The sequence below is a fragment of the Bos taurus genome, chromosome 26, assembly GCF_002263795.3.
Source record: "Bos taurus isolate L1 Dominette 01449 registration number 42190680 breed Hereford chromosome 26, ARS-UCD2.0, whole genome shotgun sequence".
Classification (NCBI taxonomy): Eukaryota; Metazoa; Chordata; class Mammalia; order Artiodactyla; family Bovidae; genus Bos; species Bos taurus.
This window is the reverse complement of record NC_037353.1, coordinates 3111466-3183554: the sequence shown is the minus strand read 5'-3', so window position 1 is coordinate 3183554 and position 72089 is coordinate 3111466. Positions and strand designations below refer to the sequence as shown.

At 38.4% G+C, this 72089-nt stretch overlaps 2 protein-coding genes across 2 annotated transcripts; both read left to right on the top strand.

The window, feature by feature from the left end:
* Positions 1–42678: 42678 nt before the first annotated feature.
* LOC112444529 (endogenous retrovirus group K member 6 Gag polyprotein-like) lies at positions 42679–55529 on the top strand. Its single transcript, XM_024986123.1, has 3 exons — positions 42679–42730; positions 52939–53061; positions 53506–55529. The coding sequence occupies exons 1-3, from the start codon at positions 42679–42681 to the stop codon at positions 55527–55529; spliced, it is 2199 nt and encodes a 732-aa protein (XP_024841891.1).
* A 299-nt stretch (positions 55530–55828) lies between these two features.
* Positions 55829–56299, top strand: LOC132343927 (endogenous retrovirus group K member 7 Pro protein-like). Its single transcript, XM_059881966.1, has one exon. It carries the CDS (start codon positions 55829–55831, stop codon positions 56297–56299), a length of 471 nt encoding a protein of 156 aa, XP_059737949.1.
* Positions 56300–72089: the final 15790 nt, after the last annotated feature.

Genomic DNA, 72089 nt, shown 5'->3' with positions numbered 1-72089 from the left:
AGCCCAGCGTTTCTCATGATATACTCTGCATATAGGTTAAATAAGCAGGGTGACGATATATAGCCTTGATGTACTCCTTTCCCAATTTGGAACCAATGTGTTGTTCAGTGTTCAGTTCCAACTGTTGCTTCCTGATCTACATACAGGTTTCCCAGGAGGCAGGTGAGATGGTCTGATCTTCCCATCTCTTTTAAGAATTTTCCACAGTTTGTTGTGATACATACATTCAAAGGCTTCAGTGTAGTCAATAAAGCAGATATTTTTTGGAATTTTCTAGCTATTTCTATGATCCATTGGATGTTGGCAATTTGATCTCTGGTTCCTCTGCCTTTTCTAAATCTAGGTTGTACATGTGGAAGTTCTCAGTTCATGTACTGTTGAAGCCTAGCTTGAAGAATTTTGAGCATTACCTTGGTAGCCTGTGAAATAAGTGCAACTGTTTGGTAGTTTGAACATTCTTTGGCATTGATCTTCTTTGGGATTGAAATGAAAACTGACTTTTTCCAGTCCAGTGGTCACTACTGAGTTTCCAAATTTGCTGGACTGTTGAATGCAGCCCTTTAACAGCATCATCTTTTTAAATAGCTCAGGTGGAATTTCATCACCTCCACTAGCTTTGTTCTTTGTAGTGTTTCCTATGGCCCACTTGACTTCACATTCCAGGATGTCTGACACTAGGCCAGTGACCACACCATTGTGGTTATCCTGGTCATTGAGACCTTTTTGTACAGTTTTTCTGTATATTTTTGCCATCTCTTCTTAATCTCTTCTGTTGTTGTTAGGTCCCTACTCATTCTGTCCTTTATTGTGCAAAATCTAAATAATAACCAATGTCTAAATAATAACCCATGAGATGTAGGTAACAGTGTGGTTTCAAGTAGAGCTCTTTAAAGTAGATGCAGAGAAGAAAGTAATGCAAGGCAATGGGTGTCCAATGATGTTTAAGAAAAAAATCAGAAACTAGATTTCTAGGGATTACAGTGGGAAAGCCTATTTTCAGATATTTTCCTTGTGTGAGAAAAATTCAATCTACTCTATTGAAGTCTTTATAGGAAGTAGCCTTATAGATTTCTCAAATGTCAAAAAGGGTAGGATATTTTAAGATTGAGAGACGTTACATCAATTCAGTTCAGTTCAGTCACTCAGTAGTGTCCGACTCTTTGCGACCCCATGAATCGCAGCACGCCAGGCCTCCTTGTCCATCACCAACTCCCGGAGTTCACTCAGACTCATGTCCATCGAGTCAGTGATGCCATCCAGCCATCTCATTCTCTGTCGTCCCCTTCTCCTCTTGCCCCCAATCCCTCCCAGCATCAGAGTCTTTTCCAATGAATCAACTCTTCGCATGAGGTGGCCAAAGCATTGGAGTTTCAGCTTTAGCATCATTCCTTCCAAAGAAATCCCAGGGCTGATCTCCTTTAGAATGGACTGGTTGGATCTCCTTGCAGTCCAAGGGACTCTCAAGAGTCTTCTCCAACACCACAAGCATCAATTCTTCAGCACTCAGCCTTCTTCACAGTCCAACTCTCACATCCATACATGACCACAGGAAAAACCATAGCCTTGAGTAGATGGACTTTTGTTGGCAAAATAATGTCTCTGCTTTTGAATATGCTATCTAGGTTGGTCATAACTTTCCTTCCAAGGAGTAAGCATCTTTTAATTTCATGGCTGCAATCACCATCTGCAGTGATTTTGGAGCCCAAAAAAATAAAGTCTGACACTGTTTCCACTGTTTCCCCATCTATTTCCCATGAAGTGACGGGACCAGATGCCATGATCTTCATTTTCTGCATGTTGAGTTTTAAGCTGAGACGTTACATAATTACCTCTAAAATAAACAAATACTTTATCAATACAGAACTCAAAACCATGAAGAAATACTTATTTTTCACAGATTTCAGTATCAAACATTATGGTTTTTTTTTTTCATTGCTTTTATAATAAGAGGAAAAAGTGCTTTCTCTTTGCAATGTTATTTTAAATTATATGTCCCTTATAATTACTGAACAGGAAAAGATTCTTAAGATTAGATTGGCCATTTATATTATCCTTTTATGAATTTCCTGCTTGGATAGTTTCTCATATTAAATTGTTTATCTTCTTATCAATCTAAAATATAGATATATCTATTTGTCTAGCAGTGAAGTCATTCTCATTTTTTTTTTTTCATAGTACACTCAAATCATTAGCACAAGCAAGGTACTTACCATAATACTTTTCTTGTGGCTCATTTTACTTTTACTTATTTATCTTCCTCCTCTATCCCTTAATTACTTCTCTAGTTGTAATCATTTTATATAGTTTCTAGATATGTGTGTGTCACTATATTATGGTAGAATATCTACCATTGACTATCTTTTCTAAGTTAAATATTACTGTCAATAAAAACACTTTTTCATGTAATTTAATACTAGATTATTGAAATCTATTAATGGTGCCCAAGTGAATTTCTTTACCTGGAATTCTTATTGAATTCCTCTATTAAATTTAATCTATCTACCTATCTATCTGCTTATCACATACCTACTAATGTCAGTAAGGAATTATTTACAAACAATAAAATGCTAGGTCTCAGAAATACAACTTGACAGGTTATGTGGGTTTTGACAATGTAAACACACCTGTAACTAAACCTACAGAAATATCCCCAGCCACGATCTTGCAAAGACTCCCTTTTCCCCTTTCTAGTCAATCATCTCCACACAATGGCATCTATTTTCCGATCTACCACCACACAATGGTTTTGCATAATCTTGGATTTCATATAAATGTGATCATAGAGAAATAATCTATATCTGAACTTACCTCAGTGAGATGCACTTCAGCTTCATCTAAATTCTTGTGTATATCAGTACTTCATTGTTTCCTTATTACAGGCTAGCATGTCCTATTGATAGATATTGTAAAGTTTACCATTTATGACAAGAATAAGACTAGTATAAACATTTTTGAGCATTTTTTTTTTCCCAACCAGCATTACTTTTTCCACAGTAAATACTAAAATGAAAGACTGCTGCATCAAAGGAGAGATATATGTACAACCTTATTTACCACCCCTCTTAAATGTAGTACTGGAAGTCCTACCTAGAGAAATTAGGCAAGATAAGAATAAAAGGTTACCAAATTGGGAAAAAAAGCAAAATTGTAATGATTTTCATATTATGACACAGACAATCCTAAAGACTCAACTAAGAAACTTATAAATTATAAATACATTTAATAAAGTTGCAGGATATAAAAGCAACATACAGAAATAGTTGTATTTTTGTACATTAACAATGATATATCTGAAGAAGAAATAACAGTATCCCATTCACAATTGTATTAAAAACAGTAAAATACTTGAGAATAAATGGATTCAAAGATGTGAATTATCTGTACAGTGAAAACAATAGGACTTTGATGAAAGAAATTGAAGACACAAATGGAAAGATATCCTGTGTTCATGAATTGGAAGAGTTAACATTAATAAAATGTCCTTACTGCCCAAAGCCATCCATAGATCTAATGCAATACCTATTAAATGATCAAAGGCATTTTTCATGGAAATATAAAAAAAAAATTCTAAAATTTGTACACAAGATTCTCAATAGTCAAAATAGTCCTAAAAAAGCACAAAGTATGAGGCATCACACTTCCTGATTTCAAGCTATAATGCAAAGCTGTAATAATTAAAATGCTATGATACTGGCATAAAAATAGACACAGAGACCAATGGAATTCACAGAGGGGGCCAGAAATATACCGCATGTATATGGTCAACTTTTTTGGGCTCCAAAATCACTGCAGATGGTGACTGCAGCCATGAAATTAAAAGACACTTACTCCTTGGAAGGAAAGTTATGACCAACCTTGACAGCATATTCAAAAGCAGAGAAATTACGTTGCCAAAAAAGGTCCATCTAGAAATGGAGTAGCCATCATAATCTACAAAAGAGTGCAAAATGCAGTATTTGGATGAAGTCTCAAAAAAGACAGAATGATCTCTGTTTCTTTCCAAGGCAAGCTATTCAATATCATCGTAATCCAAACCTATGCCCCAACCAATAATGCTGAAGAAGCTGAAGTTGAATAGTTCTGTGAAGACCTACAAGACCTTTAAGAACTAACACCCAAAAAAGATGTCTTTTTCATTATAGGCGACTGGAATGCAAAAGTAGAAAGTCAAGAAACACCTGGGGCAACAGGCAAATTTGGCCTTGGAGTACGGAATGAAGCAGGGCAAAGCCTAATAGAGTTTTGCCAAGAGAACGCACTGGTCATAGCAAACACCCTCTTCCAACAACACAAGAGAACTCTACACATGGACATCACCAGATGGTCAATACCAAAATCAGATTGATTATATTTTTTTGCAGCCAACGATGGAGAAGCTCTATAGTGTCAACAAAAATAAGACTGGGAGCTGACTGTGGCTCAGATCATGAACTCCTTATTGCCAAATTCAGATTTAAATTGAAGAAAGTAGGGAGAAGCCACTAGACCATTCAGGTATGACCTAAATCCCTTATGATTATACAGTGGAAGTGAGAAATAGATTTAAGGGACTAGATATGATAGATAGAGTGGCTGATGAACTATGGACAGAGGTTCATGACATAGTACAGGAGACAATGATCAAGACCATCCCCATGGAAAAGAAATGCAAAAAAGCAAAATGGCTTTCTGGGGAGGCCTTACAAATAGCTGTGAAAAGAAGAGAAGCCAAAAGCAATGGAGAAAAAGAAAGATAGAAGCATCTGAATGCAGAGTTCCAAAGAATAGCAAGGAGAGCTAAGAAAGCCTTCCTCAGTGATCAATGCAAAGAAATAGAGGAAAACAGCAGAAAGGGAAAGACTAGAGTTCTTTTCAGGAAAATTAGAGATACCAAGGGAACATTTCATGAAAAGATGGGCTTGATAAAGGACAGATATGGTATGGACCTAACAGAAGCAGAAGATATTAAGAAGAGGTGGCAGGAATACACAGAAGAACTGTACAAAAAAGATTTTTACGACCAGATAATCACAATGGTGTGATCACTGACCTAGAGCCAGACATCCTGGAATGTGAAGTCAAGCGGGCCTTAGAAAGAATCATTATGAACAAAGCTAGTGGAGGTGATGGAATTCCAGTTGAGCTATTTCAAATCCTGAAGGATGATGCTGTGAAAGTGCTGCACTCAATATGCCAGCACGTTTGGAAAACTCAGCAGCAGCCATAGGACTGGAAAAGGTCAGTTTTCATTCCAATCCCAAAGAAAGGCAATACCAAAGAATGCTCCAATCCCAAAGAAAGGCAATGCCAAAGAATGCTCAAACTACCGCACAATTTCACTCATCTCACATGCTAGTAAAGTAATGCTCAAAATTCTCCAAGCCAGGCTTCAGCAGTATGTGAACCATGAACTTCTAGATGTTCAAGCTGGTTTTAGAAAAGGCAGAGGAACCAGAGATCAAATTGCCAATATCCGCTGGATCATGGAAAAAGCAAGAGAGTTCCAGAAAAACATCGATTTCTGCTTTATTGACTATGCCAAAGCCTTTGACTGTGTGGATCACAATAAACTGTGGAAAATTCTGAAAGAGATGGGAATACCAGACCACCTGACCTGCCTCTTGAGAAACCTGTATGCAGGTCAGGAAGCAACAGTTAGAACTGGACATGGAACAACAGACTGGTTCCAAATAGGAAAAGGAGGATGTCAAGGCTGTATATTGTCACCCTGCTTATTTAACTTATATGCAGAATACATCATGAAAAGCACTGGGCCAGAAGAAGCACAAGCTGGAATCAAGACTGCCAGGAGAAATATCAATAACCTCAGCTATACAGATGACACCACCTTACGGCAGACAGTGAAGAAGAACTAGAGAGCCTCTTGATGAAAGTGAAAGAGGAGAGTGAAAAAGTTGGCTTAAAGCTCAACGTTTGGAAAACTAAGATCATGGCATCTGGTCCCATCAGTTCATGGGAAATAGATGGGGAAACAGTGGAATCAGTGTCAGACTTTATATTTTTGGGCTCCAAAATTACTGCAGATGGTGATTGCAGCCATGAAATTAAAAGACGCTTACTCCTTGGAAGGAAAGTTATGACCAACCTAGATAGCATATTCAAAAGCAGAGACATTACTTTGCCAACAAAGGTTCATCTAGTCAAGGCTATGGTTTTTCCTGTGGTCATGTATGGATGTGAGAGTTGGACTGTGAAGAAAACTGAGCGCTGAAGAATTGATGCTTTTGAACTGTGGCGTTGGAGAAGACTCTTGAGAGTCCCTTGGACTGCAAGGAGATCCAACAATCCATTCTAAAAGAAATCAGGGTGTTCATTAGAAGGACTGATGCTAAAGCTGAAACTCCAATACTTTGGCCACCTCATGTGAAAAGTTGACTCACTGGAAAAACTCTGATGCTGGGGATTGGGAGCAGGAGGAGAAGGGGATGACAGAGGATGAGATGGCTGGATGGGATCACCAACTTGATGGACATGAGTTTGAGTGAACTCTGGGAGCTGGTGATTGACAGTAAGGTCTGGCGTGCTGTGATTGATGGGGTCGCAAAGATTCGGACACGACTGAGTGAATGAACTGGTCTGAACTGAAAGCAAGACTATATTTACCTTTATCTTAAAAATAAAACTGAGCAAATTTCACTTATATTAAGTTTTACAACTTATTATGGGATACATGTAGGGATCTTCTTCTATGCTAAAGTGTAAATGATAATTACTTTTCCCAGCATCTTAAAAGTTAATTGCCAGTAAATTCCATTTGTTGCCTCCCTGTAACCTCACTAATTACTTTGCTATCAAGAGAATTCAACACAGTTGACAGAATTGACAGACTATCATTGTAGTTTTAGAAACATACAAACATTTATATCTGGCCATTTTATGATTGCCAATAATTTAGTATTTCAATCAATATGTACTCATCATCCATTAATAACACAATTACTGTTTTAGGCTATTTGGGAGATATAGTAAATTCTAGGAACATTCATTTTAGAAGATGTCATCAGGTCATTTTCTTGATATGGTACAAGGAAAAACAATTGCAGTTGTATGCTATCTGTCAGAAAACAAAAATTATTTTAGAAATCCGGAAAATGTTTCTGTAGGGAATCTTTGCTATTTCAAAGGAATGCTGCTGCTGCTGTTCAGTCGTTTCAACCATGTCCAACTCTGTGCAGCCCCATAGACAGCAGCCCACCAAGCTCCTCTGTCCCTGGGATTCTCCAGGCAAGAATACTGGAGTAGATTGCCAATTCCTTCTCTGATGCATGCTAAGTCGCTTCAGTCATGACTGACTGTGTGACCCCATGAAACAGCAGCCCACCAGGCCCCTCTGCCCACGGGATTTCCCAGGCAAGAATACCGGAGTGGGCTGCCATTTCCTTCTCCTTCAAAGGAATAAAAGAGGTGATAAAAAAAATCAATATAGATGTTAGTTTTCAAACATATGTATGATTGTATTGAATTGGAATGAATAGGGAAGGCATTACAGAACGTTGGGTGGATGACTGGTATGTGTAAAGTCAGGAAAGGAAAGGGTATGCTAGGGCTAAGGAAGAACGCAAATTCAGAACAGGGAGAAATGACAGGGGAGAAATAAAATACAGGGTGATTTCTTTGCTAGCACTAGGGAATGCACATCTAATTATTCTGATAGGGAAACGTTATTGTCAGTGATGCTCTGTACTCACCATTCACTAGCAAAATGGCAAGATACACTGTGAGAGTAAAAATGATCATTATTTTGAAGAAAATATTTCACATTTAGCTCAGCATTTGTCCTGTGATGAGTTGTTATTGAAATTCAGATATAAAGTCACTATGAGAATATTTTTTTAGTTGTGAAATTGAGGTATACAATTCACTATGAGAATATTTTTTCAGTTGTGAAATTGAGATATACAGATGATTAAAATAAAAACCCATGAGTCTGTGCTGACAGACTAAATTTTCTTATTTGTACACTCAGATATTGATAATGAGGTCTTCCTCTGTACACATACATGATTATTAACTTTCAAAAGTATAGTTTTTAAAAACTATTTTGAGTTAATCCATCAGATATATATATATATATATATATATATATATTCTCTTTCAATATATACTATTTTACAAAATAGTAAAGAAGAATTTAAAGTTGGGTTCTTGGCTTTTCTTACATTTTTAACTTGTCCAAAAAATTATTAGTCAAACATTAGTTACACTACTTACTTGTAATATGGGAACATCAGTTATTCCAGAATGAGACCCAAGGTTAGTTACAAATTAAAAACATTGCTTTCAAACAAAAAAATGTGATCCAATACCCTCTGTATTTCACTTAGGAAATAGATGTTGGGAATAAAAAAATATGTTCAATATAATCTCCCACTCAAAGCTTACAGGTAGGTTGGGGTTAAAAAGGAATTTCCTTCTGCAAATAAACATTAGAATGTCTTTAGTAATACCAAAGTAAGAAATAATCTTAGAACAAAAAGGCCCAGAGATTTGAATTGCCTATGGCTTTTAGACACTAGAAAACCTATTTTATATTTATTGGGATGATAACAGGCTTGTGACAAAAAGAGTCCAAAAAAAAAAAAATGGTTTCTAGATGAAGAGGTTTTTTCTATAGTTTTGAATTTAGGTTATTCAAAGCAGAACTCTTTACGCTTCATAGAAGTTTTAATTTGCTTATGGTGATATCAAAAGGAGTATTACTCATGTTATTATTTTCTTTTCCTGGGGATGAAAATGTATTTGATGATTCCTTGATTCAGTAATTTGAAGCATAATTTCATGAAAAATGTAAATCTATATATATTTACATATATGTATACATATAGATCGGAGGAGGCAATGACACCCACTCCAGTACTCTTGCCTGGAAAATCCCATGGACGGAGGAGCCTGGTGGGCTGCAGTCCATGGGGTTGCTGAGTTGGACACGACTGAGCGACTTCACTTTCTCTTTTCACTTTCATGCATTGGAGAGGGAAATGGCAACCCACTCCAGTGTTCTTGCCTGGAGAATCCCAGGGATGGGGGAGCCTGGTGGGCTGCCGTCTATGGGGTCGCACAGAGTCGGACACGACTGAAGTGACTTAGCATAGCATAGCATAGTATAGCATAGCATACATATAGGTGTATTAGGGATATATATATATATATTAATTAATCAGAATTCCTATCATTTTAAAGAAGAGAGATAAATCAGAGTAAATAAATGAGAAGATATAACATACTAATCTGCCACATTTTTATACTTATGTAGACCCCATTTGATCCCATAAATAATTTATTAGTAATGTATGTTACTAATTCATTTTCATAAGGCAATATTCTATCGTTAATTTTAGAAAATTTGGAAAACATAAATAAATAAAAAAGAAGATAATCTGGTCTTAACATTTAGATATGTCGACTACTGAAAACTGGTTTCCCAGGTGGTGCTAGTGGTAAAGGAACCCGCCTGCCAGTGCAGGAGACTTAGATGCGGTTTGATCCCTGGGCCAGAAACCTAGAACAAGGCATGTAGTACTGAAAATTTGTTTATATATTTACAACTTGCATGTTTTTAAAATAATTCCACAATCACAGGAGTATAAAGTAAAATCCCAGTTTTCTTTGCTTTTTTTCCCTGCTTTGGTGTTTTCCTAGGTTTCTTGGTAGTAAGCAGCAAAATAGGAAGTTCTGTGGCATAATGGGATTAAGAATTGGGAATTTCAGTTGTCATCTGAAGCAAGATATAAAAAGGGACAAAAGGAATAGGAGCCCTTGTAGAAATTTTGATGTTCATATTTTTGAAAATTAAAGCAGAACTTTTAAAATCAAAGTTATATTAGCATGATCTGAACAGAATCAAAGGGCAGAGCATCCTAGACTCTGAGGTGACCCTGAGAATATATGCCCTCTGACAATAACTGAAATCTTAAAAGGGTACTCTGAAATTGCACATACCCATCAGTTCAGTGCAGTTAAGTTCAGTCGCTCAGTCGTGTATGACTCTTTGCGACCCCATGAATCACAGCACACCAGGCCTCCCTGTCCATCACCAACTCCTGGAGTTCACTCAAACTCATGTCCATCAAGTCGGTGATGCCATCCAGCCATCTCATCCTCTGTTGCCCCCTTCTCCTCCTGCCCCCAATCCCTCTCAGCATCAGGGTCTTTTCCAATGAGTCAACTTTTCGCATGAGGTGGCCAAAGTATTGGAGATTCAGCTTCAGCATCAGTCCTTCCAATGAACACCCAGGACTAATCTCCTTTAGGATGGACTGGTTGGATGTCCTTGCAGTCCATGGGACTCTCATGAGTCTTCTCCAACACCACAGTTCAAAAGCATCAATTCTTCAGCTCTCAGCCTTCTTCACAGTCCAACTCTCACATCCACTCATGACCACTGGAAAAATCATAGCCTTGACTAGATGGACCTTTGTTGGCAAAGTAATGTCTCTGCTTTTGAATATGCTATCTAGGTCATTACTTTCCTTCCAAGGAGTAAGCATCTTTTAATTTCATGGCTGCAGTCACCATCTGCAGTGATTTTGGAGCCCAAAAGTATAAAGTCTGACACTGATTCCGCTGTTTCCCCATCTATTTCCCATGAACTGATGGGACCAGATGCCATGATCTTTGTTTTCTGAATGTTGAGCTTTAAGCCAACTTTTTACTCTCCTCTTTCACTTTCATCAAGAGGCTTTTCAGTTCCTCTTCACTTTCTGCCATAAGGGTGGTGTCATCTGCATATCTGAGGTTATTGATATTTCTCCCGGCAATCTTGATTCCAGCCTGTGCTTCTTTCAGCCCAGCATTTCTCATGATGTACTCGCCATATAATTTAAATAAGCAGGGTGACAATATACAGCCTTGACGTACTCCTTTTCCTATTTGGAACCAGTCTGTTGTTCCATGTCCAGTTCTAACTGTTGCTTCCTGACCTGCATACAGGTTTCTCAAGAGGCAGGTCAGATGGTCTGGTATTCCCATCTCTTTCAGAATATTCCCCAGTTTATTGTGATCCACACAGTCAAAGACTTTGGCATAGTCAATAAAGCAGAAATAAATGTTTTCCTGGAACTTGCTTGCTTTTTCGATGATCCAACAGATGTTGGCAATTTGATCTCTAGTGCCTCTGCTTTTTCCAAAACCAGCTTGAACATCTGGAAGGTCACAGTTCACGTGTTGCTGAAGCCTGGCTTGGAGAATTTTGAGCATTACTTTACTAGCATGTGAGATGAGTGCAATTGTGCAGTTGTTTGAGCATTCTTTGGCATTGCCTTTCTTTGGGATTGGAATGAAAACTGACCTTTCCCAGTCCTGTGGCCACTGCTGAGTTTTCCAAATGTGCTGGCTTATTGAGTGCAGAACTTTCACAGCATCATCTTTCAGGATTGGATGTGGGGTAACTACTCTCGCACATACCCAGGATGACTTCCAAATCTAATTTAGATCTCTAGAGGCAGAGAGATACATAAAAATTCTTTAGGCACATTGACCAATCATGTATTCCCTGCCTATCTGCTACATTAAAAATATTATAAAATTTATTTATTATATTTTAACCTCGCTGATTGCAAAAAATGATCCCTCCGTACGATCACACTCATATGCAATAAGACATATTCTCTAGTTTACTAGCTCATGTATATTTCAGAACAATTCCACTGTAGCCTGTTTATTGCCTGAGTATTTGCTCCTCTGTCATTAATCCCAGAACCTCTCCAATACCTACTTCTGGACACAGCTGGTCTCTAATTGTTAACAAAAATTATTAAAAACTTAATATTAAGAAAAAGAAAACAAAGTAATTAAAATCTATATTCATAATTAGTGGTTTTGAAACATAATAGTGATAGTGAAGTCGATCAGTCATGTCCGACTCTTTGCGACCCCTTTGACAGTAACCAACCAAGCTCCTCCGTCCATGGGATTTTCCAGGCAAGAATACTGGAGTGGATTGTTATTTCCTTCTCCAGGGGATCTTCCCGACACAGGGATCGAACCCAGGTCTCCTGCATTGTTGGCAGACGCTTTACCATCTGAGCCATCAGGGAAGGCCAAGATAGGGCTTCAGAATATTTCTGGAGTATTAGAGCCTGTAACTAAGGCAGGTCACAATTTTAGGTGAATATCTCAGCTTTCTAAAATTGAATTTTTTTAGCAGCATAATACCTCAGAGTCTAGGCTAATCATTATGTCCTGGAAGGAAATCTGTACACCTACTTGTCCCAGAGTACTAACTAATGTAAGTATTTATTCCTCTTAGAGCAACTCCCAAGGGCATGATTTTATCCCTATATATCATACTTGTTAATTGCAAGCATACTTTTCCCAAATACTTATATACACAGTATTAAATAGCTTGATATACAAAACAAAGTCAGTTTAATCCAGACAACACTGGAAATATCAATCTAGTATTTGATAATATTTTCTCCAATATGGCAGTCAGAAAAATACCAAGCCCATATTTCCCTCCTGTTATAAAAGCTTCAGCTTCAGAACTCCTATAAAGAAACACTTTAAAACTACATAACACAAATAACACAATATCACACACACACACACACACACACACACACACATTCATCACACGCAAATTAACCCTGAATACTCATTGGAAAGAATGATGTTGAAGCTGAGGTTCCAATACTTTGGCCACTTGATGCAAAGAGCCAACTTTTTGGAAAAGACCTTGATGGTGGGAAAGATTGAGGGCAACAGAAGAAGGGGATGACAGAGGATGAGATGGCTGGATGGCGTCACTGACTTAACGGACGTGAGTTAGACAAATTCTGGGAGATAGTGAAGGACAGGGAAACCTGGCATACTTTAGTTCTTGGGGGTCTCAAGGAATTAGACATGACTTAGTGACTGAACAACAGCAACAACACACACACACACACACACACACACACACACACCCTTCTAAGAATAAAAAAGAATTTCTAGGCAAGTCTTGAAAAGAAAGACAGGGAATGGGGGATAAAACTCTAAATTTGCAAGGTCACAGCTCTGCTAACATATACATGTTTATTAAGGAGAAGACACAGATTCTATACATTTATGTTCTTTATACAATTAAGGGATTCACACAGAAAAGTGAGGAAAAATTTGCCTTGTACATCCATGATCAAAAAGGTTTATTTTCAAGAGAAGTAGTTTCCAGACACAGAAAAAAGTGATGCAACTTTATACACGTTATTTAAATTCAATTAACTTTTTTTTCTTTTTACCTCAAAACAAACCAAAATGTATGGCGTTTCTTAGTGTTAAATATTCTATCTTCAAAATATTTTAATTTTAATAGAATATTTAATGAATGTGCTACATATATGCCTTATTTAGCATTTTCATTGCCTGCCTGTCCTGTGTATTTTATACCTCAGTAATGCAAAAATATATTATGTGTTATGTCACTAGCTTTATTTTTTTTTTTTAATTTTTTTTGGTCATACAATCAAGAAGGAATTAAGTGATTTGGTTCAAATTATTTTCCTGATAGTGGAGTTTTACACATTTCAGCAGGAGCTTTACAATGTCTAAGCCTCCACATTTTTCCTGAATTGATAACTTCCTTTGCAGGGTAAGTCAACAACAAAGATAAATACCTATAAGTGAAGTTGCTCAGTTGTGTCCAACTCTTTGCAACCCCATGGACTGTAGCCTAACAGGCTCCTCTGTCCATGGGATTTTCCAGGCAAGAGTATTGGAGTGGGTTGCCATTTCCTTCTTCAGGGGATCTTCTTGACCCCGGATTCAAACCCTGGTCTCCCACATTGTAGGCAGTCTCTTTACCGTCTGAGCCACTAGGGACCACTAGGAACTTACCTGGTGGCTCGGATGGTAAAGCGTCTGCCTATAATGCGGGAGACCCAGGTTCAATCCCTGGGTCAGGAAGATCTCCTGAAGAAGGAAATGGCAACCCACTCTAGTATTCTTGTCTCCCATCCCCCCAAAAAAATGGGCTCAAAGAAATACCTATAGGTGACCTGAATATAAATGATGCCATGGAGGTATAGATTACTCACTCAAATCTAGGCAGTCATAGACCTATGAGTCAGAAATTTATTCTTGATATTCACAAAGAAATAATATGCAGACATAAATAGTGCTCTTATCCTTCTCCATCAGAGAGCACATAGTCTGAAAACCACAATCACAGAAAACTAACCAATCTAATCACATGGACCACAGCCTTGTCTAACTCAATGAAACTATGAGCCATGCCATTAGGGAGACCCAAGACAAATGGGCCATGGTGGAGAGTTCTGACAAAATGTGGTCCAATGGAGAAGGGAATAGCAAACCACTTCAGTATTCTTGTCTTGAGAAACCCATAAACAGTATGAAAAGGCAAAAACATAAGACACTGAAAGATGAACTCCCCAGGTCGGTAGGTGCCTGACATAATACTGGAGATCAGTGGAGAAACAACTCCAGAAAGAATGAAGAGATGGAGACAAAGCCAAAACAGCACCCAGTTGTGGATGTGACTGGTGATGGAAGCCAGGCCTGATGCTGTAAAGAGCAATATTGGATAGGAACCTGGGATGTTAGGTCCATGAATTAAGGCAAATGGAAGTGGTCAGATGGGAGATGGCAAGAGTGAACATCAACATGTTAGGAATCCGAGAACTAAAATGGACTGGAATGGTTGAATTTAACTGAGATGACCATTATATATACTAGAATAGATGCATAATCCCTTAGAAGAAATGAAATAGGCATCATAGTCAACAATAGAGTACAAAATGCAGTACTTGGATTCAATCTGAAAAATGACAGAATGATCTCTATTCATTTCCAAGGCAAACCATTCAATATCATGGTAATCCAAGTCTATGCCCCAACCAGCAATGATGAAGAAGCTGAAGTTGGATGATTCTATGAAGACCTTCAAGACTGTCTAGAACTAACATTCCCCAAAAGATGTCTTTTTCTTTATAGGGGACTGGAATGCAAATGTAGGAAGTCAAGAAACAACTGGAGTAACAGGCAAATTTGTCATTGGAGTACAGAATGAAGCAGGGCAAAGGCTAATATAAATTTGCTAAGAGAACACACTGGTCATAGCAAACACCCTCTTCCAACAACACAAGAGAAGACTCTACACATGGACATCACCAGATGGTCAACACCAAAATCAGATTGATTATATTCTTTGCAGCCAAAGATGGAGAAGCTCTATACAGTCAGTAAAAACAAGGCCAGGAGCTGACTGTGGCTCAGATCATGAACTCCTTATTGCCAAATTCAGATTTAAATTGAAGAAAGTATGGAAAACCACTAGACCATTGAAGTATGACCTAAATCAAATCCCTAAAGATTATACAGTGGAAGTGAGAAATAGATTTAAGGGACTAGATCTGATAGATAGAGTACCTGATGAACTATGGACAATGTTTGTGACATTGTACAGGAGACAGGGATCAAGACCATGCACAAGAAAAAGAAATGCAAAAAAGCAAAATGGCTGTCTGAGGAGGCCTTACAAATAGCTGAGAAAAGAAGAGAAGAGAAAAGCAAAGGAGAAGGGAAAGATATAAGGATTTGAATGCAGAGTTCCAAAGAATAGCAAGGAGAGATAAGAAAGCCTCCCTCAGTGATCAATGCAAAGAAAGAGAGGAAAACCATACAATGCGAAAGACTAGAGATCTCTTCAAGAAAATTAGGGACACCAAGGGAACATTTCATGCAAAGATCAGCACAATAAAGGACAGAAATGGTATGGACCTAACAAAAGTGGAAGATATTAAGAAGAGGTCGCACAAGTACACAGAAGCAATGTACAAAAAGATCTTCATGACCCAGAAGATAATCATGATGGTGTGATCACTCACCTAGAGCCAGATATCCTGGAATGTGAAGTCAAGTGAGCCTTAGGAAACATCACTACAAACAAAGCTAATGGAGATGATGGAATTCCAGTTGAGCTATTGCAAATCCTAAAAGATGATGCTGTGAAAGTCCTGCACTCAATATGCTAGCGAATTTGAAAAACTCAGCAGTGGCCACAGGACTGGAAAAGATCAGTTCATTCCATTCCTTAAGAAAGGCAATGCCAAAGAATGCTCAAACTATCTCACAATTGCACCAATCTCACACACTAGCAAAGGAATGCTCAAAATTCTCAAAGCCAGGATTCAACAATACATGAACTGTGAAATTCCAGATGTTCAAGCTGGTTTTAGAAAAGGCAGAGGAACCAGAGATCAAGTGCCAACATCCACTGGGTCATCGAAAAAGCAAGAGAGTTCCAAAAAAACATCTCTTTCTGTTTTATTGACTATGCCAAACCTTGACTGTGTGGATCACAATAAACTGTGGAAAATTCTGAAAGAGATGGGAATACCAGACCACCTGACCTGCCTCTTGAGAAACCTGTATCCAGGTCAGGAAGCAACAGTTAAAACTGGACATGGAACATTAGATTGGTTCCAAATAGGAAAAGGACTACATTGAGGCTGTATATTGTCAATGTGCTTATTTAACTTATATGCAGAGTAAAAAAGAGAAACTGAAAGTCACTCAGTTGTGTCCAACTCTTTGCAACTCCATGGACTATACAGCCCATGGAAATCTCCAGACCAGAATACTGGAGTGGTTATCCTTTCTCCTCTCCAAGGGATGTTCCCAACCCAGGGATCAAACCCAGGTCTCCCACATTGCAGGCAGATTCTTTACCAGCTGAGCCACAAGAGAAGATATGCAGAGTACATCATGAGAAACACTGGGCTGGATGAAGCACCACCTGGGATCAAGATTGCCAGGAGAAATACCAATAGCCTCAGATATGCAGATGACATCACCCTTATGGCAGAAAATGAAGAAGAACTAAAGATCCTCTTGATGAAAGTTAAACAAGAGAGTGAAAAATTTGGCTTAAAGCTCAACATTCAGAAAGCTAAGATCATGGCATCTGGTTCCATCACCTCGTGGCAAATAGATCGAGAAATAGTAGAAACAGTTGCAGACTTCATTTTCGGGGGGCTCCAAAATCACTCAAGATAGTGACTGCAGCCATGAAATTAAAAGATGCTTACTCCTTGGCAGAAAAGTTATGACCAACATAGACAACATATTAAAAAGCAGAGACATTACTTTGCCAACAAATATCCATCTAGTTAAAACTATGGTTTATCCAGTAGTCATGTATGAATGTGAGAGTTGGTTTATAAAGAAAGCTGAACATTGAAGAATTGATGCTTTTGAACTGTGGTGTTGGAGAAGACTCTTGAGAGTCCTTTGGACTGCAAGGAGTTCCAGCCAGTCCATCCTAAGGGAAATCAGTCCTGAATACTCATTGGAAGGACTGATGTGGAAGCTGAAACTCCAATACTTTGGCCACCTTATGCAAAGAGCTGACTCATTTGAAAAGACCCTGATGCTAGGAAAGATTGAAGGTGGGAGGAGAAGGGGCTGACAGAGGGTGAGATGGTTGGATGGCATTACTGACTCAGTGGACATGAATTTGAGTAAACTCCGGGAGTTGGTGATGGACATGGAAAATTGGCATGCTGCAGTCCATGGGGTCACAAAGGGTTGGACACCACTGACCGACTGAACTGAAAAGAAATAGTGCTCAGTAGTCAAAAGCAGTGGAGTAGAAAACAAAATAGCTTGTAAAATATTATATATACCTTTTTATCTTTTACTTTATAAGACAAAGATCACATTCTTCTGCAAATAATTTAAAAGTGATCCATACAATAACATCTTTAAGTGTACTAAGTCTTTAAGCAAACTCAAATTTTTATCTATCAAAATTTTTAAATAAGCATAGATAATAACAAAAAAACAAAACTGTCAGTTGACTCACAAATCCAACATACACAGTTTACCTCACATATCTAAATAAATTTAGTTATGAATGCTACTTATTTAGAATGTTTATTCTACTTAGTATGTTACAATATAAGCTTAAAATTATTTATTTACTGTGATTAGTTATATCAGATACTTGTGTTCTCTATGATACTGGACCAACCAGTATTCTCAAATGTCAGAATTAATTTACCAAAGAACAGAATATCTGATTCAATTTTAATTTAACACCTGACCATCTTTCTTTCATTTAATGCTCACTTACATTTCACAGCCAAATCATTATTCTCTATAAATGTGACATTCTCTCTCCTCTGATATAACTGAAGTAAAATAATATATATATACATATATTTCTTGCAAATGTGTATAAATTACATGACATCAGTACTTGCCTGGAAAATCCCATGGATGGAAGAGCCTGGTAGGCTGCAGTCCGTGGGGTTGCTAAGAGTCGGACACGACTGAGCGACTTCACTTTCACTTTTCACTTTCATGCATTGGAGAAGGAAACGGCAACCCACTCCAGTGTTCTTGCCTGGAGAATCCCAGGGATGGGGGAGCCTGGTGGGCTGCCCGTCTGTGGGGTAGCACAGAGTCGGACATGACTGATATGACTTAGCAGCAGCAGCAGCAGCAGTACTTGTGCATGAGGCCCAGTTAAGTGAATCAGTGTTAAAAAAAACATTCCATCTGTGGGAGAGGGAGAGGGTGGGATGATTTGGGAGAATGGCATTGAAATATGTATCATATCATATATGAAACAAGTTGCCAGTCCAGGTTTGATGCACGATACTGGATGCTTGGGTCTGGTGCACTGGGATGACCCAGAGGGATGGTATGGGGAGGGAGGAGGGAGGAGGGTTCAGGATGGGGAACACATGTAAGCCTGTGGTGGATTCATTTTGATATATGGCAAAACCAATATAATATTGTAAAGTTAAAAAATATAATAAAAAAAGAAAACACTATAACTAATCTGAAAAAAAAAAAAAAAAACATTTCATCTAATCCTGAGTCTCACTTTTCTTTTCAAAAATGAAAAGATAATATGCTAAACACACACATATACACACACACAGTTAAAACACAACTCATGTCTAATATTAAAGAGATTATAGCTGTTATTATCTTAACCTCAATAAACTGGTTTTTATTGTGTAGACAGCTTCTGATTCTGTGGAAAATGTCCACATACCTTGTGCAAGGAAGTAGAAGATTTACACTGTTAGAAATGAGGGTTTGTCCTATGATGACTGAACCTAAAAAACTGAATAGGCACAATTATGAAGTTAACATGCGAGTAGAAGTTTGAAAATAATAGTGAAGGTAACTGGCAACTTAGTGGTAGAATTAAAAAAAAAAAAAAGACCTGTGAACAGTTATCCTCGTCATTTCTCTTATAGCACAAACTAATGACCAAAAAGGAAGAACAAAGAGTGATACTTTAGTCAGTAATTTGTTGTGAGCCAAAAGCTGGCTTCATCTTTTTCTATATGGATTTCTTTGGGCAATTTCCATAATTTCTATTCATATACCTCCATGTCCCCCATTTTGAAAATGGTAATAAAAGTTATTAATTCTCAAGACTGCTAAGATGACTATATAATAGACTACTATTATATTGTCACCCTGCTTATTTAACTTATATGCAGAATACATCATGAGAAACCCTGGGCTGGCAGAAGCACAAGCTGGAATCAAGATTGCTGGGAGAAATATCAATAACCTCAGATATGCAGATGACACCACTCTATGGCAGAAAGTGAAGAGGAACTAAAAACCTCTTGATGAAAGTGGAAGTGGAGAGTGAAAAAGTTGGCTTAAAGCTCAACATTCAGAAAACGAAGATCATGGCATCCTGTCCCATCACTTCATGGGAAATAGATGGGGAAACAGTGGAAACAGTATCAGACTTCATTTTTCTGGGCTCCAAAATCACTGCAGATGGTGACTGCAGCCATGAAATTAAAAGACGCTTACTCCTTGGAAGGAAAGTTATGACCAACCTAGATAATATATTCAAAAGCAGAAACATTACTTTGCCAACAAAGGTCCGTCTGGTCAAGGCTTTGGTTTTTCCTGTGGTCATGTATGGATGTGACGGTTGGACTATGAAGAAGGCTGAGCACTGAAGAATTTATGCTTTTCAACTGTGGTGTTGGAAAAGACTCTTGAGAGTCCCTTGGACTGCAAGGAGATCCAACCAGTCCATTCTGAAAGCGATCAGCCCTGGGATTTCTTTGGAAGGAATGATGCTAAAGCTGAAACTCCAGTACTTTGGCCACCTCATGGGAAGAGTTGACTCATTGGAAAAGACTCTGATGCTGGGAGGGATTGGGGGCAGGAGGAGAAGGGGACGACAGGATGAGATGGCTGGATGGCATCACTGACTGGATGGACGTGAGTCTGAGTGAACTCCGGGAGTTGGTGATGCACAGGGAGGCCTGGCGTGCTGCGATTCATGGGGTCGCAAAGAATCAGACATGTCTGAGCGACTGAACTGAACTTAATGTGTAAATAAAATAGTACAGTGACCAAGGTTATTACAATAGGGAAGAGAGTCCAAATTTCAGTCTGAACTTAACTCTCTTTAAACAAAGGATGGGATGTTTTGAAGAGTTGAGGAGCAGGGAATCACAGTCAGTTTTTGTTTACTAATTGGCTTCAAAGGAAAAAGAAATCTTCCATTTTCTTGGGTGGAGGTGGTTTTACAATTGAAGGTAGTTTTACTTAGAGCAAGACTTTGACTGAAATTAGGATTCTTTTCTTTCATAGAAATTGGGAGACAGAGGTATTATCTTCCTTGATGATTTGATTTCAAACAGATAGCTCCCAGGTCCTTGAGAAAGATAGCCCTAGGTTGTAAAACTACAAGAAGATTAAAAAAAAAAAAATTACTTCTTGAAGTGGTAGAGAAAGAGTTCACAAGTTCTCTAAAGTAAATACTCTCAGAAAAGTGATGAGAGGTACCTCAAGGGTTAGAACATCTAGAGTGTATAATGGCTAGAAAGAGAGAAGCCAGGGGCTAGAGGAAAGAAGAAATCTGTTTGAAATTTAGTGAAACTAAGGCAAACGTTAAGGTCCCCTTGGTCACATGTAATTAGTAGGTACTTGGTAAATACAAATTGGTATTGTTATTATGGTTATAAGTATTTCTAATACTGTTTTTAATATCAATTGTAAGGGAATCAGACCATTGTGCAGCATTTTCTGGGACAAAAACTACTTTGTTTCTGTCTTCATACTTCATTCTTTTACTAGAAGGTTTCTTTCATTCCCACATTCCATCAGTCAAATTCTAAATTTTATCAACTACTGCTATGGACTGAAATATGTGCCTCACCTCCAAATTCATATTAAAGTTCTAAACCCCCAGTATAATGATATTTGAAAACGGGGCCTTTGGGAGGTAAGTAGGTTAAATGAGGTCATGAGAGTGGAGCTTTCATGCTGGGATTAGTGCCCTTTATCAGAAGAGCGACCTGAGAGTTTGGTCACTCTCTGCTTTCCTCTGCCATGTGAGGGAGGGCCAAGGACGGTCATTGGTAAAGTAGGAAGAGAGCTGTTGGCACCCTGATCTCAGATTTTCAGCCTTCAGAACTGTGAGAAATGTCTATTGTTTAAGCTACCTAGTCTATGGTATTTTGTTACTGCCGCCCAAACAGACTAATACAACTAACAAATCCCACAAAAAATTTCAAATATAAACATCACGGTACTAATGTTATAAAGATTAGTAATTTTTTTTTCAAATTATGGTAAATGGAATTCCCTGGTGACCCAGTGGCTAAGACTTTGCACTTTCACTGCAGGGGGCATGGATTCAATCCCTGATCAGGAATTAAAATCCCACATGCCATATAGCAAAAAAAAAAAAAGGGGGGGGGTAAAGATTACTATATATATATATATATATATTTTTTTTTTTTTACTGTGTACCACGCACAGTTTTAAGCACTTATTATGCATTTAATCCTCACAATACAATTGTATGATGAGTGCCTTTATTATCCCTAATTTGCAAATGTACAGAGTTATAAAATGGTTAATATACTAAACAGAAAATTCTCTTTCCTTTGATCCTCAATCACATGTACTGCTGCTGATTTTCTTATGTTATTATTGCTGTGGACATTTATTTGCTACCAAATCAGACATAAAGTTACTAGAAGCTGGTTTCCAATTATGACCTATTTTGAATTATTTTCAATAGTTGCCAATAAATACAAGATGAAAAAATATTCAAATCAAAATGTCTTGCGATGACTCAGATACACTTGTGATGAAAACAATTGAAGAATTGACACCAATGGGAATACAGAGTGATAAAAAGAAATTGGTCATCTGGGCTGTGTTCTTGATCTTGAAAAGGTTGACAAATTATACATGCTGTGTTCCCAATTATTTACATTTTCTTGCCATTTATAATAACAGAGAGAACCAGGACCTCAGTCAAAGCAGAGAAGAATGTACAAATTATTTAAAGGACCTTTGTAATTATTTCATTTTCAAATATGACAGTAAGGTGTTAAGACCTCAGAAAGAATTAAATGAAAATGACACATGATTCAGTTAATAATAAAAATATAATGAGAATATGAACTTTAAAATATTCCTGAGAAAGAGAATTTAGGTAATCATACAATACACAGAACTACTAAAAGAACTACTAAAAAGAAATGAAAAATCAGTAATTGTCAATTTAAAGCTCAAATGGTATAACATTCACACTTGAGAAACTCAATAACTTCATTATCAGTATAACCAAGTGCCACACAGAAAACATTTTAACTACACAATATGATATGCATTACCTAGAAGAATGACTAAAATTAAACAAATAAGCAATGTTTGTCAAAGACAAACTTTGACAATGACGTGGAGCAACTGGGGCATAGACGCTGCTGGTGGCTGTGTGAATTTTAAAAACATTTTGGAAACTAGCATAATCTCATGAAGCTGCAAAAAATGTATTTCAAAACATGTAACAGAAACAAAGGTACACGTTCATGTAAAACATGTACACTGACATTCATATTTACATTATTCATATCGGCTAAAAGCAGAAGCAATCTAAAACACTGGGACTGACATACACGCACTACACTACTGCGTATAAAACAGGTAATAATAAGGACCTACGGTATATCTCAGTACTCTGTAATGGCCTGTTCGGGAAAAAAATCTAAAAAGGACTGGATATATGTGTGTGTGTGTGTATATATATATATATATATATATATATATATATAAAACTGATTCACTGTGTTATACATCGGAAGCTAACATAACATTGTAAGTCAACTACACCCCAATAAAATTTTTAAAAGCATATCTACAAAAATAGTTAAATATTTTGGCATATTCATTAAAGTGGAATTTGACAAATATACTGTCAAATACAGTAATCATTAATCATATGGGGCTACTTAAATTTAAAGTAATTAAAATTAAATAAAATCAAAACCTAAGTTATCCTGTATAGTAGCTACACATCAAGCATTCAACAGCCACAGGCAGCTAGGAGCTACCACACTGGACAGTGCTCACACAGAAAATGTTCATTAATGGAAAAAATCCTATTGAATAGTGTTGCTATATGTGAAAGAAAATGAAAGCACTATCATGTACTTTCAAGAACAGCTCACAAAATGATGACCTAAACTGTTTATGTTAAAAAATACTGTATGATTATATTTGTACTCCAAGTACATCATGTACAGTCCCATTATAAAAAGGAAAAAATTAACTTCATAAATCACAGTGCAAGAAATAAGATAAAAATATATTCATCTTAGAGGTGAGATGTTGACCAGGATGGGTATAAGAAAGCTACTGGAGTGCTGGTAGTGCTCTGCATTTGTAAAACTTGTGGTAAAATCATAATATACAGCTTACCACCTTAATCATTTTGTATCATTCGGTAGTGCTACTCTATACCCATTAAACAAAAACTCTGCTTTTCTCCTTCCCCCACATCCCCTGGAATCACCATTCTACTGTCTATTTATTTGAATCTACTTCAGATGCTTCATTTAGGCAGACTTGTATTTGTCTTTAGTGCCTGGTTTATTTCATTTGATGTAATTTCTTCAAGGTTCATCCAGGTTGTACCTGAGACAAAAATTTCCTTTTATAAGGTTAAATAACACTCCATTGGATTTATATACAATCTTTGCTTTACAGTCATCCCTAGATGGACGTTTCGGTTGTTTCTACCTCTTGGCTGCTGTGAATAGTGCCACAATAAATACGGATGTGCAAAAAGCTCGTAGAGATCAAAACTTCTACACTTTTGGATATAGACCCAAAATAATGGATTATATGGCAGTTCTAGTTTTATGTTTTGAGAAACCTCCCTGTTGTTTTCCACAGCATTTGCACCATTTTACAGTTTAATTGATTCATACTGCCACCGGTGGTTATTCTCTAGGTTAAATTCTTTGGAATGAAATATCGGGGTCATTTGTTCAGTTCAGTTCAGTCTCTCAATCGTGTCTGACTCTTTGCGACCCCATGAATCGCAGCACGCCAGGCTTCCCTGTCCATCACCAACTCCCGGAGTTCACTCAGACTCACGTCCATCCAGTCAGTGATGCCATCCAGCCATCTCATCCTCTGTCGTCCCCTTCTTCTCCTGCCCTCAATCCCTCCCAGCATCGGAGTCTTTTCCAATGAGTCAACTCTTGGCATCAGGTGGCCAAGGTACTGGAGTTTCAGCTTTAGCATCATTCCTTCCAAAGAAATCCCAGGGCTGAACCCCTTCAGAATGGACTGGTTGGATCTCCTTGCAGTCCAAGGGACTCTCACGAGTCTTCTCCAACACCACTGTTCAAAAGCATCAGTTCTTTGGTGCTCAGTCCATCCATACATGATCACAGGAAAAACCATAGCCTTGACTGGACGGACCTTGGTTGGAAATGTCTCTGCTTTTGAACACGCTATCTAGGTTGGTCATAACTTTGCTTCCAAGGAGTAAGCGTCTTTTAATTTCATGGCTGCAGTCACCATCTGCAGTGATTTTGTAGCCCAAAAAAATAAAATCTGACATTGTTTCCACTGTTTCTCCATCTATTTCCCATGAAGTGATGGGACCAAATGCCATGATCTTTGTTTCTGAATGTTAAACTTTAAGCCAACTTTTTCAATTTCCACTTTCATTTTCAACAAGAGGCTTTTTTAAGTTCCTCTTCATTTTCTGCCATAAGCGTGGTGTCATCTGCATATCTGAGGTTATTGATATTTCTCCCAGCAATCTTGACTCTAGCTTGTGTTTCTTCCAGTCCAGCGTTTCTCATGATATACTCTGCATATAAGTTAAATAAGCAGGGTGACAATATACAGCCTTGACGTACTCCTTTTCCTATTTGGAACCAGTCTGTTGTTCCATGTCCAGTTCTAACTGTTGCTTCCAGACCTACATACAAATTTCTCAAGAGGCAGATCAGGTGGGCTGGTATTCCTATCTCTTTCAGAATTTTCCACAGTTTATTGTGATCCACACAGTCAAAGGCTTTGGCATAGTCAATAAAGCAGAAATAGATGTTTTTCTGGAACTCTCTTGCTTTTTCCATGATCCAATGGATGTTGGGAATTTATCTCCGGTTCCTCTGCCTTTTCTAAAACCAGCTTGAACATATGGAAGTTCACGGTTCACGTATTGCTGAAGCCTGGCTTGGAGAACTTTGAGCATTACTTTACTAGCATGTGAGATGAGTGCAATTGTGCGGTAGTTTGAGCATTCTCTGGCATTGCTTTTCTTTGGGATTGGAATGAAAACTGACCTTTTCCAGTCCTGTGGCCACTGCTGAGTTTTCCAAATGTGCTGGCATATTGAGTGCAGCACTTTCACAGCATCATGTTTCAGGATTTGAAATAGCTCAACTGGAATTCCATCACCTCCACTAGCTTTGTTCATAGTGATGCTTTCTAAGGCCCACGTGACTTCACATTCCAGGATGTCTAGCTCTTGATGTGTGATCATAGCATCATGATTATCTGGGTCTTGAAGATCTTTTTTTGTACAGTTCTTCTGTGTATTCTTGCCACCTCTTCTTAATATCTTCTGCTTCTGTTAGGTCCATACCATTTCTGTCCTTTATTGAGGCCATCTTTGCATGAAATGTTTCCTTGGTATCTCCAATTTTCTTGAAGAGATCTATAGTCTTTCCCATTCTGTTGTTTTCCTCTATTTCTTTGCATTGATCGCTGAGGAAGGCTTTCTTATCTCTTCTTGCTATTCTTTGGAACTCTGCATTCAGATGCTTCTATCTTTCCTTTTCTCCTTTGCTTTTTGCTTCTCTTCTTTTCACAGCTATTCGTAAGGCCTCCCCAGACAGCCATTTTGCTTTTTTGCATTTCTTTTCCATGGGGATGGTCTTGATCCCTGTCTCCTGTACAGTGTCACGAACCTCAGCCCATAGTTCATCAGGCACTCTATCTATCATATCTAGTCCCTTAAATCTATTTCTCACTTCCAGTGTATAATGATAAGGGATTTGATTTAGGTCATACCTGAATGGTCTAGTGGTTTTCCCTACTTTCTTCAATTTAAGTCTGACTTTGGCAATAAGTATGTAGGTATGTTTATTTATTTGATGAACTGTTATAACTGAACCATATTACAATCTCAGTGACTGTAAACTTTACAGGCCTCTGTATTTTAGTTAACACTTGATATGGTCAGTCTTTTTAATTTTGGTCATTCCTATATTTTTGTGGTACTATCCCATTTGGGGACTTCCCTGGTGGCTCAGACGGTAAAGCATCTGCCTACAATATGGGATGGAGAAGGAAAGGGCAACCCACTCCAGTGTTCTTGCCTGGAGAATCCCAGGGACGGGGGAGCCTGGTGGGCTGCATCTATGGGGTCGCACAGAGTCAGACAGACTGAAGTGATTTAGCAACAATATGGGAGAACGGGGTTCAATCCCTGGAGAAGGGAATGGCAACCCATTCCAGTGGACTTAATTTGCTCTTTCTAAATAAATAAGGATGCTGAGGATATTTATTTCCACCCATATATCTTCTTCAATTAAGTATTGTTTCTAATATCTATTATTTATCCAATGGTTTGTTTTCTTCTTGCTGAGTTTACAAAGTTCTTTGTATTATCAGGACAAAAATACTTTATCAGAAATAAAATTTGCAAATGTCTTATTCCAATCTATGGCTTATGTTTTGATTTACTTAAGAGTTTTTGAAGATCAGAAGTTTTAAATTTCAATGAAATCCAATGTGTAAATTTGTCCTACTATTGGTCATGGCTTTGGTTTTCTATTTAAGCAAAATTTACCTGCCCTATAGACAAGCAGATATTGTTCTGATATATTCTAGAAGTTTTATAGTTCTAGATTTTATATTTGGGCCCACAAACATTTATCAAGTTTATACTTCATTAATTTTCATAAGTGTGTGATTGGATCAAGTTTTATGCTTTTATTTTTTCAATATGGATATGCAATGGTTTGTTGAAAAGGTTATAATTTTTCCATGTGTTTTTCATGTCTGTAAAAAAAATCAGCTGACCAGATATACAAGATCTTAAGAAATATCTTATTAAGCATACCCTGATGAAAGTTCATTGTGTCTGCCAAATGCCACTATACTAGAAATGAAATTTACTTTTAAACAGTGTAGATAGATAGGCAGGTAGGTAAGTAGATGGATTTCAAAAAAGATAGTAAATGTGGAACATGGTTAACAACTGGTTACTCTGAGTGAAAGATCTAGATGCTTATTGTGTGATTCTGATACTTTTTCATATAGTCAACATTTGTCATAATAAAAAGTTGGAAAAAAAAAAAAAGAAAACCAAAATCAAAAATTTAAAGTAATGTGATATTGTGGCTCACAATTTATAAAAAGAAAGAATGAAACCAAATTTGATAAGCTATACTTAAATGTTTTATAAACCATTATATAATTTTTTAATATTTGGAAATAGCATGGGAAGAGGATACTTTAAAAATATATATATATTGACCATATATTCAAATAACTATTTACCATTGTTGACTAAATATATACAAGTTTCATGTCATAACTATTATTTACATAGACTTTAGTGTTAACACATTGAACTTTTAAATGATATATTAAGAATGTTTTTTTCCTAATAAACAAGGACAATTTATTGTGTGTCATTGTTTTTAACAAGAAAAGTAATATAAAATTTTTTTCAATATATGCATTTGTACAAGATACATTAAATCTACATTCTATTTTTGTTAAAAAGTGTATCAATATTGTAAATAGGTTACTGCTATAAATATTAAACACATTCAAAGAACACAAAGGTCACTCTATAGATAATTTCACAAAGATATATGGATTTTCTTTTCTTACAACAAAGTTATAGCTCATACCAAAGCTAAAAATAAATTATTTTCTAGTACACTATAGATTTTTAAAGAGTTTAAGTAATGACATGAATTCTAATGACCTTTAAATTTGAAATACCCATGAATACAAAGAACAAATTTTATTTTTATTTTTGATCCCAAGTCTTTCTGTCTATATAACAGTGACATCCATATTGCATGTTGCTATTATAATTTGAGAATGAATAATAATCATCCTTTTCTTGTTGTATTAGAGAAAAATATTTCTAGTACACTTATATGTAAATATATATCTATTACACACATATATATATAAATATAGATGAAATATATATCTAGTACACATGTATATAAATCTTTCTACCAAATTTATCAAAAATATAATTTTTTTCAAATTGTTAAAACTATGTGCTAAAGATAAACAGGAAGCTTTAGGTGATTTCTAAAATTAATGTTTGCAAAGAAAAATATCAAGAAGATATTAAATAGAAATAGTAAGTTGATTTATTTTTACATTATCAAAATTATTGATTAGGCTTTATCCAATAATCTGAAAATCCATAGCTAAACACTAGATTAGATAGAGAAATATTCAAATATTCATTGACATATCCTGTTGAATTTTTATACAATTTCTTGGCCAACTTAACCTCTTTTGTTAGCTTAATAGCATGGTAGTGATGAGCAAACAATAAATGGTTATTCTGCTTAAGCATAATATAAAAAAAAAAAATGAAATTATTAAAGAACTAAATAAGGAGAACAATTTAGAGGATATTGTTTTTATGTAGTCAATGTTCTATATCTGTATTTCAAATGAACATTAAAAATATAGCTTGGTCCAGTGGCAAACTAACACTTTCAAGAATATAATCACACAGACTTGACAAGAATAATTATAGTCTATTTAAGAAAGGAAAGAAAAAGAAATTGTAACTAAAATGGTAAGTACAGTCACGGTAATTATAGCTGGTAAACACTTTATACTGATGTCTTTAAGAGTCTAGACAAGTCTAGACATTCTTATACTTTACAGAATACATTTTAACTTCTAATGATTAAATGCAAGAAGAATAGAATAAATTGGCAGTTAGGATTTTCAGCAATATATCAGTTTACAGAATAAACAAATTTATAGAATGTTACTTGAATGTGTTTCTGAAAAACTTTTTGTACAATGATATAATTAAGATCACAAAAGTAGTCCTATAAGACTTATTAAAAGCTTTACATAATGGAGTAGAAATATTCTGACCTTGGATTAGACAAAAATGTCCCTTATGGCAGAAAGTGAAGAAGAACTAAAGAGCTTTTCGATGAAATTGAAAGAGGAGAGTGAAAAAGTTGGCTTAAAACTCAACACTCAGAAAAGATCATGGTATCCAGTTCCATCACTTCATGCCAAATAGATGGGGAAACAGTGGAAACAGTGTCAGACTTTATATTTGGGGGCTCCAAAATCACTGCAGATGGTGACTGCAGCCATGAAATTAAAAGATGTTTTCTCCTTGCAAGAAAAACTATGACCAACCTAGAGGGCTCATTAAAAAGCAGAGACATTACTTTTCCAACAAAGGTCTGTCTAGTCAAGGCTATGGTTTTTCCAGCAGTCGTATATGGATGTGAGAGTTGGACTATAAAGAAAGCTGAGCACTGAAGAATTGATGCTTTTGAACTGTGGTGTTGGAGAAGACTCTTAAGAGTCCCTTGGACTGCAAGGAGGTCCAACCAGTCCATCGTAAAGGAAATCAGTCCTGAACATTCATTGGAAGGACTGATGCTGAAGCTGAAACTCCAGTATTCTGGCCACCTGATGCAAACAACTGACTCATTGTAAAAGACCCTGATACTGGGAAAGACTGAAGGTAGGAGGAGAAGGAGACGACAGTATGAGATGGTTGGATGGCATCACCAACAAGATGGACATGAGTTTGAGTAGGCTCTGAGAGTTATATAATAATACATGTACAAAATTTTTGTATGGATATAAGTTTTCAGCTTTTGGGGGAAAATACCAAATAGCACAGTTGCTAGAGTGTATAGTAAGAGAATGTTTACTCTTGTAAGAAACTTTCAAATCATCTTTCAAAGTGGCTGTGCCATTTTGTACTCCCACTGGCAAAGAATGAGAGTTCATTTTGCTTCACATCTTCATCAGTATTTGGTATTAGCATTGTTTTGGATTTTTGCCATTCTAATAGGTATGTACTCTGATTTCTTTTTAAAATAAATTATAGACACTTTATAAAACTGAGCAGAAAAACAGAACTGTATACCTTTGATGATTAGAGTTATTTGTGCCCACAATATAGTATAGAAACTCTTTAGCAAAAATGCCCTTTATTTTTCTATATACTTTATATATAATCTAAGATGCAGTTTATTTTTATTTTCCTTGCTTTTATCCCTCCTTCCTTCCTCCTTTCCTTTCCATTTCTGTTTGTAAATGCTCAAAATTTTTGCTTGAAATAAGATCATTAGTCTCTAAATCCACAAGTATTATTTTGGGAGTATCGACTCTTGACTTTTAAGCAAGCATCCCTAATGATGTAGGAAATGTGACCTGTAAGTTTCATGTACCTACATCACTCTCTGGAAGACTCCCAGAAAGCTTCAAAGGACTACACTGAAAAGAGCTCAGAGAGATTAAGCATAGAAGGGATATTGTTGAAGACACTCTTGAAGATTGGTAAGAGAGGTAGACATTTTACTCTTCCAGACAGAGAGGAGATTTTAGAATTAGATTTGGATGCTTATTAATACTTTCTGTTGTTTTCCTCTATTTCTTTGCATTGATCACTGAGGGAGGCTTTCTTATCTCTTCTTGCTATTCTTTGGAACTCTGCATTCAGATGCTTCTATCTTTCCTTTTCTCCTTTGCTTTTGGCTTCTCTTCTTTTCACAGCTATTTGTAAGGCCTCCCCAGACAGCCATTTTGCTTTTTTGCATTTCTTTTCCATGGGGATGGTCTTGATCCCTGTCTCCTGTACAATGTCATGAACCTCATTCCATAGTTCATCAGGCACTCTATCTATCAGATCTAGGCCGTTAAATCTATTTCTCACTTCCACTGTATAATCATAAGGGATTTGATTTAGGTCATACCTGAATGGTCTAGTGGTTTTCCCTACTTTCTTCAATTTAAGTCTGAATTTGGCAATAAGGAGCTCATGATCTGAGCCACAGTCAGCTCCTGGTCTTGTTTTTGTTGACTGTATAGAGCTTCTTCATCTTTGGCTGCAAAGAATATAATCAATCTGATTTTGGTGTTGACCATCTGGTGATGTCCATGTGTACAGTTTTCTCTTGTGTTGTTGCAAGAGGGTGTTTTCTATGACCAGTGCATTTTCTTGGCAAAATTCTATTAGTATTTGCCCTGCTTCATTCCATATTCCAAGGCCAAATTTGCCTGTTATTTCAGGTGTTTCTTGACTTCCTACTTTTGCATTCCAGTCCCCTATAATGAAAAGGACAACTTTTTTGAATGTTAGTTCTAAAAGGTCTTGTAGGTCTTCATAGAACTGTTCAACTTCAGCTTCTTAAGCGTTACTGGTTGGGTAATAGACTTGGATTACTGTGATATTGAATGGTTGCCTTGGGAACAAACAGAGATCATTGTGTTGTTTTTGAGATTGCATCCATGTGCTTGATAAAGGACAGAAATGGTATGGACCTAACAGAAGCAGAAGATATTAAGAAGAGGTGGCAAGAATACACACAAGAACTGTACAAAAAAGATCTTCACAACCCAGATAATCACGATGTTGTGATCACGCACCTAGAGCCAGATACCCTGGAATGTGAAGTCAAGTGGGCCTTAGAAAGCATCACTATGAACAAAGCTAGTGGAGGTGATGGAATTCCAGTTGAGCTATTTCAAATCCTGAAACATGATGCTGTGAAAGTGCTGCACTCAATATGTCAACACATTTGGAAGACTCAGCAGTGGCCACAGGACTGAAAAAGGTCAGTTTTCATTCCAATCCCAAAGAAAGGAAATGCCAAAAAATGCTCAAACTACTGCACAATTGCATTCATCTCACACTCTAGTAAAGTAATGCTCAAAATTCTCCAGGCCAGGCTTCAGCAATACATGAACCATGAACTTCCAGATGTTCAAGCTGGTTTTAGAAAAGGCAGAGGAACCAGAAATCAAATTGCCAACATCCACTGAATCATCAAAAAAGCAAGAGAGTTCCAGAAAAACATCTATTTCTGCTTTATTGACTATGCCAAAGCCTTTGACTGTGTGGATCACAATAAACTGTGGAAAATTCTAAAAGATATTGGAATACCAGACCACCTGACCTATCTCTTGAGAAATGTGTATGCAGGTCAGGAAGCAACAGTTAGAACTGGACATGGAACAACAAACTGGTTCCAAATAGGAAAAGGAGTACGTCAAGGTTGTATACTGTCACCCTGTTTATTTAACTTATATGCAGAGTACAACATGAGAAACGCTGGGCTGGAAGAAGCACAAGCTGGAATCAAGATTGCCGGGAGAAATATCAATAACCTCAGATATGCAGATGACACCACCCTTATGGCAGAAAGTGAAGAGGAACTAAAAAGCCTCTTGATGAAGGTGAAAGAGGAGAGTGGAAACGTTGGCTTAAAACTCAACATTCAGAAAATGAAGATCATGGCATCTGGTCCCATCACTTCATGCAAAATAGATGAGGAAACAATGGAAACAGTGTCAGACTTTATTTTGGGGGGCTCTAAAATCACTGCAGATGGTGACTGCAGCCATGAAATTAAAAGGCGCTTACTCCTTGGAAGAAAAGTTATGACCAACCTAGATAGCATATTCAAAAGCAGAGACATTACTTTTCCAACAAAGGTTCGTCTAGTCAAGGCTATGGTTTTTCCTGTGTTCATGTATGGATGTGAGAGTTGAACTGTGAAGAAGGCTGAGTGCTGAAGAATTGGTACTTTTGAACTGTGGTGTTGGAAGAGACTCTTGAGAGTTCCTTGGACTGCAAGGAGATCCAACCAGTCCATTCTGAAGGAGTTCAGCCCTGGGATTTCTTTGGAAGAAACGATGCTAAAGCTGAAACTCCAGTACTTTGGCCACATCATGTGAAGAGTTGACTCATTGGAAAAGACTCTGATGCTGGGAGGGATTGGGGGCAGGAGGAGAAGGGGATGACAGAGGATAAGATGGCTGGATGGCATCACTGACTGGACGGACGTGAGTCTGAGTGAACTCTGGGAGTTGGTGATGAACAGGGAGGCCTGGTGTGCTGCAATCCTGGGGTTGCAAAGAGTCGGACACTACAGAACGACTGAACTGAACTGAAATGAATTAGTACTTTCTACTTCAGGCATCCTGCTTTGAAAAGAAAAAAAAAATCTGATTTCCCAATTTCTCTCTAAACTGTACAATCACAAGTCAATAGATTGCATTTTGGACAGAAACTCAAAGTTAATCTTCTCTAGTAGTAATCATTGTCGAATTGTCTTCATTTTCTCTTTTTAACCAAAAACAGTGGTTATTTTTATTGGAGGGGAAATGATCCATGTTTTAAAATATAAAACAACATAAGAAATACATTTATGTTTTTGCCTTCTTGAGCTGATTGGTTTAACATCCAGCTTTCCTTATTTTCAAAATCCCTTTTTGGATTACAAAAAATATATATATTTTTTTATTGTTTATGCCATCTCTTTGAATTTATGAAGTGTTCATCTTCTGACCATTGAGAGATTTATAGAAATTAATACATACATTTTGGAAAGTTTGGGTTTATCTTGTAACATTACCATTGATCAGTTCTTGGATGCTGGACAATCAAATTTTGTGAGTAACAATTCTTTCATATGGAAACATAGAGGATGTAGTTTCTGCCTTGATATCCTTGTCATTTAGCTATTTACATTAATTAAGATAAAGGCATATTGTGAAATTTTAAATACTATCTACACATTATGTAATAAAGTGGGATGATAATGGCAAACGTTAGGAGTAGTGACTTCTTTAAGTATATACTGAGCAAGCAGGTACAGGAATAATCACTTTAAATTGAGTTTCTAGCCAAAGTGTTCAGGTCATTTTATTTCAGAAGTGTCATCTACCAAATTAATCATAAAATTAACCAGATAAACCATATTTAAGAATCTTTACACAGCCAGGTTGTTAAACTTAAAACGTAGGTTAGCAGTTTGTATTTTGCTAGTATTTTTTGCTGAATATTCTCAAGATAATATCACAGATTTTGAATTCTGCCAATAGCAGAATACTGGCAATGGGGTTCTCGAGGCAAGAATGCTGAGTCAGTTTGCCATTCCCTTCTTCAATGGACCATTGTTTTGTCCATGAAAAAAACTCTCCACCATGGCCTATTTGTCTTAGGTGGCCCTGCATGGCATGGTTCATAGTTTCACTAAGTTACACAAGGCTGTGATCTATATGATCAGTTTTGGTTATTTTTCTGTGATTGTGATTTTCATTCTATCTGTGCTCTGATGGATGAGGCTAAGAGGCTTGTGCAAACTTTCTACTCAGAGGGACTGGTGGAGGGGGAAACGGGTTTTGCTCTGATGAACAGGGTCGTGCTCAGTAAATGTATAATCCAAGTTTCTGATAATGGGTAGGGCTGTTCTCCCCATCTGTAGTTTGGCATGAGGTAGCCCGGTCCTGAGTCTTCAGTCCCTATGGTAGTGCTAATAGTGATGTTCTTCAAGTGGACTTATGCCCATATACTGCGCCTCTCAGGACTGCTGCTGCCAGTGCCCCTGACCCTGCAGCAGACTCCCAAACACTCACAGGCAAGTTTGGCTCAGATTTTTGTGGAGTCATTGCCCCTTTACCCTGGACCCTGTTGCACACAAGGTTTTGTCTGCTTCATTGACCATGCTAAAGCCTTTAACTGTGTGGATTACAACAAATTTTGGTAAATTCTTAAAGAGATTGGAATACCAGACCACCTTACCTGTCTCCTGAGAAACATGTATGAAAGGCAAGATGCAACAGATAGAATCAGACATGGAAGAATAAACTGGTTCAAAATTGGGAAAGGAGTACACAGACGCACATCGTCATTCTGCTTGTTTAACTAATATGCAGAGTTGAGTTGAGTTCAGTTCAGTTCAGTTCAGTCCTCAGTCATGTCCGACTCTTTGTGACCCAATGAACCACAGAATGCCAGGCATCCCTGTCCATCACTAACTGCCAGAGTTCAGCCAAACTCATGTCCATTGAGTGGGTGATGCCATTCAGTCATCTCATCCTATGTCATCCCTTTCTCCTCCTGCCCTCAATCTTCCCCAGCATCAGAGTCTTTTCAAATGAGTCAGCACTTTGCATCAGGTGGCCAAAGTGTTGGAGCCTCAGCTTCAATATCAGTCCTTCCAATGAACACCTAAGACTGATCTCTTTTAGGATGGACTGGTTGGATCTCCTTGCAGTCCAAGGGACTCTCAAGAGTCCTCTCCAACACCACAGTTCAAAAGCATCAATTCTTCAATGCTCAGCTTTCTTTATAAACCAACTCTCACATCCATATATGACTATTGGAAAAAACATAACCTTTGACTAGGGGGGCCTTTGTTGATAAAGTAATGTCTCTGCTTTTTAATATGCTGTCTAGGTTGGTCATAATTTTCCTTCAAAGGAGTAAGCATTTTTTTATTTCATGGCTGCAATCACCATCTGCAGTGATTTTGGAGCCCCCAAAAATAAAGCCAGCCAGTTTCCACTGCTTCCCCATTTATTTTCGATGAAGTGATGGGACTGGATGCCATGATCTTAGTTTTATGATTGTTGACTTTTAAGTCAAAGTTTTCACCCTCCTCTTTCACTTTAACCAAGAGGCTAAACTACTAAAGTAGTTCTTCTTCACTTTCTGCCATAAGGGTGGTGTCATCTGCATATCTGAGGTTATTGATATTTCTCCCTGCAATCTTGATTCCAGCTTGTGCTTCTTCCAGCCCAGGGTTTCTCATGATGTACTCTGCATAAAAGTTAAATAAGCAGGGTGACAATATACAGCCTTGACATACTCCTTTTCCTATTTGGAACCAGTCTATTGTTCCATGTCCAGTTCTAACTGCTGCTTCCTGGCCTGCATACAGGTTTCTCAAGAGGCAGCTCAGGTGGTCTGGTATTGCCATCTCTTTCAGAATATTCCCCAGTTTATTGTGATCCACACAGTCAAAGGCTTTGGCATAGTCAATAAAGCAGAAATAGGTGTTTCTCTGGAACTCTCTTGCTTTTTTGATGATCCAGTGGATGTTGGCAATTAGATCTCTGGTTCCTCTGCCTTTTCTAAATCCAGCTTGAACATCTGAAATTTCACAGTTCACGTGTTGCTGAAGCCTGGCTTAGAGAATTTTGAGCATTACTTTATTAGCGTGTGAGATGAGTGCAATTGTGCAGTAGTTTGAGCATTCTTTGGCATTGCCTTTCTTTGGGATTGGAATGAAAACAGACCTTTTCCAGTCTTGTGGCCACTGCTGAATTTTCCAAATTTGTTGACATATTGAGTGCAGCACTTTCACAACATCACCTTTTAGGATTTGAAATAGCTCAACTGGAATTTTGCTTTGTTCATAGTGATGTTTCTAAGGCCCACTTGACTTCACGTTCCAGGATATCTGGCTCTAGGTGAGTGATCACACCATGGTGATTATCTGGGTCATGAAGATTTTTTTTTTACAGTCCCTCTGTGTATTCTTGCCACCTGTTCTTAATATATTCTGCTTCTATTAGGTCTAATAAAGGACTATTTCTGTCCTTTATTGAGCCGATCTTTGCATGAAATATTCCTTTGGTATCTCTAATTTTCTTGAATAGATCTCTAGTCTTTCCCATTCTAATGTTTTCCTATATTTATTTGCACTGATCCCTGAGCAAGGCTTTCTTATCTCTCCTTGCTATTCTTTGGAACTCTGCATTCAGATGCTTATATATTTCCTTTTCGCTTCTCTTCTTTTCACAGTTATTTGTAAGGCCTCCTCAGATAGCCATTTTGCCTTTTTGCATATCTTTTTCTTGAGGATGGTCTTGATTCTTGTCTCCTGTACAATGTCATGAACCTCTGTCCATAGTTCATCAGGTAGTCTGTCTATCAGATCTAGTCCCTTAAATCTCTTTCTCACTTCCACTGTATAATCATAAGGGATTTGATTTTAGGTCATAGCTGAATAGTCTAGTGGTGTTCCCCATTTTATTTAATTTAAGTCTGAATTTGGCAATAAGGAATTCATGATCTGAGCCACAGTCAGCTCCCAGTCTTGCTTTTGCTGACTGTATAGAACTTCTTCATCTTTGGCTGTGAAGAATGTAATCAATCTGATTTATATGCAAAGTACATTATGTGAAATGCTTGACTGGATGAATCACAAGGTGGAATCAAGATTGCCAGGAGAAATATCAATAACCTCATATATGCAAGTGATATAAATGGCAGAAAGTGAAGAGTCACTAAAGAACCTCTTGGTGAAAGTGAAAGAGGAGATTTTAAAAGTTGGCTTAAAGGTCAACATTCAAAAAACAAAGATTGTGGTATCCAGTCCCATCACTTCATGGCAAATTTATGGGGAAACAATGGAAACAGTGACAGAATTTTTTTGTGTGTGTGTTCCCTTGGGCTCAAAATCACTGAGGACAGTGACTGCCATCATGAAATTAAAAGACGCTTGCTCCTTGGAAGTAAAGCACTGACAAACCTGCAACCAGAGATGTCGCTTTGCTAACAGAGGTCTGTCGAGTCAAACCTATGGTTTTTCAAATAGTCATGTACAGATGTAAGAATTGGACCATAAAATGGTTGAGGATGGAAGAATTGGTACTTTCAAATTGTGGTGCTGGAAAATGCCCTTTGATAAATCCATGGACAGCAGTGAGATCAAACCAGTCAATCCTAAAGAAATCAACCCTGAATATTCATTGGAAGGACTGATGCTGAAGCTGAAGCTCCAATACTTTGGTCACCTGATGTGAAGAGCTAACTCATTGGAAATGACCCTGATTCTGGGAAAGACTAAGGGAAGGAGGGAGAGAGGGCAACAGAGGATAAGATTGTTACTTGGCATCATCAATTCAATGGACATGAGTTTGCACAAACTCTGGGAGATACTGAAGGACAAGGAAGCCTGGGTTGCTGCAATCCATGGGGTTGCAAAGAGTCAGACACAACCTAGTGATTCAACAACAACAATAGCTGAATGGTCATTAGCTACATTATAAGCATGATTATGTCTTGAACCATTTTCATTGGCTCAGAAGGGATCAGCTTGTATTTATGTGAGCAAGTGGTAATTATGTGTATTCTGAAATTAATTTGATGGGTTATGGGTAATGAAAACATTTACATAGAAATTGAATTTGCTAACATTATAATGAAAATTGAAAGTGTTAGTCACTCAGTCATGTCTGACTCTTTGTGACCCCATGGACTGTAGCCTGTCATATTCCTATGTCCATGGAATTCTCCAGCAAGAATACTGGAGTGGGTAGCCATTCCTTTCTCCAAGGGATTTTCTCAACACAGAGACTGAACCAGCATCTTCTGTGACTCCTGCATTACAGGAGGATTCTTTATGCACTGAGCCATAGTGGAAGCCAGAAATAAAATCAAAGGTACTTTTCTCTGAGTTACTCAGAGAAAAAACGTTTCTTATTACAAATTTATTTTATATTAAGATTACTCTCATAAATTAGCTTTTTCATTCTTGGTTATTTTCCTACCCCTACTGTATCATTGCACTAAGCACGGGCGGCTGCGACTGGCGCACTAAGTGCGGCTGAGAGGAGCTGCCCCATGTCTGAGGTCAGGGGCAGCAGCCCAGAGTGCCAGGCTGCAACGGTGCAGGAACGGCCGAGAAGAGCTACCCAAGTCCGAGGTCAGGGGCGGCAGCCAAGAGGAGCTACCCCACATCCAAGGAGCGTTGGCTACACGGGCGCAGGAGGGCCTAGAGGAGCTATCCCACGTTGAAGGTCAGGAAGGGCAGCGGTGAGGAGATACCCCTCCTCCAAGGTAAGGAGCAGCAACTGCGCTTTGCTAGAGCAGCTGTGAAGAGATATCCAACGCCCAAGGTAAAACATTAGGTGTTACAAGAGGGCATCAGAGGGCAGACACACTGAAACCATACTCACAGAAAACTAGTCAATCTAATCACACTAGGACCACAGCCTTGTTTAACTCAGTGACACTAAGCCATGCCCGTGGGGCAACCCAAGACGAGCGAGTCATGGTGGACAGATCTGACAGAATGTGGACCACTGGAGAAGGGAATGGCAAACCACTTCAGTATTCTTGCCTTGAGAACACCATGAACAGTATGAAAAGGCAAAATGATAGGATACTGAAAGAGGAACTCCCCAGGTCATTAGGTACCCAATATGCTACTGGAGATCCATGGAGAAATAACTCCAGAAAGAATGAAGGGATGGAGCCAAAGCAAACACAATACCCAGCTGTGGATGTGACTAGTGATAGAAGCAAGGTCCGATGCTGTAAAGAGCAATATTGCACAGGAACCTGGAATGTCAGGTCCATGAATCAAGGCAAATTGGAAGTGGTCAAACAAGAGATGGCAAGAGTGAATGTCGATATTCTAGGAATCAGCGAACTAAAATGGGCTGGAATGGGTGAATTTAATTCAGATGACCATTGTATCTACTACTACGGGCAGGAATCCCGCAGAAGAAATGAGTAGCCACCATGGTCAACAAAAGAGTCCAAAATGCAGTACTTGGATGCGATCTCAAAAACAACGGAATGATCTCTGTTCATTTCCACGGCAAACCATTCAATATACAGTAAGCCAAGTCTTTGCCCTAACCAGTAATGCTGAAGAAGCTGAAGTTGAACGGTTCTATGAAGACCTACAAGGCCTTTTAGAACTAACACCCCAAAACGATGTCCTTTTCATTATAGGGGACTGGAATGCAAAAGTAGGAGTTCAAGAAACAACTGGACTAACTGACAAATTTGGCCTTGGAATACAGAATGAAGTAGGGTGAAGACTAATAGAGTTTTGCCAAGAAAATGCACTGGTCATAGCAAATACCCTCTTCCAACAACACAATAGAAGATGCTGCACATGGACATCACCAGATGGGCAACACTGAAATCAAATTGATTGTATTCTTTGCAGCCAAAGATGAAGAAGCTCTATACAGTCAACAAAAAACAAGACCAGGAGCTGACTGTGGGTCAGATCATGAACTCCTTATTACCAAATTCAGACTTAAATTGAAGAAAGTAGGGAAAACCACTAGACCATTCAGGTATGACCTAAATCAAATCCCTTATCATTATACAGTGGAAGTGAGAAATAGATTTAAGGGCCTAGATCTGATAGATAGAGTGCCTGATGAACTATGGAATGAGGTTCATGACATTGTACAGGAGACAGGGATCAAGACCATTCCCATGGAAAAGAAAAGCTAAAAAGCAAAATGGCTGTCTGGGGAGGCCTTACAAATAGCTGTGAAAAGAAGAGAAGCCAAAAGCAAAGAAGAAAAGGAAAGATAGAAGCATCTGAATGCAGAGTTCCAAAGAATAGCAAGAAGGGATAAGAAAGCCTTCCTCAGCGATCAGTTCAAAGAAATATAGGAAAACAACAGAATGGGAAAGACTAGAGATCTCCTCAAGAAAATTAGAGATACCAAGGGAATATTTCATGCAAAGATGGGCTCGATAAAGGACAGAAATGGTATGGACCTAACAGAAACAGAAGATATTAAGAAGAGGTGGCAGGAATACACAGAAGAACTGTACAAAAAAAGATCTTCACGAACAAGATAATCACTATGGTGTGATCACTGACCTAGAGCTAGACATCCTGGAATGTGAAGTCAAGTGGGCCTTAGAAAGCATCACTATGAACAAAGCTAGTGGAGGTGATGGAATTCCAGTTGAGCTATTTCAAATCCTGAAACATGATGCTGTGAGTGCTGCACTCAATAAGCCAGCAAATTTGGAAAACTCAGCAGTGGCCACAGGACTGAAAAAGGTCAGTTTTCATTCCAATCCCAAAGAAAGTCAATGCCAAAGAATGCTCAAACTACCGCACAATTGTACTCATCTCACATGCTAGTAAAGTAATGCTCAAAATTCTCCAAGTCAGGCTTCAGCAATACATGAACTGTCAACTTTCAGATGTTCAAGCTGGTTTTAGAAAAGGCAGAGGAACCAGAGATCAAATTACCAACATCCTCTGGATCATGGAAAAAGCAAGAGAGTTCCAGAAAAACATCTATTTCTGCTTTATCGACTATGCCAAAGCCTTTGACTGTGTGGATCACAATAAACTGTGGAAAATTCTGAAAGAGATGGGAATACCAGACCACCTGACCTGGCTCTTGAGAAACCTGTATGCAGGTCAGGAAGCAGCAGTTAGAACTGGACATGGAACAACAGACTGGTTCCAAATAGGAAAAGGAGTACGTCAAGGCTGTATATTGTCACCCTGTTTATTTAACTTATATTCAGAGTACATCATGAGAAATGCTGGACTGGAAGAAACACAAGCTGGAATCAAGATTGCGGGGAGAAATATCAATAACCTCAGATATGCAGATGACACCACCCTTATAGCAGAAAGTGAAGAGGAACTCAAAAGCCTCTTGATGACAGTGAAAGTGGAGAGTGAAAAAGTTGGCTTAAAGCTCAACATTCAGAAAACGAAGATCATTGCATCTGGTCCCATCACTTCATTGGAAATAGATGGGGAAACAGTGGAAACAGTGTCAGACTTTATTTTTGGGACTCCAAAATCACTGCGGATGGTGACTGCAGCCATGAAATTAAAAGACGCTTACTCCTTGGAAGGAAAGTTATGACCAACCTAGATACCATATTCAAAAGCAGAGACATTACTTTGCCAACAAAGGTTCGTCTAGTCAAGGCTATGGTTTTTCCTGTGGTCATGTATGGATGTGAGAGTTGGACTGTGAAGAAGGCTGAGTGCTGAAGAAGTGATGCTTTTGAACTGTGGTGTTGGAGAAGACTCTTGAGAGCCCCTTGGACTGCAATGAGATCCAACCAGTCCATTCTGAAGGAGATCAGCCCTGGGATTTCTTTGGAAGGAATGATGCTAAAGCTGAAACTCCAGTACTTTGGCCACCTCATGTGAAGAGTTGACTCACTGGAAAAGACTCTGATGATGGGAGGGATTGGGGCAGGAGGAGAAGGGGATGACAGAGGATGAGATGGCTGGGTGGCATCACTGACTTGATGAACATGAGTCTGAGTGAACTCTGGGAGTTGGTGATGGACAGGGAGGCCTGGCGTGCTGCGATTCATGGGGTCACAAAGAGTCAGACACGACTGAGGGACTGAACTGAACTGTATCATCACAAAACCTTTAAATATATGTTTAAGAGAAATCTAAAACATTTAAATATATTTTTCAGTTAAACCTACCCTCTTGTACAGATACATTAATGTTCATTAATTAATAAAAGTAATTAAAAATACAAATAATAACAAAATTGTGAAATGCATTCCTTTTGCTCAGGCTACTCTAACAACCTGGATTTCTTTCCTACAAGTACATTCAGTGAACAATGCCTACAACACAGTTTGCTGTTACTACCTTTATATCAATTATTCAGAGCGGTGGGATGGCTAGGATATTGGTCATCACAAAGTACGATGAATAGCCAGAACCCACAGAGCAAGACTTCTTGATCCTCTGAGAAGTATAATTAACAACCTACAAGGGTGGAATACATGTAAATTAACTTCAGCTAAGCATATGCACATATACAGCTGTTATTGAAGAAGAAATAATGGAAAACACAGCAGTAAACCCCCAAAGTTATAAAATGCACCTGAGCAGGAATTATGAACACTCTCTGCCCTTGCCATGAAATACATTCCTTGGATACCCTATCTGGACTTTGGAAATTGTATTTCTTTCACTGAGGTACTGGGGAAGACAGTGATGAAGAGAATGCAGACATTCTGGAGAAGTGTGATAATGACTGCCTATGTCTAGGACATTCATTGTCACTAGGGACAAAGACAGACAATGCTGCTCTGAAACAGGCCTCTCAGTTCAATGGAAATAATTAGACTCTGGAGTGGCAGTGACATTTAGCCAAAAGAGACAAGGTGATAACAGTCATCATAGGAGGTAACAGTATTAGAGGTAAACTTCTGATAATGCTTACAAGCATCTTTAGGGATATCTAATTAACCAACCACTAGGACTGAAGTAGGTGGAAAAACATCTTAATGCCTTGTTTAATATAATTAACAGGAAAGTGCTCTTAATCTGAAATTATTTATCCCATTATTTAATGCATATTTCAAATGTAACTGCTCCATTGGTAATAGAATCTGTGCATTGAGGACTGAAATTGAAAGAAGAGCCAAAGTGAGTGCCTAGAACTTTCTCTAAGCATTAAAACTGAAGCCCAAAATACATACCACATCTCTGTGGAGATCCTCAACATTGCTTCTACTTTCAAAGACTTGTAAAATGTAAATTAGAGTGTTAATATATTCCATTTTAACTTGTTTGATCTAGGTAGAAGTTGGATGAGATTCGGAGAATGACTGTAGTTGTGACACAGAGCAGACGATTTTCACTTATGGGACCTAATCAACACTTTGCAGTTATAGTTTTGGCCAATGCTTTTTTCTCTGTCTCCATAAGCAGAGAACAGCACACAGTTTTTTAACACTAGAAAAACAGCAGAAGTTCTCATTTGATAAAAATATTATCTCTTCACTTCTCTATGCAGCAGTTTTCCAAGAGGGTTCTGGAACTCTGAGGATCAGAGTTCCAGAGGATCAGAACTCTGATTCTCATGGTATCCTAAAGATAAAAATTATTTTTATTCAATATAAAAATGGGAAGATATTTGTCTCCTTTTTACTCTGTTGACATTTACAATGATGATGCAAAACCACATTGGATAAAACTGCTATAGCATTAGCAAAAATTCAAGGTAGGTTGATGGGAGTGATGAGATAAAAAGTATGCACAAATTTGGGTAGTCATATCTGGACCAAGAGCTCTTACACTCTGAGCTAGATGCATTAACGGATGTGTGTGTGTGTGTGTGTGTGTGTGTGTGTGTGTGTGTGTGTGTACTCATCAATTTGACTAACACAAAAAAATATCATGGGCTGGATGGCTTACTGACATAATTTCTCACAGTTCTGAAAGCTATAAGTCCAAGATAAAAATTCTAGTAGACTCTGTAATACAATGGAAGAATACTGATGTTGTGGATTAGTATTACTAATAACTTCTCAACCTCAATTAATAATCATACTTTCTATAATTCAAGTGTATCCTCACATACCATATGCTTAAGATTTTGAAGGTTGTTAATTATACTTCTCAGAGGATCAAGAAGTCTTGCTCTGTGGGTTCTGGCTATTCATCGTACTTTGTGATGACCAATATCCTAGCCATCCCACCGCTCTGAATAATTGATATAAATTGTTGTACAATTGATTTTCCCTTAGCTATAATTAATCACTAAGAGAGCTGAAATGATCAGCCTAGTTGTTCTACAATATGGTTTGGGGGTTTCATGAAGATAATGGCCTCAGGCTCTATACAATTCAAGAATATGGATTGAACTTGGCACTTTGAGAAATAATGTCATGATACAATTTGTTCTACACCCTCTCCTTAAGTTCTAAAATAACATATCATGTGATATTACACATAACTAAAGTTTATGGTTCAGATCAGATCAGATCAGTCGCTCAGTCGTGTCCGACTCTTTGTGACCCCATAAATCGCAGCACGCCAGGCCTCCCTGTCCATCACCAACTCCCGGAGTTCACCCAGACTCACGTCCATCGAGTCAGTGATGCCATCCAGCCATCTCATCCTCTGTCATCCCCTTCTCCTCCTGCCCCCAATCCCTCCCAGCATTAGAGTCTTTTCCAGTGAGTCAACTCTTCACATGAGGTGGCCAAAGTACTGGAGTTTCAGCTTTAGCATCATTCCTTCCAAAGAAATCCCAGGGCTGATCTCTTTCAGAATGGACTGGTTGGATCTCCTTGCAGTCCAAGGGACTCTCAAGAGTCTTCTCCAACACCACAGTTCAAAAGCATCAATTCTTCGGCGCTCAGCCTTCTTCACAGTCCAACTCTCACATCCATACATGACCACAGGAAAAACCATAGCCTTGACTAGATGGACCTTTGTTGGCAAAGTAATGTCTCTGCTTTTGAATATGCTATCTATGTTGGTCATAACTTTCCTTCCAAGGAGTAAGAGCATTTTAGTTTCATGGCTGCAATCACCATCCTCAGTAATTTTGGAGCCCAGAAAAATAAAGTCTGACACTGTTTCCACTGTTTCCCCATCTATTTCCCATGAAGTGATGGGAGCAGATGCCATGATCTTCTTTTTCTGAATGTTGAGCTTTAAGCCAACTTTTTCACTCTCCACTTTCATTTTCATCAAGAGGCTTTTTAGTTCCTCTTCACTTTCTGCCACAAGGGTGGTGTCATCTGCATATCTGAGGTTATGCTCTATTAATATTATTGTTAAACAAAGTACCTATGTACTACATATTTTCTTTTAATCTTCATAATTTTGCTCACATTAAACATTCATATATTCACTTGAAAAATATCTATTGAATGACTGCAGTCTACCAGCCATATTGTAGGGCTCTATAAGAAAAGCACTAAAAATGGACTTCCCAAGTGGTGCTAGTGATAAAGAACCTGTCTGCCAATGTAGGAGACATAAGAGACATAGGTTTGGTCCCTGGGTCAGGAAGATCCCCTGGAGAAAGGAATGACAACCCACTCCAGTGTTCTTGTCATAAAAATTCCATGGACAGAGAAGCCTGGCAAGCTACAGCCCATGGGGTTGCAAAGAGTTGGACACAACTGAAGTGACTTAGCACACAAGTAAAAATGCTTTCAAACCTGTGTTCTTAACTAAAAACCCCCTTAAGGGGCCAGTGGTAGAAACTGGTTAAACATTTCTGAGTGAAGACATTAGTTCTTTGTGACATGGAACTCTCTAGAAAGCAGGTCAAAAGTTGGCAGTGAACTGCTCAGAATGAGCATGCCAGAGAGTAAGAGAGAACAGTCAAGACAAAAGCCATACTCTTTCAATATCCTGATCTCAGAAGGGATTTCATATCACCTTTACCATAATATATTCCATAGAAAAAAAAGGCACTAAATGCAGCCATTATTCAAGGAATGTCTATTATAAAAGTGTATATAAGGGACCACTTCAAGAATGTGTGCTATAAAGTCTTTTATCTCCGTTACCTTTGGGTTTCTTTTTCCTTTTCTGTCTCTTGTCTCGATTTTTTATCACCTTTTTTTTTTTTTTCATTGAATGGCTGATTCTACATTATACTATGCACTATATACTATAGATGTAAAGTTTAGAAATAATTTTTGGTGCTTTTCCTCTTAAGATATGATGTTTACTTATTTCTGTTACATTCCAAGGAGCATAATTAGTCCTATGTGCATGTGAGCTCAGTCAGTGATATCGGACTCTTTGTGACCCATGGACTGTAGCTTGCCAGGTTCCTGTGTCCATAGGATTTCCCTGGCAAGAATACCGGAGTGGGTGACCATTTTCTACTCCAGGGAATCTTTCTGACCCAGGGATCAAACCCATGTGTCCTGCATGCGCAGATGGATTCTTTATCACTGCTCCACCTGGGAAGCGCAGTCCTGTGTGATCTTCACCCAGTTAGAGATCCCAACGTTAAAGTTTGCTTTACTTGTAGTGAGGCCTGAACTACTTTCAATACAAGTTTAGTCATTGTATATGATGTTCAGTGTTCCTTCCCAAATCCTGTGAACTATAGCTAGGTTTCATTTCCTTGAAATGACAAAAACTCCTATGCCTATGAGTTTTAGAAAGCTTCTGGTCAGCTTAATAGTCTCTGAACTTTCTCTTTTATAATGGTCAGAAACTCTAAGGCAAAAGGCAATTCTAAAATCCAGCTTCCCTCTGATTTCTGTCTTATGTTAAAATCTCAGACCTTTATAACTTCAGTTCTTTGGTTGCTAACTTAAGACACATGCATGTTTAATAGTGTAAATATTTTTCATTTTTTTCATCAGAACATTTAGTTTTAATCTACCAATATTGAAAGGAAGAAACAACATTGTTGCATGATATTTTATTTTACTTAATTCAAACAACTATCCTTTTTATACAACATCAGAAAGGCAAGGAAATTTTTCATAAGAAATAAGACTCTAACTTATTTATATTTAAATTGAAATGTTTGCTTTTGAACACATGTTACAACATTACATTTGAGTAAATATGTCTGTGTGTGTGTGTGTGTTTATATACCTCAATATATTGGTACTATCCAGACACACCTCACTCTAATGGCAGAAACTGAAGAGGAACTAAAGAACCTCTTGATGAGAGTGAAAGAGGAGAATGAAAAAGCTGCCTTAAAACTAAATATTAAAAAAAAAAAAAACTAAGATCATGTCTTCTGGCCCAAATACTTCATAACAAATAGAAGGGAAAAATGTAGAAGCAGTGACAAATTTCTTCTTCTAAGGCTCTAAAATCTCTGTAGATGGTGACTGCAGCCGTGAAATCAGAAGATGATTGCTTCTTGGCAGGAAAGCTATGGCAAACCTAGACAATGTGTTGAAAAGCAGAGACATTACTCTGCCAACAAGGGTCCATGTAGTCAAGGCTATGGTCTTCCAAGTGGTCATGTATAGTTGTGAGAGCTGGACTATAAAGAAGGCAGAGCACCAAAGAATTGATGCCTTTGAACTGTGGTGCTGGAGAAGACTTCTGAGAGTTGCTTGGACAGCTAGGAGATCAAACCAGTCAATCTTAAAGGAAATCAACCCTGAATACTCATTGGAAAGGCTGATGCTAAAGCTGAAGCTCCAGTATTTTGGTCAATTTGGTCACCTGATGCAAACAGCCAACTCATTGGAAAAATCCCTGATGCTGGGAAGCTTGAGGACAGAAGGAGAAGAGAGCATCAAAGGATGAGATGGCTAGATGGCATCACTGATGCAATGAATATAAACTTGGGCAAACTCCAGGAGATGGTGAGGGACAAGGAGACCTGCTGCGCTGCAGTCCACGGGGTTGAAAAGAGTCAGACACAACTGGGGAACTGAGCAACAACAACCACATATAATTTCTGCTGCTGCTGCTGCTAAGTCGCTTCAGTCGTGTCTGACTCTGTGTGACCCCATAGTCAGCAGCCCACTAGGCTCTCCCATCCCTGGGATTCTCCAGGCAAGAACACTGGAGTGGGTTGCCATTTCCTTCTCTGATGCGTGAAAGTGAAAAGTGAAAGTGAACTCGCTCAGCGGTGTCTGACCCTCAGCGACCCCATGGACAGCAGCCTTCCAGGCTCCTCCGTCCATGGGATTTTCCAGACAAGAGTACTGGAGTGGGGTGCCATTGCCTTCTCTGACGTATAATTTCTAGGACCTTGCAAAGGGACTGTGCCTTTCTACATTAGATTACATAATGCATGTGCACTATTTATAAGGTACCTTTCACTATTTTGGGTAGCATTCTGAGGTGATTCAGTGACAAAGAATCCACCTACCAATGCAGGAGATGCAGGATTCTTGCATTAGATCCCTCAGTTGGAAAGATCCCTTGGAGAAGGGCCTGGCAATCCACTCCAGTATTCTTATCTGGAGAATCCCATGGGCAGGGAAGCCAGGTGGGCTACAGTCCATGGGGATGCAGAGTTAGACACAGCTGAAGTGACTTAGCACGCATGCACTTCCTGTTTCTCAACGTTTTATCACAAAACAAACTATAAAAAATGGCATATTTTTAAAAGAGCACATCAGAAGTCCATTGAAATATCCAAAGTTGCACGAATTCCAATCAGAATATGTACAGGAAGGAGACACAGATGATAATATATATCTCATCAGCCTACTGACTTATTTTTTCTGCTCTGTTCCTTAATATTCTCTTGGTTTATGACTCACTCATGACTTCAGTGTCTTGGAATAATTGTAGGAAAAGAACAACGTAAGGAAATTTTCACATTTCACATACAAAGTGTGAAATGCTCAGAGAAGACATTGCTATAAACTAAACTGAACAACATTAAAATTTTCTAGAATTTTTTTGAGCATACGCTGATTTGAATCAACCTGCGACAAACCAAAGGTGGTTAGGAATGCACCACCAACAAGAGCTAGACGGGAAGTCTTTTATGAAGAAGAGGAAGCAAAGCAAGGGACTTACTTGACTGGCTATAATTTAAACAGTTGCCTTGTTTGGGAAAGACTAGTTGGCTGCTAGTATGAGCTGCTTATATATTGTGGAAACAATTCTCTGTCAGTTGTTTTCTTTGCTTCTATTTTCTCCCATTCTGAAGGTTGTCTTTTCACCTTGTTTGTAGATTCCTTTGCTATGCAAAAGCTTTTAAGTTTAATTAGGTCCCACTTGTTTATTTCTGTTTTTATTTCCATTACTCTAGGAGGTGGTTCATATAGGAACTTGTTTTGATTTGTGTCATCGAGTGTTCTGTCTGTTTTCCTCTAAGAGTTTTATAATTTCTGGTCTTATACTTAGATCTTTAACCCATTTTGAGTTTATCTTTGTATATGATGTTAGGAAGTGTTCTCATTTCATTCTTTTAAATGTAGCTGTCCAGTTTTCTCAGCATCACTTACTGAAGAGGTTATCTTTGCCCCATTATATATTCTTGCCTTCTTTGTCAAAAATAAAGCAATTTTTGAAAAAAAAATCAATATTTTAGTAAATAAATTAAAAGGTAAAATATTTGTAAACTTTGATAAATCATTCTGTGTAACAAATTTCTTGCAACACATTTCAGAACTAATGTGGACATTTTAATGTCTTAAAATATTGAAATTGAGAGTCCCTGTGCCATATAGTGGAGAAGGCAATGGCACCCCACTCCAGTACTCTTGCCTGGAGAATCCCATGGACAGAGGAGCCTTGTAGGCTGCAGTCCATGGGGTCGCTAAGAGTCCAGCACGACTGAGCGATTTCACTTTCACTTTTCACTTTCATGCATTGGAGAAGGAAATGGCAACCCACTACAGTGTTCTTGCCTGGAGAATCCCAGGGACCGAGGTGCCTGGTGGGCTGCTGTCTATGGGGTCGCACAGAGTCGGACACGACTGAAGCGACTTAGCAGCGGCAGCAGCAGAGCCATATAGTACAGCTTATTATAATTCTCTTCCTTTCTTCATTTTATTTGAAGTTTATATTTCAATAATTTTTCTCACTCAGAAATGTAAGTATATATCATTTTTATTCAAAGCTCTACTGTATTGATTTAACTGAGACTTTATTAACTAAGCTTTTCTATGACAGAAGCCCCTATTGACTGTAAGGTGAATAAGAAAGATGCACAATCAAACCAAGGAAATAAAAGGTGTTTTTTACAACCTACTTAATTAGCAAGAGGTCATATAGATCCATTGTCTGGTAAACATTTTAAAAATCCATTTATAATTATCTAAAACTTAAATGTATAATAATTTATAGTGTTTATTGTGGTGATAATTAGAAGTCCTTGTAGATTGAATCCCTCAAAGATTCTGTAATTCTTCTCAGTAAACATTTTATTGGACATAATTAGTATTTTGCTTAGACTAGAGAGAATCTGTTGACTTCTTTAAGCTAGGTAGGGTTTACCAATGCACATTTATATTTTAGATGAACTCAAAGAAATATTTTAAATCATTTTAGCTAAGTATAGTGTGAATACTATGAACCCACAGCTTATTACATCTGATCATCTTTTTCAGCAAATACATATTTGTTGAGTTCCTACTATGTGCAAACGTGTTTTAGAGGGCAGAGCTGGTTGACTAAGGAGCTTACAATCAAGAGTAATTAAAACTAAAAAGTATCAGTGTGGTTACACAAATCAATGTGTTATACTAGAAGCTTACATTAGTTGAAGAAGCAGTATATGTTTGTATTATGAGAGTCATGGTAACCTATACAAATAGGATTTTAACCTGAGATTTAAAAGGATAGATGGTATTTATTCACAGAGATATATAAAATGCAAGTTTTCAGGTGAGAAAAACAGCCCTTGGAGTTGAGGAAATAAATGGTTAGTTTGTTAGATAAACAGAATCATGTGGCTGTGCCATAGGATGTAGGATAAGAAAGAACATATTAAGAATGCAGGTGGCTATAACAAAATTTAAAAAGACTGTGAATGTCAGGCTAAAAGATACAAATTTTGTTTGAGGAGCATTTGAAGGTTTTCAAACAAGAGGATGGCATGATCCTAATTGAATTGTAGGAAGCTCACTATAATGGCTACATGCATTATTCATAGCACGGTAAGACCCTGAAGACAATCTGAGTTCAGGTAAGAGATGTCAAGGAAACAAACTAAAAGAGCGGCCACAGAACTAAATAGAATTTCTGTTTTGAGAAACGAAATCACAAAATGATCTGTGGTCTACAACACAATAAAAACAAAACCCTTTTTTCCACCTATAAATTAGAGTTACAATAAAGAGAAATTCCATCTCCTCTCATTCTGTCAATGGAAAATACATTATTTTCTGCGGGGAGCCGGTGAGGCATTCCACTCGTGACAAAGGTCATGAGGAAGGAGGCTCGGCATACGCAAAGGCGGGATCGAGCCTCAGGAGTCCCCCCGGATATTCTCGAGCATTTTCCCCCAAAAAACCAGAGTCTGCCTACTTTATTGCTTTGTGCTCTCACCTCTGACTTTACTGGGGGCTGTCCCCTACCACCGTCTCTCTCTCTGTGTGTCAAAGAGTTAACTTACAGCTCCAATTAATAAAGTTCCTGGGCAATTAGGAGTGTTTAAATCCAAACCCCTCTGATGGCTCTCTAACTCGCCTGACAAGTTTACCCGGACTCCTGCAGCTATGCATACGATTGTTTACAGTCTCCTAGCCTCGAGAGGCATGGGAAGCTTAAGATATTCAAATAGCTTAGAGCCTCTCAGAGAGTTAAAAACTGTCAGAATAAACTAGTAAAGGATTTCATTGATGAGTCAATGCTTGTTGCCAAGTTTTCACATCCCCTGAATTGTATCCTTGAATATGTATCAATTAATAGTGGGTATGTAGAAAAAATAAGTAGTGGCCTTGGTGTTAGTAACTTTAGACCCTTAAGGTAATAAATTCTTTCTTTGTTGTAAACCCATTACACATCCGCCCTATAGGAATGCAACTTTATCTTTGGAAGATGGTGCCAAACCTTGAAATAATTACTCTTAGAGAAAGTAAGTCTTTGTTGATAAGTCCTTGTCAAGAGTCATAAAATGTTAGTAGGCCTTCTGGCCAGAAGATGATGTAAATCACCTAAACCATTTGTATACGATACATTTGCAGGAAAGAAACCTTGGTTTTTGATAAGAACCAAAGACTGCTGACTTTGCATCCCCTATTATCCTCTATGTGTAACTTAGGGTATAAAGCCCCTGTTAAAAATAAAGCTACGGGCCTTGCTCACCAACGCTTGGTCTCCCCATGTCATTCTTCCCTTTAACTTCCAGCTGAGTCTCCATCTGGAGCGCGGAACCCACCACGCTGACTAATCATGCCTGGGCTTCTAAGACCCACTCGAGAAGGTGTCTAGGGTGAGACACCTTCCGCTATTCGAGAGGGCGCCTGCGGCCTACGTCAGTGGTGCAAACTTCTTGTCTTGAAGTTTTATTGGTCTCCCGCGTAAACCAAGCTACTCAGCTTCTTTTCTCCACTGAATTTTCCTACTGAGCTATCCTCATTCTATTGTTCTCTATATCTCTAATTAGCATGTAAATAGTCGCCTAGGCCGTCTCTCCTTCGAATACCCTGGATCAGCTGGGGCTGGTCCCCAGCAGGTGGCGCCCGATACAGGATTTTCGAAGGTAAGCTCCCAGCAATTGGGGTTACCAGCCCTATTGCCCCCCGTTCTCGGAACAACTGGGTGACCAGCCCTCTTGTTCCCCCACGGAGCAGTTTGGGTGACCAGCCCTACTGCTCCTCCCTTGGAACAGTTTGAGCCATCAGCCTACTGTTCCTCCCCCGGGACAATCTGGGTCACCAGCCCTATTGTTCTTCCAGTGTTCGGGACGGCTAGGACCCCACTCAAGGGTGCCGCGGACCCCCCTGTAGGATAGACAGGGCGAGAGGAGTGGGAAGTGTTGAAAGTGTTAAAGAGTTAGACTTAGAGAGAGAAAACAGTTTCTGAAGTTAAAAGGCCAAAGGAAAGCCTGATCTTTTGATAGCTTAAAGCAAAATCTTTTACTATACTTAATTTTCTGACATGGGTAATACTGAATCAAATGAAAGACAGCTCTTTATAGGAGTAATTTTACAGTTATTAGGTAAAAGAGGAATCAAAGTTAAAAAATCTGCCATTCAATCATTTTTTTCATTTGTACAAGAGCACTGTCCCTGGTTTCCAGACGAAGGCTCTGTTAACTTAGATGTCTGGGAAAAAGTAGGAAAACAGCTAAAAACTTACCACGCCGAACACGGCTCAGAAAAGGTGCCTAATGACGCCTTTTCCTTATGGAATATCATTAGAGATGTCTTAGACCCTGCCCCTGATTCAGAAAAAGTACATCTTAAAAGTGACAGTGAAGAAAATGCTGTAGCTAAACCTGCCCCTGAATCTAAAAGAGTAACTTTTAAAGAGGAAAATGATGTTGAAACTGTAGTTAAACCTGAGGAAAATGAGAAAAACGAAGACCCGCCCGACTATCGGCAATTAAGAAAAATGTTAGCAGCCATGACTACTCAGGAACAACTTAAAGATAGGGATGAAAAACAAGATCAGCCTTCCCCAAAAGAAAAAGAGAATTTAGGCGAGATCACAGTTAAATATCACCCTGATGGAGATCGGCATCTCTTAAACAAAGATGCCCCAAAAGGCTTAAGAGAAACTTCCCCTGTCAGACCATCAGCTCCAAAGAACTTAAGAGAAACGTCTCCCATCAGGCCATATGCCCCTAGGGATTCCCAAGAGAGCTTCCCAGTTAATCCATATGTAAGCTTTGGATACCAAACAGTTCAAAGAGCTCCTGAGTACAGAGCAGAGAATGTGGAACCTATGCCATTGCCACCACCTCCCATACCTCCTCCCCCCATACCACCTCCCATACCACGCCGTACAGGTCCTATTAAACCCGCATTATTACCGCCACCTCCCTATCGAAGTGGGAAAATTCCAAAATCAATCCCACGGAGACGGGCCTCTTCTGCCCCTGGCGAGAAATTCGATCCCCAGCTTCAGGCTTGTTTCCCTTTAATTTTTGACAATGATGAAAGTGAACAAAAGGCTATCGACTGGGAGCCTGTTTCTTTTCAATTGGTAAAAGAACTTAAAAATGCATGTATCTCATATGGGCCTAAAGCCCCGTATACGATGCAGCTAGTAGAAAATTTAGCAGGTCAATGCTTAACACCTCGAGAATGGAAATCAATTGCTAGGGCCTGCCTGTCCGGAGGACATTTTATACTTTGGAAATCTGAATATGATGATCTCGCTCGTATATACGCTTTTTCTAACCAAAATGGAGACTTTACACATATCACTGAACCTATATTACTTGGTCAGGCCGACTACCCCTCGTATGATGAACAGATGAAATTAGATAGGACTACTATACAACAGGTGGCTGATTGTGCCTTTACTGCCTGGCGCTCATTGCCCGATGGTAAAGCATCAGGTGCCGCTCTATCTGATATTAAACAAAAGTCAGAAGAGCCATTTGAAGACTTTGTCTCACGACTCTCAGAAGCTGTCCAGAGAATAATTTCTGATTCTGAGGCAGCTAAACTGTTAACAAAACACTTGGCCTTTGAAAATGCTAATTCTACCTGCCAGGCTATATTGCGCCCTGTTAGAAGAACTGGAACTCTAATTGATTATATGAAACAGTGTGCAGATGTAGGACCATCAGTGCTACAGGGTGTTGCGATAGCTGCAGCGATAAAAGGAAACTCTTATCAGCAGGCAGTCCAATCCTTTTTTACTAACAAAAACAAGCCATCACAAGGTGATCCCAATAACCAAGGCAGGAATGCATTCCCTAGAACTTGTTTTTCTTGTGGCCAGACGGGACACACTTTTCATGGGTGCCCTCAAAGACCACCCGGTTCTTATCTGCCTAATCCAGCCCAACCGGCTGTGGCTGCTCCGCAAAACCCTGCCCCACTGCCTATTAATCCTAGGTCTCTTTGCCCTCGCTGCCAGAGAGGATATCACTGGGCAAGGGACTGTAGGTCAAGATTTCATAGAAATGGAGCCTTTTTAGGCCCCGACCAGCAGTCGGGAAACGGGTTGAGGGGCCAGCCCCAGGCCCCGACAACGATTGGGGCAGCCTCACTGAACCCATTCATTCCCTTCGTCCCGTCGCAGAGCTCATCAGAGCAACCCCAGGCAGCGCAGGACTGGACCTCAGTTCCACCACCTCAACAATATTAACACCAGATAGCCCCACTATAAAAATCCCTACAGGAGTTAAAGGTCCGTTACCGACAGGCCTGGTAGGAATTATACTAGGCAGAAGTTCCTTAGCTATACAAGGTCTTACAATTATTCCTGGAATAATTGACTCAGATTATACAGGAGAAATTCAGATAATGATTTCACCCCCGACTAAAACTTTCCAAATACATCAGGGACAGAGAATAGCCCAACTTTTACTTTTGCCTTATCATAATGCAATTGGGCAAACAGCCACCCAAAATGAAAGACAGGACAAAGGATTTGGGTCTAGTGACATGGTTTTTTGGGTAACAGAAATTACTAAAAAGCGTCCTATGAAATCTATTCTTGTCAGTGGCAAGTCTATTGAAGGGCTATTAGACACAGGAGCAGATGTTTCCTGTATTTCTGGGAAAGACTGGCCCAATTCCTGGCCCACACATACTACTGCAAATAACTTAGTGGGCATCGGGAGAGCTCCTACAGTAGCTCAAAGTGCAAAAATTTTAGACTGGCAATTTGAGGATACCCGTGGAACATTCCAACCGTATATGATTCCTTCGCTGCCCTTCTCGCTGTGGGGGAGAGATGTGCTGTCTCAAATGGGCATGTTACTTTTTAGCCCTGATGATAAAGTAACTTTGCAAATGCTACAAATGGGCTATGACCCTTCAAAAGGGTTAGGTAAACAGCAGACAGGAACAACTGAGCCAATTTGCCCTGCTCCTCTAAAGTTCCGTGCTGGATTAGGGTATCCAAATTTTTGATGGAGGCCATTGTTTTTGCTGCCGACCCCATTACGTGGAAATCTCAGGACCCTGTGTGGGTAGAACAATGGCCTCTGACTAAAGAAAAACTACTGGCAGCCAAAGCGTTAATTTCTGAACAACTAGAATTGGGACATATTGAGCCCTCCAATAGCCCCTGGAATACTCCTATTTTTGTTATTAAGAAAAAATCTGGCAAGTGGCGACTTTTACAAGATTTAAGAGCTATTAATGCCACTATGGAAGATATGGGAGCCTTACAACCTGGGCTTCCTTCCCCAGTAGCCATCCCAGAAGGATATAATATTATTGTAATTGATTTACAAGACTGTTTTTTCACCATCCCCTTAAATGCTGAGGATAAAAAGCGATTTGCCTTTAGTTTACCAGCAGAAAATTTTAAACAGCCTTATTTAAGGTTTCAATGGAAAGTGTTGCCCCAGGGAATGAAAAATAGCCCTACTTTATGTCAGAAATTTGTTAATGCAGCTATAGAAGATATTAGGGCTAAATATGAACAACTGTATATGATTCACTATATGGATGATATTTTAATAGCTCACCCTGATAGAGCTCATTTACAAACTGTTCTCCAGGATCTGACTCAGGCTTTAACAGACAGAGGCTTAAAAATTGCCCCAGAGAAAATTCAAGTCAATCCGCCCATAACTTACTTAGGACGGGTTATCAATTCAGAAACTGTGACTCATGCCCCATTAAAATTGAGAAAAGATCACCTTGTTACTTTAAATGATTATCAAAAACTTTTAGGCGACATTAATTGGATCAGGCCTTATTTAAAATTAACTACTGCTGAATTAAAACCTCTTTTTAACATTTTACGTGGGGATCCTGATCCAACTTCTAAGAGACAATTAACTGCTGAGGCTCAGGAGGCCTTAGAAAAAGTGGAAGCAGCTTTATCTGATAGCTATGTTAAAAGAGTTAATTTACAAACAAATTGGCAATTCCTCTGCCTAGCTACTCCAACAGCACCTACGGGAGTTTTATGGCAAAATGGCCCTCTAGAATGGGTCCATCTCCCCGCCCAGGCTAAAAAAGTAGTGGCCTCTTATCCAGGACTGATAGCTACACTGATATTGAAAGGGAGAAAACGTAGCATTGAATTGTTTGGTAAAGAACCAGCAGAAATTGTAATTCCGTATAATAAAGAACAACTTGATGCTCTCCTAATGTTTGATGAGGATTGGCAGATTGCTATCGGAAATTATTTTGGCCAAATTCTGCATCATTTACCTTCACATGTTTTGCTAAATTTTATGTCTAAACACCCGGTTATTTTCCCTGTTAGGTGTAAATACTCTCCCATCTCAGATGCTCAAATGGTTTTTACTGACGGGTCTGCTAACGGCAGAGCTTCTATAGTTACAAAAGATCAGCGTAAAGTTTTATATACGCAGGACACTTCGGCCCAGAGAGCTGAACTCACAGCTGTTATAGAGGCCTTTGTTATGTTTGCAGAGGAGGAATTTAACCTTTACTCTGATTCTCAGTATGTGGTCAGGCTGTTTCCACACATTGAGACTGCGATCCTGCCTGAGAACAAAACTGCAATATTTCACTTGTTAACTAAACTGCAGCAGCAAATTTGGAAACGAAGCCGAGCATATTTTATTGGTCACATTCGGGCTCATTCTGGATTGCCTGGACCTTTAAGTGCCTTAAATGACCTGGCAGATTCACTAACTAAGGTCACAGTGGCTTCTGCTTTTGAAGAAGCCCGAGCTTCTCATTCACTCCACCATCAAAATGCTACTGCGCTAAGATATCAATTTCAGATTCCTCGAGACTCTGCTCGGGAGATTGTTCGTTCCTGTTCTCATTGTCCCACTACTATAAATAGTTTGCCTATGGGAGTTAACCCTCGCGGTCTTAAACCTAATGCACTCTGGCAGATGGATGTAACTCACATCTCTTCATTTGCAAAATTGTCTTTTGTTCATGTAACAGTAGACACCTTTTCTCATGTTATTGTTGCAACTGCTCGCACAGGGGAAGCAGTTAAAGACGTAATACAACATCTCTTTACTTGTTTTTCATATATGGGTCTGCCAAAAGCCTTGAAAACTGATAATGCTCCTGCTTACACATCTAAGTCTTTTCAGGAATTTTGTCTAAAGTTTCAAATTAAACATAATACAGGCATCCCTTATAATCCACAAGGACAAGCCATTGTGGAAAGAGCACATCAAACGCTAAAAACCCAAATTCAAAAACTAAAAGAAGGGGAGTTTAAATATAGTTCTCCCCATCACCTCTTGCAACATGCTCTTTTTGTAATAAATATTTTAAATACTGATTCAGCTGGAATGACTGCAATGCTTCGCCATTGGTGCCCGGAGCAATTGAATGCAAAACCATTAGTTAAATGGAAGGACCTCCTTTCCGGACAGTGGAAAGGTCCTGATCCATTGTTAACCAGCGGTCGAGGATATGCTTGTATTTTTCCACAGGACGCAGATTCTCCAATTTGGGTTCCGGATAGATTGATTCGCCATGTCTCAGCCTCTCGGATACCGAGTTCCACGGCCGCCGCGACCCCGAAAGAGAAAAGGGCCTCCTCTGCCTTCGCTCCCCCCGCCAGCACGGGAAACACCACTGACATCGGAGCAACTGACATCAGGGATCCCGGATGAGCAGGGGACGGATCCGCCCACCAAACAGATGTCTCAACTTCACATACAGGATATCGCTCCCCCCGATCCTTTGCCTCACAAAAGGAGGTCAGGCCGCCTGACTCAGGCGACCCGGAATGCCTCCATACCTACTTGGGGACAAATAAAAACACTCTGCCATCAGGCACGGGGAATAACCTCTTTGCAGGGCTCTCCAACCTCCCCTGAGAAGATGTTTATTGCTATGCTTGCCTTATTATCATGCCAGGTAAACGCCTCCTCCCCCACTCCTGAAAAGTATTGGGCTTACTTCCCAGACCCTCCAACCTTTCAAGTAGTTACCTGGAACAGTGACCCCCTATGGGTCCACACAAACCAGCCTCAGTTACTGGGAGGGTCATATACTTCCTATACCACAGACGAATATCCTATTAATTTCAATTTTACCTTCAGGGGATTAGCAGACGACCTTCCTGTTTGTTTCAACTTCCCCAGTGATATAGAAAGCTTTATTATTCCCCCTAAAGAAGGATGTGTCGGAGCCTCTAAAAAGGCAGTTCTGACTCATTCTCCAGCCTCAGGTATTGAACATAGAGAGCGTCTAGCGCTTTGGATTTTACAGGCTCGTATGCCCGGGGCCCTTGATCCCCACGAATTTATAATCCATAGACCCCCTCCTGGATATCCAAGTTGTTATAATACCAAGCCTTCAGATGCCATATGGAACACTATAGATGATCGTACAGGGTATCCGATTTGGAAATCTTGTACTTATCGTTTAAGAGCTGATTATAGAATACCGGGAGGAGGAAATTACATGATTCACGATTGGAGTAACTCAGACCTAGATAGGAGCCCATTGCCCCTCGATGACTTTCCCAGCAGATTTTATAATTGGAAGAAAGATTTGGTTTCTTGGCCTTTAAGCATTACTAGATGGCATAATAATCGATTTGTTTCGCCTATATTGTCTTATACAACTAAGAACAGAACCTCTTGGCAACCAGAAATTTGGAGGGCCCTTGCTGCCACTGCTCCCATTTCCTTATTCCGTCCAAATAGCAATTCTACTTATTCTGTTTTAGCTTGTGTACCCTCGCCTTATGTTTTTCTCTTTACTAATGACTCCAAAAGATTAAATGTACACATGAATTATTCAGGTGGACCTAATATTGTAACTTGTGAACAATGTATGCTTTCATCTTGTTTGACCCCCCAATATAATGTTTGTTCTTTTGTTGTGTTGAAACGCCCACCCTATCTCATGATACCTGTGTCTGTGCATTCTTATTGGTATGATAATTACGGTTTGGCTGTATTACAACAACTGCAGGATTTAATGCGAACACGACGGTTTGTGGGCTTACTTATCTTGGGAATAGCAGCTTTGATAAGTGCAATTACTTCTGTTACTGTGGCAGCAATATCATTGACTCAACAAGTACATACTGCTCAATATGTTGATTCTATGTCCAAAAATGTTTCTTTAGCATTGGCAACACAGGAAGCTATAGACAGAAAATTAGAAATGAGGGTAGATGCCCTAGAGGAAGCAGTAATACATATTGGGACTGAATTGCAGGCTTTAAAGGTGAAAATGGCATTGTCCTGTCATGCTGACTACCGGTGGATATGTGTAACACCCCTGAAAGTAAATGAGACAGATTTTGAATGGGAAAAGATTAAAAACCATATTTCAGGTATTTGGAACAGCTCTGACATTAGCTTAGACTTAGGGAAACTTCACAATCAAATAGCAACCCTGGAACACTCCCGATTAGATTTTACTGCCGCTGGAACAGCAAATGATTTCTTCCATACTTTCTCTAACTACATTTCAGGAAAAAATATTCTGTCTACCTTCCTCGGCTACGCTACCTTGGCTGTTTTAATTTTATTTCTAATAATCATTCTTCCTTGTATTGTCAGGATTCTTCGGCAGAGCATTCAGAGGCTCGAGACTGAGCTACATCTGGCTGTTTTAAGAAATAAAAAAGGGGGAGATGCGGGGAGCCGGTGAGGCATTCCACTCGTGACAAAGGTCATGAGGAAGGAGGCTCGGCATACGCAAAGGCGGGATCGAGCCTCAGGAGTCCCCCCGGATATTCTCGAGCATTTTCCCCCAAAAAACCAGAGTCTGCCTACTTTATTGCTTTGTGCTCTCACCTCTGACTTTACTGGGGGCTGTCCCCTACCACCGTCTCTCTCTCTCTGTGTCAAAGAGTTAACTTACAGCTCCAATTAATAAAGTTCCTGGGCAATTAGGAGTGTTTAAATCCAAACCCCTCTGATGGCTCTCTAACTCGCCTGACAAGTTTACCCGGACTCCTGCAGCTATGCATACGATTGTTTACAGTCTCCTAGCCTCGAGAGGCATGGGAAGCTTAAGATATTCAAATAGCTTAGAGCCTCTCAGAGAGTTAAAAACTGTCAGAATAAACTAGTAAAGGATTTCATTGATGAGTCAATGCTTGTTGCCAAGTTTTCACATCCCCTGAATTGTATCCTTGAATATGTATCAATTAATAGTGGGTATGTAGAAAAAATAAGTAGTGGCCTTGGTGTTAGTAACTTTAGACCCTTAAGGTAATAAATTCTTTCTTTGTTGTAAACCCATTACACATCCGCCCTATAGGAATGCAACTTTATCTTTGGAAGATGGTGCCAAACCTTGAAATAATTACTCTTAGAGAAAGTAAGTCTTTGTTGATAAGTCCTTGTCAAGAGTCATAAAATGTTAGTAGGCCTTCTGGCCAGAAGATGATGTAAATCACCTAAACCATTTGTATACGATACATTTGCAGGAAAGAAACCTTGGTTTTTGATAAGAACCAAAGACTGCTGACTTTGCATCCCCTATTATCCTCTATGTGTAACTTAGGGTATAAAAGCCCCTGTTAAAAATAAAGCTACGGGCCTTGCTCACCAACGCTTGGTCTCCCCATGTCATTCTTCCCTTTAACTTCCAGCTGAGTCTCCATCTGGAGCGCGGAACCCACCACGCTGACTAATCATGTCTGGGCTTCTAAGACCCACTCGAGAAGGTGTCTAGGGTGAGACACCTTCCGCTATTCGAGAGGGCGCCTGCGGCCTACGTCAGTGGTGCAAACTTCTTGTCTTGAAGTTTTATTGGTCTCCCGCGTAAACCAAGCTACTCAGCTTCTTTTCTCCACTGAATTTTCCTACTGAGCTATCCTCATTCTATTGTTCTCTATATCTCTAATTAGCATGTAAATAGTCGCCTAGGCCGTCTCTCCTTCGAATACCCTGGATCAGCTGGGGCAGGTCCCCAGCAATTTTCCCTTGTTTTTCAAGCACATATACTGAAAGCATTATCAGACCTAAATGATAGCTGTAGAACAATAATTTGTTTTTGTCCATTGATCCAGTAACCTGATTTCCATCAGGCCTCTCAGTACCAAGGAAGAAGGCAATATGTGTCACCTTTTACCCTGAGAAGGTCATTCTCAATGTGATTCAAAGTGAGTAACTGATCTTAATTCTGGGCCACTGGGAATGTCACAAAATAATAAGCACTATGAGACCTGACTATACCAAGTCCAGCTAACTATATATCTCCCACCACTATGTGGATTATTGCTGTATATATAGCTGCTGGTCTTCCCTGGTGGTTCAGATGTTTAAAAAAAAAAAATTGTGCCTGTAAAGCAGGAGACCCAGATTAGATCCCTGGGTAGTGAAGATCTCCTAGAGAAGGGCATGGCCACCCACTCCAGTATTCTTACCTGGAGAACCCCATGGACAGAGGAGCCTGGTGGGCTACAGTCCACGGGGTCAAACAGTTGGACACTACCAAGCGACTAAAACACCTGAACATGCACGCCCATGCACAAGCACACACGCACACACACACACAACACACACAGAGCTGCTATGATCTGAATGTTTGTGTCTCCTCAAAATTCACATGCTGAAATTCTAACCTCCAAAAGAGAGAAGTCGCTTAGTCACGTCCGACTCTTTGTGACCCCATGGACTGTAGCTGACCAGGCTCCTTCATCCATGGGATTTTCCAGACAAGCATAATGGAGTGGGTTGCCTTTTCCTTCTCCAGGGGATCTTCCCAATCCAGGGATCGAACCCAGGTCTCCCACACTGCACGCAGACTCTTTACCATTTGAGCCACCAGGGAAGCCCAAAGGTGAATGTATTTGAAGGCAAGATCTTTGGGAGTTTTTTCACAAGGATGGAGTCCCCATGAATGAGATTGCTGTTATAAACAAGATCCCACAGAGTTCTCTCATCCTCTCCACCACGCGATGATACACGAAGTTTGTCACCTGGAAGGGGGCGCTTATTTGACCATGCCTGCAATCTAATCTTGGACTTCTAACCTCCAGAACTTTAAGGAATAATTCTACTGTTTACAATGAAGTTTTACTACTGTTTAATTCTGGAGAACAATGTTATCTTTAAAAATCTTTTTAGTAGTTTGATTGAAAATGAAAATCGCTCAGTGATGTTTTGTGATCCCATGGATTATACAATCCACTGAATTCTCCATGCTAGAATACTAGAGTGGTTAGCCATTCCCTTCTCCAGAAAATCTTCTCAGCCCAGGGATCAAACCTAGGTCTCCCACATTGCAGGAGGGTTCTTTATCAGCTGAGCCACAGGGAAGCCTAAGAATACTGGAGTGGGTAGCCTATCCCTTCTCCAGTGGATCTTCCTGACCCAGGAATTGAACCGGGATCTCCTGCATTGCAGGTGAATTCTTTGCCAACTGAGCTATTAGGGAAGCCCTGGTTTGATTTCCTTATTTAAGAAATGCAAAAAAAAAAAAAAAAGAAAGGCAGAATAATAAATAATTTAAAAGTAATTTTGCACTAGGCAGTGAATTTAATGCTTTGCAGAAATGATCTTTTTTAACCCTCAAAACTATTTAATGAGCTATTAACTATTTACATCCATTTTTTAGATAGATAAATTGTAATATACAGAAACATAAATATTGCTGCAAATCACAAAGCAGGTTAAGTAGAAAAGTGACTCAGAAATCCAGACATTTCTGATGCTGAATTCCAGGCTCATAGGCATTCTTTGATAGTAAATTTTCTAATATTTTATTATTTCAACACAAAGACCTAAACACCATCATACTATTCACTGCAATATTCACACTGGTCTTACTATATGATCTTCTGTGAAAATTATGTTAAATATTACCTCTGCCTTAATTTGTGATATCCTATTGTCAAAGGAATTCTGAAATGTTAGCATTCCTTCCGTGTCAAGATGCACATTATTTTAGTGATAAAGATACTGATGATGACTAAAGTAAAAGTTAACATTTATTGATCAATTAACGAATGCTAGGGTCTGCCCTCTATAGGTCCCAATCCCATTCATAACAGTTAAAAAATACAGAAACAGGAAGAAAAATGTTGTGTAAGGATATGAAAGTTTTTCTCTGCATGGAATATATTCCCTTACCAAATTTGCCTTTATAATTTAAATTCATTTTTCAGGTTTCATCTGGTAAGTCACTGCCCCAAGTAGACTTTTCGGTCCCTCAGGGCAATGCCTTCCAATAGGTTATGGTGTACACCACCTGTATACACTCTTATCAGTTCAGTTCAGTTTAGTCACTCAGTGTCCAACTCTTTGCAACCCCATGAATTGCAGCACGCCAGACCTCCCTGTCCATCACCAACACCTGGAGTTTACTCAAGCTTCTGTCCACTGAGTTGGTGATGCCCATCTCATCCTCTGTCATCCCCTTCTCCTCCTGAGTTCAATCTTTCCCAGCATCAGGGTCTTTGCCGATGAGTCAGTTCTTCACATTGGATGGCCAAAGTATTGGAGTTTCAGCTTCAGCATCAGTCCTTCCAATGAATATTCAGGTCTGATTCCCTTTAGGATGGACTGGTTGGATCTCCTTGTAGACCAAGGGACTCTCAAGAGTATTCTCCAACACCACAGTTCAAAAGTAGTGTATATACTCTTATACACTGTATCTTAACAACAGGCTGGCTGTGCTTTCTTTGCCTTCAGACTCTGAACTCTTGGAGGGCAGGAGCTGGTTTGTCACTGTATCTTGCTCCTAGCAACAGTGCCAAAAATCCAGTGAATACCTGAACTAATTATTGGGACTAAATTTCTCCTACCTCCACATCCATTGCCATTTAAACTACTAATAAATAGAATGTTTAATTTAATTTCCATCTGTTAGATGCTTATGGTGACTATAATCACATTCTTTCACATCTGTGATTTCAGGCCAGTGATGGTAGACAGAAGTGAAGAAGAGAAGTTGCTCAGTTGTGTTAGTAGTCTCTTTGTGAGCCCATGGACTGTAGCCTGCCAGGCTCTTCTGTCTATGGGATTTTCCAGGCAAGAATACTGGAGTGAGTTGCCATTTCCTTCTCCAGCAGATCTTCCCAACCCAGGGATCGAACTCAGGTTTCCCGCATCCCATAGGCAGATGCTTTTACCATCTGAGCCACCAGGGAAGTCCGGATGGTAGACAGAAGACAGTTCTTACTTCTACCAACAATAACTCACCTTATTCTGATGTCAGCTTTGTATTTCCACTCTTTTGACTCAGAGCTTCCTCTAAAGCCTTGGAAATAATCAGTTTATGTGAAAAATACTGCCTGAACATTAAGAAGAATTAACACCCCCTAGGAATAATTCTCAATTAATAGGAAAGGGAGTTCTCAATACTTAATCTCTCAAATTTCCCACAGATAATTTTAACGGGTGTTCTGTAAAATCTTCCAATAATTTTGCTGAGTTCATAATCAGTACCCTTAGTAAAATACCTAAATATTGGCTTTCTCTTCATTTTGTCTCATTTCCTATTTCCTTATTCCTACTTTTTCGAATCAACTTCCAAATAAATTACCTGCACTTAAGTCCTCATTTCAAACTGAGACATGCAAAAAAATATACACATCTGTATCCATATCCATATGTATATAACTCTATAGATCTAATATTCCTCTAGGCTTTCCCTCCAATGATTACTTTTGCTCACTGTTCTCTCAACTTCCATTTTTACCCTGCTTCCAATGTTGTTTGAGATGATAACATCTAATATGATGAAGATCATGGCATCCGGTCCCACCACTTCATGGGAAATAGATGGGGAAACAGTGGAAACAGTGTCAGATTTTATTTTTCTGGGCTCCAAAATCACTACAGATGGTGACTGCAGCCATGAAATTAAAAAGACGCTTACTCCTTGGAAGGAAAGTTATGACCAACCTAGATAGCATATTCAAAAGCAGAGACATTACTTTGCCAACAAAGGTCCGTCTAGTCAAGGCTATGGTTTTTCCTGTGGTCATGTATGGATGTGAGAGTTGGACTGTGAAGAAGGCTGAGTGCCGAAGAATTGATGCTTTTGAACTGTGGTGTTGGAGAAGACTCTTGAGAGTCCCTTGGACTGCAAGGAGATCCAACCAGTCCATTCTGAAGGAGATCAGCCCTGGGATTTCTTTGGAAGGAATGATGCTAAAGCTGAAACTCCAGTACTTTGGCCACCTCATGGGAAGAGTTGACTCATTGGAAAAGACTCTGATGCTGGGAGGGATTGGGGGCAGGAGGAGAAGGGGACAACAGAGGATGAGATGGCTGGATGGCATCACTGACTGGATGGACATGAGTCTGAGTGAAGTCCGGGAGTTGGTGAGGGACAGGGAAGCCTGGCGTGCTGCGGTTCATGGGGTCACAAAGAGTCGGACACGACTGAGCGATTGATCTGATCTGATCTGATCTGAATATGATGGAATGGTAATATTAATGTAACATAGATGAATTTCATTCTTGGTCTACTTCTTTCACCCTTTATACAACTCCTTTACTAACTTAAAATTTGCCTGATGATTACATCCTCATACCCAGTCTCTTTATACCACTTTAGCCTTCAATTTGCTCATTAAACTACAACTTTTAATCTAGATACTGTGATGGCATACCAAGGAAAGTTTGGGTTTATTAATAAAATTTATTTAAATTTCAATGGAATCTTGGTTCAGAAATGTTATTTCTGTTTAAAGACATCTCTTACCTATTAACTTATCTGTATGCTTTTTTTTTTCTTTTGATGTATATATATCCACCACTTTGCACACTATTTCCAATTATTATATTCCTATTATTTAAAGTAATACATTCTTTAATCTCAAGGTACTGCATTTTCACTTTTAAAACAGAGGACTCTGGGAAAAGACTCATTTCTTTATTGTGACAGTGAGAAGATAAAGTCCATTAAAAAAAATGAAGTTGAAGTGGACATAAGGCAGGAAAATTCATCTCTAAAAATAGAGGAACAAAGAAAAATAACTATCCATCCAAGATCGTCCCTTTAGGAGCTTCCATTGCTATGAACTACCAATTCCATCAGCTTCTCATACCCCAGGATGTGCAATGTTATCTAGTATTTTGCAGCACTTGTAGAAAATAAATCATGTGTCTCCCTTCCTTTTTATGTTGATATATTGAACTACAATCAATATTTTAAGTGCTAAATCAGTAGTGCAAAACTAGTTAGGAAGTGCTTGATATTTTCTTCAGTGTAGAAGATTTAGAGTAAAATTGGTGCTATTTCAATTTAAATGTTGGAAGAGTTTATCAGGAAAGATTAAGATATTTATGTCAAGTTAATATACTGACATAAACATGGTCATGGTATTTCTTCTCATATTTATTTCTTAACGTCTGTAGGATGTGTAGTGATGTTTCTTTTCCCATCTCTTAGAATTATATTTTATGTAGTCTCTCTTTTTGATCATGTCTACCATACCAGAGTTTAATCATTTATCAATCTTTTAAAGCAACCAACTTTGGACTTCATTGATTTCTCAATTCTACATTTAAATTTTTACTTTCTTTCCCTATCTTAATTATTTCCTTCATTTCAAAAGCTTGATTTGTAGGGTTTTCTCCCTTCTTGAGATGAAGGAAGGGAACATTTATTTTCATCCATTTTGGCTTCTAGTATATGATTTTAAAACAATATTGATTTAGCTGTAGTCTGCATATTTTGGTATGTCACATCTTCATTATTTTAATTGAAAATTAAATAGACTGTTTTCTAGCTTTCATAGACTTTTCTCGGTTTTCATAAATTTTTCCTAGTTTTCACAGACTTTTCTTCATTGATCTATATATTGTTTAGAGTTGTATTGCTTAATTTTCAAATACTGAAAATACTCCTTCTGTTTGTTTTTGGTCTTTTTTTTTTTTTTTTGCTATCTAAATTCTACTGTGGTCAGCAATATATTTAAAATTTCTTAAAACTTTTGTGATTTGTGGAGGTTAACCTTTAAAACGTGGACAACTTTAGTAAATATTCCATATACACTAAGCAGATATTTGTTAAGCACAACAAAGCAAATATTTGTTGTGTATTGTCAACATTTGAATATAGCTTTATACACGATAGGCAGGGCATATTTGCTAATTATTTTATTTACATTATTCATGTCTTAAAAAAATACTAAAAGCTTAGTTATGATCCTCTAGTATACTAAGTTGTGGTTCACACTGAAACAGTTCAGGTCTGAATTGATTTAAGTTTTGGTGAGCGTCATTTCCTGTTCCTATCCTCCATTATAGTCTTAATGAACTTTTTGAATGATGGTCTACAAAGTATGTGGTGTGTTCTTTCAATAAGCTTCAAGACCACTTTTCCCTCAGTGAAGCTTACTTGAATTCTGGTTCTTAATATTTGTTTTTTTCCTTTAAAAAAAAAAAATTCTTCTTTTTTACCGTTTTCTGTATATCTTTGTCTTTCATTTAAAATCTTTTTTGTTGAATTTTCAAAACATCCTTTCTTCATTTTGTTTTCCTTATATTTTATCTTCTTCCTTCCCATGTTATATTGTTCTTAAATTAGTATCTTTGGTGTTTAATTTCTCTTGTGTTACTTTCAGTTTAGTCTTGACTTTAAAAAGGCACTTTTTATTTTATTTCCTTTTTTTTCACTCCATTCTGTCAGTTCTCTTTTTAATGCATCCCTTTTTATTCAATCATCTTTTTGCAGAGATTTTAAATCTAATTTAAATATTGCCACCACAGATTCTACTGTTTTCTTAAATTCTTTTTGCATTTCTGAAATATCTGATATATTAGTGCTACAGTCTTCCTTATATGCATGTCTTTCTCAAAAGTCTTCAGCAGCTAATACAAATATTATTCTGTTTTTTAGTCCCATTGTCTTTATAATAACACTGTGTAAGTACAATCAAAAAAGTGATTTTTTTTTTTAATAGAATTGACTGTGGAACAACATGGGTTTGAACTGCAAGGATCCACTTATACATACTTTTTTTCAGTAGTAAAATGCTATAATAGTACACAATCCATGGTTAGTTGAATTCACAGATGCAAAACGGTATATGGAGGGCCAACTATAAATTACACATGGATTTTCAATTACATGGATGGCTGGCCCCCTTAACCCCTGTGTTGATCAAGGAGTTCAACTATATAGGAATGATTCTTAATTGTATGAGAAGCTACAGAGTAGTATGTCTACAAATAATATATGTATACATACAAAATAATCTGTAATCCCAGAATATATTTGTTCATTGTATCCTCTATTAAATTCTAGTGTGTCATTTATAGACAGATGCTGTTCTTACCATTTCATTTTTTCCTACGCTTTCTAGCATCTTCTTATTCCAATTTTGACTTGCTGCTGCTGCTGCTAAGTCGATTCAGTCGTGTCCGACTCTGTGCGACCCCATAGAGGGCAGCCCACCAGGCTCCCCCGTCCCTGGGATTCTCCAGGCAAGAACACTGGAGTGGGTTGCCATTTCCTTCTCCAATGCATGAAAGTGAAAAGTGAAAGTGAAGTCGCTCAGTCGTGTCCGACTCTTAGCAGCTCCATGGACTGCAGCCCACCAGGCTCCTCTGTCCATGGGATTTTCCAAGAGTACTGGAGTGGGGTGCCATTGCCTTCTCCGAAGTTTGACTTAGAAATCTCTATTTCAAACAAGAAGCATTCTTGAATATTTTCTCTGTTTACCTAGAACAAACCAATCCACAAATCAACTCTCAATATATCTACCTTAGACAGTGCATCAATATTATCTGTCCACAATTTATCAAAATAAACCTAAAGAAATATGCTTATTTGAGGGTAATCATAAACTACCTTCACTGTCACCTAAAAAAATCCACCCTTTTTTACATTAATCGGTCACAAAATTCAAGGAGAAATCCTTTTGAAAGGGGTATTTCAGAGAAAGAATCAGTTTGTTGTTAAACAATACTAGAAAGTGTAAAAGATGTTCAAATTCTCAGGTCAGCAATTACAAAATTATATATATATATAGTTTCATTGTTTTAACTTGTAAGAGTAAAGTGTATAATGGCATTTGATTGTTCAGATACATGGCATATTTTTGCTTTTATACCTGACATGCCAGTATTTAAAATGAAGAAATTATTGACGTGAATCTCTTTTCAAAATGAAAAATTGATCTAAAAAGAAAAAATTCTCAATGCTAATTTTGGTAATATGGAAAAAGTAGACTTTTAACCCATGAATCTACAAATGACAATGCACTGTAGTAAAAACAAGCACTTGGGGATATTTGAAGTCTCAATCACAAAATTTAAAAAAAAAGCGATTTCTTGGAAATATACTCAATGTACTTAGGCAGAAAACTCAATTCTTATGTAAAGTTAATACTGTAATTTAGAATTCCAAAACTTCATACAATTCCTTTTAGAGATGGAGAAATCACTACCATCAACAAAAATCAGAGAGGAGTTATCTTCTTTAAAAACTGAGCCTTTTGTTTTATTTTTTATTTATTTATTTTTTTCCAAAGGGTCAGGATCAGTTTAATGATATATAAATTGAGTAAATCCCCTTGAACTGATTCTCTTCATTATACATCTCTCTTACACATATCCTATCAGTTTTGTGAAAAAATCAGTACTACATCAAAAAGGGCACAGGAACAAATATAAAATAAAATAACCAGTCTATGGAGGAAAAGAGGCTATTTTTTCCTTTTGTATTTTTCTTTTTCATTTACAGTGTCTTCCATTCAGTAACTTGTGGTATGTGTAAGCAGAACCCATATATGAGTGAAGTGTGCTTTTTGAATGCAGTGATTTTAATTTGGCTGGCAAAATAAACATGCAAATATATGGAAATAGGTATTATTTTCATATTACCAGTGAGTGAATGTGGGTGAATTGTTCTGGCTTAAACTCATAACAATTTTAGTGACAACATACACAGCAAATGGAAAAATCTCTTAGAAATTGATTCTGAGAGACTGATAAGATGATACAGGTAGTATTTTCTCAACTGTAAGATATTACAAAAGTAAATATTCTTATTTTAGTACTTATCTTAAAATATTTTCAAATTTGGATTACATGAGTTATTTTATATAAAAATAATTCTGTATCTCCATTTTAATTTAATGTTATTTTATTTGTGCAGATGTTGTTGTTTAGTTGCTAAGTCATGTCTGACTCTTTGGGACCTCATGGACCGTAGCCCTCCAGGCTTCTCTGTCCAAGGGATTTCCCAAGCAAGAATACAGGAGTGGGTTGCTACTTCCTTCTCCAGGGGATCTTCCTGACCCAGGGATGAAACCCGTCTACTGTGTCTCCTACATTGGCAGACTTTTTTTTTTAATCACTGAGCCATCTGAGTTATTTTATTTGGCCAAATACAGAACTATGTTTACACTCCTTTTGCCTATGTGACTATATATCTGAGACAAATTTACAAGTTAATCACAAACAAAATGACCAAATTAGAAAAATTCTAATTAGCCAACAAAATTGAGTATGATGGATGATATTGGGTTAAAAACAAATTTTGTTTTAAATCAGAAACAGGATGTGCAAGCTCTTGTTCTATATAGAATCTGTTTTTTTCTCTTCTTGTTCAATAATATTAATGTAGGACTCACTGATTACAAACTATGTTGTAAAATACATAGAAAGTATTAAGGTGTTATTTCCTTATTATACAAAATCAGACTTCATATTTATCCAACACTCTACTAATGAGCATTTGCTACTTTAAAGATACGTCATTTGATTACTATAATGCTTCCTCATTAACTTAAATATAAGATTAACCCTGCAGTTTAATGAACTCTAAATTGAATGAGCATGTAATCCAATCATTGTTAGAATAGAAAAAT

Coding starts and splice junctions, on each gene's coding strand:
- LOC132343927 (XM_059881966.1), top strand. CDS start 55,829: ATGGTTTTTTGGGTAACAGAAATTACTAAAAAGCGTCCTATGAAATCT.
- LOC112444529 (XM_024986123.1), top strand. CDS start 42,679: ATGCCTACAACACAGTTTGCTGTTACTACCTTTATATCAATTATTCAG. Junction 42,731..52,938: donor TATATCAATTATTCAGAGCG/GTGGGATGGCTA, acceptor GGTCCCCAGCAG/GTGGCGCCCGATACAGGATT. Junction 53,062..53,505: donor TCCCCCACGGAGCAGTTTGG/GTGACCAGCCCT, acceptor CCTGGTTTCCAG/ACGAAGGCTCTGTTAACTTA.